The following is a 72,089-nucleotide window of genomic DNA, read 5'->3' as shown; positions in this document are numbered from 1 at the left end:
GTGTAATTTCGAAATATTGTCCGCCTGAAAATGTACTGTTGTCCCAAGCATATTGCAACAAACGGTGTATTTCTACCGCTGCTCGTTTAGTTTTTATTGCCGTTTCAAATATACCGGTCATTTTTGAAACACCATGTAACATCGTTGCCGGCATGTCCTGTCGTTTTCTAGAATTATTAGTTTGTCCTTAAACGTACGCTGGAGATATATATCTGACTTTAGTCAGTTTTTATGTATGCTATTTTTCTCTTGACGGGTAGGATGGCAGTGGATCAGCGATATTCCTTTTTTATATAGCTACAATTACAAGTAAGTGAAGTATGGAAATTCGGTTGTTTATTTGTTATTTTTATAGGTTTAGTTCTAATTATGTTTTTGCCTAGAATTTTGTATTTGTTCTAGTTAAAATTTTTTATGTCATATTTTTACTTTACCGTAATAGTTTTCTTATTGTCTATGATTTGTGATGTTTTATTGCCGTTATGTCTTTTTTGTATACTCTCCATGTCCTTGTCTCCCTTTGCTGTGGACATGTCTTATTTAGCGTCTCTGATTTATTATTTACCGTTTTCTTGCTTCGTAATCTGAATAAAGTTTTCTCTGCACTTTTTGTGCTTTAGGTTGGTTTATTCACTGAGTAAATTTGTGGGACTGCTGTATTCCTGTCAATATATCTCTATTTCGTCAGGGACGCTCTTGATTGCTCCCTTTTACGTAATATTGAGGATTTCTAGTGCTTCGTTTATGGGTTTTACATCGTGCCTTTTTTCACTTTCTCAGGTAACCAGAACTTATCTAGGAAGCATCTTAAGGAAAATTAACAAATTATTGAAGAAAATCGACAGCCCCTGTGTGTATCAAAACACACACAGCCTCAAACACAAAACCCACAAGGGCAGTTCGAAAATTCCCATATACAACCACCTAAGGAGTTACAAAATTTCGTGTAATACATGCCACAAATTCCATGTAGGACAATCCGGTAGAAACTTCAAAATTTGATACAAATAGCACACAAGAGAAAGTAAAAGTATTTGCGGCATGAACATCGCGATTTCGCATTGCAATAGTATCTTAGTGCGTAAAGTGTCTATTCGATATGGGCAGTTGGACTTCCGGAAACTATGGCTTGTGAAAAGAAAAACATGTAACCAACTACACCACCACAAATACACACCCAATGCAGTTGTCTTATTAGGGATGGAAAGAATAAGGCTGATTTTATTACCAAAATGTCATTTAAACTAAGGAGGGTAGTGGACTGCTTGTAATGTAAACACATGTAACAATGAGAGATGTAACGTTTCTAAAAACAATTCATATTCATTATATCAGAAAATAAATACAACGGCTTACCTTATATTGTGAGACGTCTCATACTTTACAAGCCCAGATTAAATACTGCAACATCTAACTTGTCTGTATAGCTCAATAAAATACATGTTTCTCACAATACAAGCAAAATCACTACTACGAAGATTTGATTTCCTAAACTTTGCAAAGACAATATACCTCTGACGCAAGACGTTTTGAGATGATCTTCCATTGCCATAGATGGGAAAGAATTGCCACAACATGTATAGAAGTAATGCTATTCTCTATAACGAACAGATATGTAGATGTGGAAGTTGTCGTGTTCTAAAACTTACTTAGGTCACAATGACGTTAGAGGATCTACCACGCCCTGATGCTGCCTCAGCTGTAGTATACTCTTAACCACTTGACCGAACTGTTCCTTGCACTGCTCTCTCTTCCCACCTGTGTAATTGTCCGCTGCCTCACAGTGCTTTCTTGCAGCACGGCGTCATCTGACACCTTTCGTGGCACTTTTCCCAAATCAAGTGATTGTTGCGGTTTTAATTTGCCTACAATTCGAAGCTTTTGGCAGCAGGAATGTGTAATATGAAAATAATCACATTACAGTCGACTTATTTCAACAGACTAATGAAATTCTTTACTGGAAGTCTGAAGGTATCTATACTAATGTCCATTAAAATTGCTACACCACGAAGATGACGTGCTACAGAAGCGAAATTTAACCGATAGGAAGAAGATGCTGTTATATGCAAATGATTAGCTTTTCAGAGCATTCACACAAGGTTGGCGCCGGTGGCGACACCTACAAGGTGCTGACATGAGGAAAGTTTCCAACCGAATTCTCATACACAAACAGCAGTTGAAAGGCGTTGCCTGGTAAAACGTTGTTGTGATGCCTCGTGTAAGGAGGAGAAATGCGTACCATCACGTTTCAGACTTTGATAAAGGTCGGATTGTAGCCTATCGCGATTGCGGTTTATCGTTTCGCGACATTGCTGCTCGCGTTCGTCGAGATCCAATGACTGTTAGCAGAATATGGAATCGGTGGGTTCAGGAGGGTATTACGGAACGCCGTGCTGGATCCCAACGGCCTCGTATCAGTAGCAATCGAGATGACAGGCATCTTATCCGCATGGCTGTAACGGATCGTGCAGCCACGTCTCGATCCCTGAGTCAACAGATGGAGACGTTTGCAAGACAACAACCATTCGCACGAACAGTTCGACGACGTTTGCAGCAGCATGGACTATCAGCTCAGAGATCACGGCTGCAGTTACCCTTGAAGCTGCATCACAGACAGAAGCGCCTGCGATGGTGTACTCAATGGCGAACCGGGGTGCACGAACGGCAAAACGTCATTTTTTCGGATAGAAGGCAGGTTCTGTTTATAGCATCACGATGGTTGCATCCGTGTTTGGTGACATTGCGGTGAACGCACGTTGGAAGAGTGTATTCATCATCGCCATGCTGGCGTATCAACCGGCGTGATGGCATGGGGTGCCATTACTTACACGTCTCTGTCACCTCTTGTTTGGACTGACCGCACTGTGATCAGTGGACGTTACATTTCAGATGTGTTACGACCCGTGGCTCTACCCTTCATTCGATCCCTGCGAAACCCTACATTTCAGCACGATAATGCACGACCGCATGTTGCAGGTCCTGTACGGGCCTTCTGGGTACAGAAAATGTTCGACTGCTGCCCTGGTCAGTACATTCTCCAGATCTCTCACCAATTGAATACGTATGGTCAATGGTGGCCGAGCAACTGGCTCGTCACAACACGCCAGTCACTACTCTTGATAAACTGTGGTATCGTGTTGGAGCTGCATGGGCAGCTGTACCTGTACAGGCCATCCAAGTTCTGTTTGACTCAATGCCCAGGTGTATCAAGGTAGTTATTACGGCCAGAGATGGTTGTTCTGGGTACTGATTTCTCAGGATCTATGCATCCAAATTGCATGAAAATGTAATCACATGTCAGTTCTAGTATAATATATTTGTCTAATGAATACCCGTTTATTATCTGCATTTCTTGTTGTTGTAGCAATTTTAATGGGCAGTAGTGTATAATACTTTTTGGAAGATAAATGTTTCAAGAATTTCTTTCCTTGCGCGGTGATTTTGAAAATCGATTTTGTGAACCATGCCACGTAGGAACTATACAGGGTGATTCAAAAGGAATACCACAACTTTAAAAATGTGTATTTAATGAAAGAAACATAATATAACCTTCTGTTGTACATCATTACAAAGAGTATTTAAAAAGGTTTTTTTTCACTCAAAAACAAGTTCAGAGATGTTCAATATGGCCCCCTCCAGACACTCGTGCAATATGAACCCGATACTCCAACTCGTTCCACACTCTCTGTCGCATATTAGGCGTAACAGTTTGGATAGCTGCTGTTATTTCTCGTTTCAAATCATCAATGGTGACTGGGAGAGGTGGCCGAAACACCATATCCTTAACATACCCCCATAAGAAAAAATCGCAGGGGGTAAGATCAGGGCTTCTTGGAGGCCAGTGATGAAGTGCTCTGTCACGGGCTGCCTGGCGGCCGATCCATCGCCTCGGGTAGTTGACGTTCAGGTAGTTACAGTGCCAATGTGGTGGCGCTCCATCCTGCTGAAATATGAATTGTTGTGCTTCGTGTTCGAGCTGAGGGAGCAGCCAATTCTCTAACATCTCCAGATACTGTAGTCCAGTTACAGTAGCACCTTCGAAGAAAAAGGGACCAAAAACTTTATTGGCTGAAATGGCACAGAAAACGTTCACCTTAGGCGAGTCACGTTCATACTGAGTTGTTTCCCGCGGATTCTCAGTGCCCCATATACAGACATTGTGACGGTTGACTTTCCCGTTAGTGTGGAAAGTTGCTTCATCACTAAACACAATCTTTGAAACGAAAGATTCATCTGTTTCCATTTGAGCAAGGATAAAATCACAGAAATCGATTCTTTTAATCTTATCAGCTGCAGTCAGTGCTTGAACCAATTTCAGACGATAAGGTTTCATAACTAACCTTTTTCGTAGGACTCTCCATACAGTTGATTGTGGAATTTGCAGCTCTCTGCTAGCTCTGCAAGTCGATTTTCCTGGGCTGCGAACAAATGCTTGCTGGATGCGTGCTACAGTTTCATCACTCGTTCTCGGCCGTCCAGAACTTTTCCCTTTGCACAAACACCCATTCTCTGTAAACTGTTTATACCAACGTTTAATACACCACCTATCAGAAGGTTTAACACCATACTTCGTTTGAAATGCACGCTGAACAACTGTCGTCGATTCACTTCTGCCGTACTCAATAACACAAAAAGGTTTCTGTTGAGCGGACGCCATCTTAGCATCAACTGACGCTGAGGCCTAGTCAACAGCGCCTCAAGCGAACAAATGTACAACTAAATGAAACTTTATAGCTCCCTTAATTCGCCGACAGATAGTGCTTAGCTCTGCCTTTTGTCGTTGCAGAGTTTTAAATTCCTAAAGTTGTGGTATTCTTTTTGAATCACCCTGTACTATGAGTAAACAACAGAAATGAGATCGTTATCACAAGTGAATTTACAAACCGTTCAGCGTCTTTGTTAGTCTCATTAACAACTATTGCTTGCAACCTATCGTCTAAAACGAATGTGTAAATATGAAGTGGGCCATTACGGCTGGTTTGAAACTGTAAATACTCTTTGCAGAGCCTTCACAACGTTGCCTACTGCTGGGCCCTGCGCCTTTGGCCGAGCACGCAGCACAGCGCTGCCCGGCAGCCCGAACTCAGCTCACTGAGCACGGTCGAGGGTTTAAGATCGAGCCCTCGACCATATCTGTCCATGTTAGAACTCCCACAAGCAAAGTTTAAACAAAATAACTGTAAATATTATGAGATATGGAACTTCAAAGTTGCAGTCTGGCAGTATGATAGAGCCAGTTTGCAGAGACAAAGCTATCAACTTCGCAATACACGGAAAACAATGACGAAATAATGTAATTACAGCAGCAGTAGCGATGAGGAATTCCCAATAATTGTCAAAGTGACGTAATTACATTTCATAACAGAACAGTTGAAAAGAAAGATACAAGTCACTGTCTACACAGCTAAACCGTCTTGCACAGGGATCAAACGCAAAATTTCCCATGTAGTTGCCACCAACCGATAATACCAGTTTCTTTGGCCAAGAAAGATATTAAAGTTCCCCTTATTCGCATATATGGACACTATAAAATCTGTAACGTGATTACCATTAACTTTGCTCACTACTGGTCTTGTGATTTCGCACATAAATACATTGTATAGGTTTTACTCTACAATTGGAGGTCATCCACATGAAACAGTCAGTACCAACCACATTAGCACATGGCAAAATCCTAGTTGTCATGTGTGTTATGTACAGTCATGCTCAAAAGTATCCGAACGACCTGAATTGCATTTCGCATGATTCGCATGCAACCCACATAACGCAGCTGTCTAGCAGGTCCTCTAATTGCTCCTTGGTACAGTCGTTAGACTATTGAAAGTGGTTCCAACAAGTCACCACTAGAAAACACTGCTCTGTATCGCAATAACTGAAGATGTAAAGTAATACCACGATACTACAAATATCAGGGAAGACATTATCACAGATAAGGCTGTCCTAATGGATTGTAAACTCACATTTCTTGCAATAAATGACAGTCCTGAAATGTCTCATTATTACGTCAGATAGGTAATGCACGTAGAAAGTTCGTCGTATTCAAGATTTTCTCTTCAAATAACATGCCGTACTTGTTATTTGACACAAAATGACTAAAAATTTAAGTTAATCACGGGCAGCTAGTTGAGAATACGTACCAACTTCAAATGACACGACGAACCGTCTCGTTCTGCGTATGGATTCCAACCCAGGCCATGCACACTAAGGTTTCGTGATTGACGGAAACTAACAGTCATTCCTGACTAGGCATACAGACAGTGATATATCCCGATCTTGGACATTATCAGTAAGCAAATATCAACTCTAAATTAGATGAAGCAAACATTTTTAGCGGACGCGAATTCCTACCCAGCATCTATTGTCCCTGTTAACGAACTACGAGAGATGTTCAGTACTGCTTCTTCACAAGTAACTTACGTGAAATGCCGTGAGGTAAAGCTTTGTGTTGGACAAGGATTCGAACCCAGAACCTAATTGTACTGTCCTCGAACCACAATCAACTGTGACATATCGGATATTCTCGGCAGTAGCTAGATGTTTTAACTGAAATGTCGAGACGAAACATTAATTTTTTTTTCCAGGACTCCAACCTGGCACCTATCGCTGTTATATTCTAGAGAAAACGAACGTTAAAAATGGGTTTTTCGTATCAGCAGCGACATGTGAGCTTGCTTGAACTAGAAATAATATGACGAAGAGTTCAGTGCTGACTCGGAATCGAACCCCACACATATCGTTGTTGACTACACACAAAGAGACGTCCGCTACCGAATTTTTCTCCACCAGCAGCTCGGAATAAATTCCTTGAAATTACAATGATTTCGCAAACAGTTCAGTGTCTCACTGGGACTCAAAGACGTCAGATACCGTTAGTGTTGACAACGAATGAAAATACATTAAAAATCAAAATTAGTACCCACCAGCAGATAGGTGTTCTCATGCTAGAGCTTGATAATACATAATGAAAGCTTAAGTGCCGGGCCAGGATTCGAACCCCTTCACGCGCAATATGTGGAGATGTTGAGGAATCCGCAGTTTTGAACAAACAACAATTGCAGTCGAGCTGTATTGTCACGAAGGGAGCAAATTCCGCGTTAAGGGCGGTCTGAGTTGCATTCCCAGATCAGAACCGATTTTATCGTCACACAGAAGCTCAAATAAAAGTTGGAATAAGTGACCTGTGACCCTACATAGCGTTTGTTTCGTCACTAGAAATAAATAACTTGTATAAGAAAGGTTACTGTTGCTAGAGTTTCTACGTGACGGGACTCCTGACTTTATTGTGGTTCAAACTAACGTCTACTTGGTAGAGAAAGAATACCATGTTTAACATGAATGTCAGACCACAATGCCATTATACCTTCTTCACTTGGCGTAGCCAGAAGTGAACAGAATCTGTCTCTCCTGATCAAAAATCATCAGCAGAAGTTGGAATCGAACCCAGACCATAAGTATATGAACCTAGCATCAGTCCAACACACCACCTAATTCTCTTCTCTGTCACTCATTTTTCTATTATAACAATGTTGCGCCACACTCGATGAGAATTCTGACACACAGACTCCCTGTAGTGGTTTGCAGCATGTTCAGTACATTCATTTACTTGGTTGACCGAATCGCTATGAACTAGCTGCCTCGGCTACCCAGTGCATACATTCAGCTCTATTTTATAATCACCGAAATAAAATCACGTAACTGACACCTACACAGATGTTCCAACAGTGTAGGATGCAGAAATTTATACAGGAAGTTTTCCTTTCGACTTGAGCTACTCTATTGCGCTATCTGTTTCTTAAAAACGTCGTACAGTGCAAAAGAAAAGCTGTAACTGTCTGTCTCTCAGAAGTCTAGATCCGGTCATATGCAATATCTCACAGCACTGTGCAATGCGCAAGTCCTGTAGGAATTATTGTTGAGTTCTGGAGTTGCTGTAGCTATCTGTCAGCTAGTAGCGTAACGGTAAGCGCCGCGCAATGTTGCTAAGACGTCGCTACACTTTTTCAAACGCCGCACTCCTTTCTGCTGAAGTTATCGATCTAATGGAACTTTGAACATAATTGCCCTTCACATTTCAACCCAAAATCGTGTCTGCGACATTTTGTTCTTTTCAGGTTTAATAGGTGGCCAGGCTGTAGATGCATCTCGAAACTTTTGTATTATGTATGGGGAGAACGCATCGTGCCAAAATACGTCAGAAAAGTATTTTCTACATTAGCTGTCGTGTGGTAGTGGCATTTTATTCTTCATAAAACCTTGTTTGACAGCTTTAACTCAGAACTAGTTTCTACATGCATGTAATCAATAAACTGCATGTGCATTGTCAGACTGTTATAGATAACATCAGAGAAATCGCATATATCATTGATTATTAATTTCTCTCTCATGTTAACTAATGTTTTAACAACACTAAAAGAAAGCGTAAGAAAATTGTGTACTGTATTACAAGGAACGAAATAAAATTACCCACGATGACCTTACGACGAAAGTTTGTTTCAATAAAACTGAGTATCTGTACACATATGTGTTCGTTAACAGGGACAATAGATGCTGGGTAGGAATTCACGTCCGTTTACGTTATGTAATTTAAAGTTGGTATTTGCTAACTGATATTGTCTAAAATCGAGGCATATCACTCTCTGTATGCCTAGTCAGGAATGACTGTTAGTTTCCGTCAGTCACGAAGTCTTTGCTTAGTCTGCATGACCTGGGTTTGAATCCATATGCAGAACGAGACGATTCGTCGTGTCATTTAAAGTTCATACATATTCTCGACTAGCTGCTCGTGACTAACTTAATTTTTTAATGTCATTTTGTGTTAAATAATAAGTACGGAATGTTATTTTGAAGAGGAAATCATGAATACGACGAACTTACTACGTGCATTACCTATCTGACGTAATAATGAGAGTGGTACCACTTCATGTATGCCATTTATTGTAATAAATGTGAGCTTACAAGCCTGAAGAACCGTCTTATCTGTGATAAGTTGTTTCCTGATATTTGTAATACCTTGGTATTACTTTACATCTTGAGTTACTGCGATACAGAGCAGTGTTTTCTAGTGGTGACTTGTTGGAACCATTTTCAATAGTCAAACGACTGTACCGAGGGGCGATTAGAGGACCTGCTAGACAGCTGTGCTATGTGGGTTGCATTCAAATCAGGCAAAATGCAATTCAGGTCGTTTGGATACTTTTGAGCACGACTGTGCATAAAAGAAAAGAAAGCTGGCACTGTAGGTCCTCCAAGTCATATAGGGGTTCGCTAAACTTTCAGCTACCAAGTTTCAGCTACTTTTCAAGGTTACACTACTCACATCCCACACACATAGATCATCGAAAATGGCAGACTAGAATTTTGCCTGGGCAGTGAATAAGAAAGCATAATATATTCTCAAACTTCATTAATTCTTGCATGTACATTCACAAACAAGAAACAACATGCTCTTTGTTTTTATTTGTTGTAGTTTTAATAACATCCAGGTTAATTGTTAACTTATAATTTAAATCTACATTGACTCCTTATAATACTTTCCCCGGCCAATAATTTGGCTGGTACAAAGAAGGTATATTCTCGAATTTCAATACACGTCTCAGTCTTTTCCTATAAACTGTCTCTTTTGTAACTTTGACAACTAGCTCTGTTCCTTCCAGAAGTTCTTCTAGATGAGAGCATTCGGAGATTTTAATTTTACCTCTTTCTTCCTCCATAACATTATTGTTATAAGTAACACTTCACATCTTCCTGGGTGTACTCTACCAGCTCTTGTGCAGCACATTCTTGTGACATTTCAGTATAGAACTTCATGTTTACATTTTAGCAAACGAGTGACCATTGAATGTTGGTGTTCCGTTGGTTTTAAGTTCTGTAAATGGTGGTTCTGTTGCTAGGTGCACAATATCCAGTCCAGCATATTTAGATACAATGAAACCACCATTTGTAAGAAGTCCAGGACGGACTCCAGCTACATAAAAAAAAATGTTTCGTGGGAACTTTAAAGTAATAACCATGCTGCAACCCTCCATTTTCGGCCAGGACTCACCATATGGCTACTTACCAGGGCAGTTAACAGTAAATGCAGATATGTTATATTCCCCAGTTATAGCCAGATTTCACCATACATTGTGACTGAAGCAGTCTGCAATAGCTTTTCCTTTTTCCAAATGCAGTTTACATTATTCATTTATTGCACTTATCTTTGACATTTACATCATTTTATATCTTTTGTCTTTGATGTCTTCCATTTCAGTCTTATATTCGTACACATACCACAGTAATTGTACTTAAAGTCGTGATTTCTATAATGACGAATGGTTGAATTCTGTACGACATACTACACTCCTGGAAATGGAAAAAAGAACACATTAACACCGGTGTGTCAGACCCACCATACTTGCTCCAGACACTGCGAGAGGGCTGTACAAGCAATGATCACACGCACGGCACAGCGGACACACCAGGAACCGCGGTGTTGGCCGTCGAATGGCGCTATCTGCGCAGCATTTGTGCACCGCCGCCGTCAGTGTCAGCCAGTTTGCCGTGGCATACGGAGCTCCATCGCAGTCTTTAACACTGGTAGCATGCCGCGACAGCGTGGACGTGAACCGTATGTACAGTTGACGGACCTTGAGCGAGGGCGTATAGTGGGCATGCGGGAGGCCGGGTGGACGTACCGCCGAATTGCTCAACACGTGGGGCGTGAGGTCTCCACAGTACATCGATGTTGTCGCCAGTGGTCGGCGGAAAGTGCACGTGCCCGTCGACCTGGGACCGGACCGCAGCGACGCATGGATGCACGCCAAGACCGTAGGATCCTACGCAGTGCCGTGGGGGACCGCACCGCCACTTCCCAGCAAATTAGGGACACTGTTGCTCCTGGGGTATCGGCGAGGACCATTCGCAACCGTCTCCATCAAGCTGGGCTACGGTCCCGCACACCGTTAGGCCGTCTTCCGCTCACGCCCCAACATCGTGCAGCCCGCCTCCAGTGATGTCGCGACAGGCGTGAATGGAGGGACGAATGGAGACGTGTCGTCTTCAGCGATGAGAGTCGCTTCTGCCTTGGTGTCAATGATGGTCGTATGCGTGTTTGGCGCCGTGCAGGTGAGCGCCACAATCAGGACTGCATACGACCGAGGCACACAGGGCCAACACCCGGCATCATGGTGTGGGGAGCGATCTCCTACACTGGCCGTACACCCCTGGTGATCGTCGAGAGGACACTGAATAGTGCACGGTACATCCAAACCGTCATCGAACCCATCGTTCTACCATTCCTAGACCGGCAAGGGAACTTGCTGTTCCAACAGGACAATGCACGTCCGCATGTATCCCGTGCCACCCAACGTGCTCTAGAAGGTGTAAGTCAACTACCCTGGCCAGCAAGATCTCCGGATCTGTCCCCCATTGAGCATGTTTGGGACTGGATGAAGCGTCGTCTCACGCGGTCTGCACGTCCAGCACGAACGCTGGTCCAACTGAGGCGCCAGGTGGAAATGGCACGGTGTTCTTATTTCAATTCCAGGAGTGTAGTATTCACTCTATTTCGTGGATTTGCAGAGTAACAGCGTTTGTGGGTACCAGTCCTAATTCGGCGATATCTATATCTGATGATATTGTGGAGAAAAATGTCGCGATTGAGGTAAATATGTTTCAGGTGTTTCAGTATAGCACCTCTGTGTAACACTGCGCTGGAGTCAGTGTTATGAATCTCGCGAAGTTAGTAGGTAGATAATTAAAACTTTATGCAGACAGAGTATAATTTATAAGTATTTCTCTGTATTGAGTGTCAGGAAGCGTTATTAGCACACAAGTCAACTTTCGTGTTTCCTTATTACACTATTAGACAAACAGCAGAATAATGTTAAACGCCACACAGCAGCTGTTCTGCAAATTATTTGTTAATTGATATCATATGGACGTGATTGGCACGAAATACAGTGAAACATATTTTACATTGTAAGTATTGTTTGTCAGGGGTCAAAACACTTAAATACTTTTGCACAGAATCGAACACATGATCCAATCTGTAGCTGCATATTGGAGCCTCCAGCCTGTAACACCACATTCTTTAGCCGAAGTAGTCGTAAAAGTTCCTCGTAGTTGCCTGTAAATTATAAAATCTGGCTATCGATTACTTTGTTCACTCTTGAGCTTGTGATTTGACATATAAATTTATCACAACCCTTACTTTACAATTTGGGAGCATCCACGTTAAACAATCAATCCCAAATGTCTTTTCATTGTCCTCGATCAAATTTCTCTTTCCCTAGCAGTCTCCTTCCAAGCGAAGTCGTGGTTTGATATTAAGTACTCACACATCTCAATTTATTAAAAACTCTTGCAAAATCTTGCGTAATGTCCAAATCGAGACACTGAAAGTTAACACAAAGCTGGTAAAATATTTCAAGCAGCTATTTTGTAGTAGAACATCCAGTTTAATAATTCCACTGTATGCGCTATAGCGACAGGATGTTTATATTTCCTCGAAATGGTTTCGAGTGCTTTCTTGCCAATTTTTCCAGCGTTTCTCTTGCTGTCACACTGTCGTTCCTAGGTAGAAGAAACGGTAACTTCGCCTTGACACCACGTCTAACAGTGACGAACTTCAAGAATTTACTGCATAGATAATACTTACATGATTCGCACACCTTCTTCCTCAACGTCACAGCCTGCTCTTGCTTGTTTGCTCCTGACATTACACTTGATCACTGACTATAAGAGTTTCAATTTTTTATTTCTTTGGTAAATTCCAGATGAAACAATTACTATGTAAAGAAAAAAATTTTTATAATAAATGTAATATAATGAAAGCCACATTTCCAGGGGCAGATGTGGACTCTGACCACAATCTATTGGTTATGACGTGTAGATTAAATCTGAAGAAACTGCAAAAAGGTGGGAATTCAAGGAGATGGGACCTGGATAAACTGAAAGAACCAGAGGTTGTACAGAGTTTCAGGGAGAGCATAAGGGAACAATTGACAGGAACAGGGGAAAGAAATACAGTAGAAGAAGAATGGGTAGCTTTGAGGGATGAAGTAGTGAAGGCAGCAGAGGATCAAGTAGGTAAAAAGAAGAGGGCTAGTAGAAATCCTTGGGTAACAGAAGAAATATTGAATTTAATTGATGAAAGCAGAAAATATAAAAATGCAGTAAATGAAGCAGGCAAAAAGGAATACAAACGTCCCAAAAATGAGATCGACAGGAAGTGCAAAATGGCTAAGCAGTGATGGCTAGAGGACAAATGTAAGGATGTAGAGACTTATCTCACTAGGGGTAAGATAGATACTGCCTACAGGAAAATTAAAGAAACCTTTGGAGATAAGAGAACCACTTGTATGAACATCAAGAGCTCAGATGGAAACCCAGTTCTAAGCAAAGAAGGGAAAGCAGAAAGGTGGAAGGAGTATATAGAGGGTCTATACAAGGGCGATGCACTTGAGGACAATATTATGGAAATGGAAGAGGATGTAGATGAAGATGAAATAGGTGATACGATACTGCGTGAAGAGTTTGACAGAGCACTGAAAGACCTGAGTCGAAACAAGGCCCCCGGAGTAGACAACATTCCATTGGATCTACTGACGGCCTTGGGAGAGGCAGTCCTGACAAAACTCTACCATCTGGTGAGCAAGATGTATGAAACAGGCGAAATACCCTAAGACTTCAAGAAGAATATAATCATTCCAATCCCAAAGAAAGCAGGTGTTGACAGATGTGAAAATTACCGAACAATCAGTTTAATAAGCCACAGCTGCAAAATACTAACACGAATTCTTTACAGACGAATGGAAAAACTAGTAGAAGCCGACCTCGGGGAAGATCAGTTTGGATTCCGTAGAAATACTGGAACACGTGAGGCAATACTGACCTTACGACTTATATTAGAAGAAAGATTAAGGAAAGGCAAACCTACGTTTCTAGCATTTGTAGACTTAGAGAAAGCTTTTCACAACGGTGATTGGAATACTCTCTTTCAAATTCTAAAGGTGGCAGGGGTAAAATACAGAGAGCGAAAGGCTATTTACAATTTGTACAGAAACCAGATGGCAGTTATAAGAGTCGTGGGACATGAAAGGGAAGCAGTGGTTGGGAAGGGAGTAAGACAGGGTTGTAGCCACTCCCCGATGTTATTCAATCTGTATATTGAGCAAGCAGTAAAGGAAACAAAAGATAAATTCCGAGTAGGTGTTAAAATCCATGGAGAAGAAATAAAAACTTTTAGGTTCGCCGATGACATTGTAATTCTGCCAGAGACAGCAAAGGACTTGGAAGAGCCGTTGAACGGAATGGACAGTGTCTTGAAAGGAGGATATAAGATGAACATCAACAAAAGCAAAACGAGGATAATGGAATGTAGTCGAATTAACTCGGGTGATACTGAGGGTATTAGATTAGGAAATGATGCACTTAAAGCAGTAGATGAGTTTTGCTATTTGGAGAGCAAAATAACTGATGATGGTCGAAGTAGAGAGGATATAAAATGTAGACTGGCAATGGCAAGGAAAGAGTTTCTGAAGAAGAGAAATTTGTTAACATCGAGTATAGATTTAAGTGTCAGGAAGTCACTTCTGAAAGTATTTGTATGGAGTGTAGCCATGTATGGAAGTGAGACGTGGACGATAAATAGTTTGGACAAGAAGAGAATAGAAGCTTTCGAAATGTGGTGCTACAGAAGAATGCTGAAGATTAGATGGGTAGATCACATAACTAATGAGGAAGTATTGAATAGGATTGGGGAGAAGAGAAGTTGGTGGCACAACTTGACCAGAAGAAGGGATTGGTAAGACATGTTCTGAGGCATCAAGGGATCACCAATTTAGTATTGGAGGGCAGCGTGGAGGGTAAAAATCGTAGGGGGAGACCAAGAGATGAATACACTAAGCAGATTCAGAAGGATGTAGGTTGCAGTAGATACTGGGAGATGAAGAAGCTTGCACAGGATAGAGTAGCATGGAGAGCTGCATCAAACCAGTCTCAGGACTGAAGACCACGACGACGACGATTGAAAGCCAGACCGTCTCAGTATCCTGAATAACCACCTTTTGCATTCCGGACATGCAATGAGGTTTAAGATAGTACTAATAGGGATGTGCAGTCATGCCAGCTCCTCCGCCGCGGCCAGCTGTGCTAACGTCATCGAATGAGTGTCCGTGGCGTGGACAGTCTGATCGAAAGGGTCGCACAGAGTCACCACCTGGTTTAACTCTAGGTAGTCCGTTGGTCACGAGAGTACAGTACCCTCATCTTGGTACTTTCGGAACCATGCATGTACACTGCAAGCTGTGTGACACATCAGATTGTCCTGCAGGTAGATGCCACAGTGACAGGGAAAAAAACAGACTACTTGTAGGAGTGGACATGACCCCCAAGGATAGATACATACTTATGTTGATCCATTTTTCCTTCCAGAATGACGTGCTCACCCAGAAATGTTACGAAAGCATTCCCCACTCCATAGAGCTTCCTGGTACGAGATTGTTCCTTCTGTAGATTGTTACTGGGCTGTACAGGCCAATGTCCAACTGTAGCATTTAGCGTAAAACATGATTCATATGACAAGGCAACCGTGGACGTCCATTTGCGGTTTTGGGGTAAAAACTCCATTCTTTGCCGCCAATGAACAGCAGTCAACATGGCTGCATAAACCAGGCACCTACAGCGGAGGCCCATACACAGAAATGTTCGCTGAACAGTCGTCGAGGAGTCAGTATCGGCAACCTCTTGGTTCATCTGGGTGGTCATCCGCTGAACCGTGTGATGTTACAAAATAAAAGTGATGTTGTTATTCAATGGAAAGTTGGAAATTGAGATTTAGCTTACTGTTTTATCAATCACAATTGGCGTAAGAATCATGGATTGACCATTTTCATAAAATATTGCATTATGAGATGTGATTAGTTTTTACTTGCAGTTTCGCGTGGCTTGAGGCAGTCACAACTAGCGTGCTATTGATTAAGAAATCGCATTACCATCTTTCTAATTACTTCATGATCGTAGATACGATCATACCCGGTTGTGAAGTTATTGTTATGACAAAACAATTTCCTAAGGGACCAGAAAGTTCTTAAGGGCGCAAAAACAACTGTAACATCACACAAAAGGGAAATTCAATATTAAAACTGATGCAAGAAGACGATAAAACAGTTTTCTTTTTATCAATGTAACACGCACATTGGACTGCTGATCTTGGTGTCTGTAACATTAGCAAAATGCATAATTAAAATGAAAATAATACTGAGGAGATAATAGGAATGAGCACTGCTAAATGATTCAGTATTCCCAGAACAAATATTTATTATAACTAAAACATATATCATACCTTAAGCTTAGTACTACAATGACGGTAGATTCTTATGTCCATTGAGCGCTCTTTTATATGGCCATTGTCTTCTTTGAGTCGCTCGTGCGTCGTCACGGTAAGTTATAACAGTTCTTTACACTTCACTCAAACTTAGACATAACACGTTTATATACATTTAGTAGCCCGCATCTCGTGGTCGTGCGGTAGCGTTCTCGCTTCCCACGCCCGGGTTCCCGGGTTCGATTCCCGGCGGGGTCAGGGATTTTCTCTGCCTCGTGATGGCTGGGTGTTGTGTGCTGTCCTTAGGTTAGTTAGGTTTAAGTAGTTCTAAGTTCTAGGGGACTTATGACCACAGCAGTTGAGTCCCATAGTGCTCAGAGCCATTTGAACCATACATTTAGTAAAAGTTAGATCAGACTACCACAAATCTGCGTCCGTCTTACTCGAGAACAACAGTACAAGTCTTTTGCGCTCGAGGCTTCATTTGTTCTCCAGCGAACAAAATAGTGAAGGATCGCATATCTAACCGTATTTTCCTATTTATATTGCCGCCCAAAGACGGCGAATTACATTATTTAGTAAAGTCCACCGTCGCTATGCGACGCCCTATTATACATTAATCATTATTTATAAACAAGTATTTGCCTTCTGGCTGAAAGTATTAACTACTTGTGTTTGCTGTTTTAATGAAGTCAAAAATAGCGAATATCACAACCGCTGCACGTCTATTTACATATAGACCTCTGCGCGATCGTCGTTGATCCCTGCTATCTACGGGCTGTGGCAGGCCACAAAAAGCGCGGCGGAAGTTTTGAATGGTACCATTTTGCCACGGTGGCACACAATCAGTTTACAAACTTAGCCGTTTCGGAAGCGCTCCGCCGTTGCCCCGAAAGCCTATGACCATGTCCATTTGGACGTCAGATAAATGGCTGCGTTTCCACATTACGACAGTGACTGCACCGTTTTCCGCGTACTGCCAATATGCTTTATGCACCCTCCATTTCTAGTGCTGCTATCCGCAATCTGTGAGTGGCGGTTCCAAGTTGATGTTCAACATTGGCGGTGGTCACATTAATGTGACTGGATCGTGCATACGTAGTGCATAAACACTGCAAGCGAGAAGTTAATGAAGACTCTCTCTCTGTGACGCTTTCATTCTTCCTGTGTTAAGAGAACTTCCTCTTCTGGTATGTCACTTCTGCTGTTACACATGACATGACAGGAGATATGTTTCGAGAGATCCTGTATATTGATTTATTGAATAATAAGCTTAAGTTAAGGGAAATGATGTCAGCAATTCTCTTGTAGAATCGTCTAGTTGATCACAGTAGTAAGGCGAGTTCTTTTATGTTTCTGGTACATGTGTCAGGATTGTGGACGAATGATGTGAGAGCAGAAAAACTGAGTGCTGTATCGAATAGCGTCGTTTAAATATTATTTGCATACAAATTCGGAGCTGCACATCCCTTTTCTTGAACTCCCATCTAATACTTATTATCAACTTTTTTACGTGAAAGTAAGTACGGTATTTTCGAGCTCAAAGGATTCTTTTAAAACAATGAGAATGTACAGTAGCCTCCACGGCCTGATACAGCATAAGCAGAAGTTACATGCGATTGCATTTGTATGCTGCAGAAAAAGCTGATGATGCTGTTCACACTAATTCATTTTTGCTTGATATATGTTAGACTAGTAACTGCTTCGGACCATCGCACTTGTGACGTATCTTTCCTGAAGCAGAACATTACATTGTAAACGTTTTTGTAACATTTAAATGTGTTTCCCAAATATTATTCGTCAATAAAGAAAGGATACGGTGCAAGACACACACACACGCACACACACACACACACACACACACACACACAAAATGGCTCTGAGCACTATGGGACTTAACATCTGAGGTCATCAGTCCCCTAGAACTTAGAACTACTTAAGGGGCTCCGGAACGCCCTATACTTGCAATGTTAAAATAACGCTTATAAATTACATCTTTCCTCACAAAGTATTTGAGGTAGGACGTTGAACTTTTTACAGATTATTTATTGGAATATGGGCTACAACTTAACATAGGGATTTTACAAAATTTTAGTTCAGTTATTAAAGATGATTTTTTTTCAATTGTAATGATAATTCACAAAATTTTTTTGCAATTTTTTATTTATATATTCAAAATTATACAGTTTTTTGGAAAAAAGCTGTGTTAAATTATGCAGAAGGTACTGTGTAACATTTACTGAAAATTTGAAATAAATATGTTTGGAAGATTCTTAGAAAACATGTAATTAGTATGAGAAAATAAAAGTTTTGGGAATCGAGCGACAAAGATTGGATTAACTTTTTAGTGCATTCCAGGTCCATAAGATGGATTATCTTCATCCTCTGCAAACTCCTCCTCCAGCTTCCTCTTGTTCCTCCTCGTGTTTACTCTTGCTTGTATTTCTAGACTCTTTACAGCCCTGTCTGCAGCCCGAAGGCGTTCCTTGTCTAAAGCAAGTATCGCTCGTACCATGTTGGAACCTATGTTCATTCCCATATTTCTAAATACCTTGCACCTTACAATGTTGCCATCATTGAAAGTCGCAACAGCATCATACACACCAAAGTGAAGTGTTTCTATTCCAACAAATACAGTCTTGGGGATTCTCGACCATATAACACTATTTACACTTTCATTGGGGTTTTGAGTTTTTCCGTGAATACACTTTTTCAACAGTTCAGGTGCTGCTAAGTCTCTGAAAATAGGTTTTATCACCTCCATTATTGCATGAGGCAGACTATGCTTATGAGTGTACACTTCACCAGTTAGCAATCCTTTGTTATATTTACACCAACTGTCTTCTTCTTTGGGACACAAGCTATGTTGGGGATTTTCATCGGTTGAAGAAGTATGAAAAAAAAGAGCCCAAACAGCCTTCTTCATTTCGTCGACACTTTGTATATTTTGCCTAATAGCCATTCCATAATAGTTCTGTAATTTGTCAATTACACTGTCAGTTAACCTTCCCTTCCCATCCAACCCTTTACCATCACTGAGTTTTTGTTTTTTGTACGAAGCTTTCAGTCGTCGAAGTCTTGTTCCCATTCGCTTCTGTACGTGTCCAATACGCTCAAATTTCTGCACTACAACATCATCACCATAGGGCTTCGGTCCTTGAACATGTTTGAAACTTTTAGAATCACCGTCACCAAGGTAACAGCGCCACAGTGGGTCACGCCCATGTAGAACACATTTCAAAAAAAATTTAAAAATAGTTGTAGTCTTCGGAATTGAATAAATTCAGAAAACGCAAAAAAGTAAAAATTGAACTTTTCATGATTTTGAGCCTTTCCGGAGCCCCTTAAACCTAACTAACCTAAGAACATCACACACATCCATGCCCGAGGCAGGATTCGAACCTGAAGTGCCTAGAACCGCTCGGCCACAAAGGCCGGCTCACACATACTCTCTCTCTCTCTCTCTTTCTCTCTCTCTCTATCTCTCTCTCTCTTACACACACACACACACACGTAGCTACAGAAGCACACATTCGTCAGGAAAACGTATTGAAATAAATAGATTGGAAACAACACTTTTCCCCATGACGGATGTGAAACACTAAGCTGTGGGGAATAAAAGTTTTGATAAAAGAATAGCACCAGTCGCAGTTACTGATCTCTTCTGTGAACATGAACACGTTCCAGTTTCATTGAGAGATGAATGTCTAACCGCGCATGTAAGACAGTTGAGTTTCTGATGTTATACACAACTTATTGTTAACTTACCGTATTTCTAACAAAGCACACTTACGCTTCATCCACTCGTCCAGTTTATTTTGTGCCCATGTAATCTTCTAAAGGGAATAGCTTTTTGGCGCAAGAATTGAGAACTGTCTGATACGAGGGTAGATCTTTACTGCGGGTGTTAACCTTGCTTGCGCACTTTGACGATGACGCCTTCAGAAAAGTGTAGTATTACGGTTTTATGTACTGACGTTGCTGTGTGTCAGTGGTGCTGCACATTGGTCAGTTGGTGCAATCATACGACATTGGTTCCCATTGGTTCCGCTTTCGGTTCGACTGGCGTTCAAATTCCCGCCCGGCAATCCATATTCAGGTTTTCTGTAATTTACCTAAATCACTCCTTGCAATCGCAGTGAAGGTTTCGTTCACAAGGACACGGCCAACTGCCTGCATCGTCTCTAACGAACTCGTCGTTGGTGGGATATTCAGCCTCAACTTTTCGACCTTCCTACGGTGGTTTATTTATTGTCGAAGCTATGTTTAAGACAAACTACATGTAAGTATTGGTATGGTCTTCACTGCCACCATAGTGTTCACATAATACAACCCAAGACGAAAAAAAGATGCATCATGAAACAATTTTCCTAATAGGACGTAAATCGGCAGACATGAGATTCATGTACAGATGCGCAAATGATTAAATTTCAGACAAATTGGATGATATGTTCAAGAGAAAGAGCTTCAGAAATTGAGCAAGTCGATAAAGCGTTGGTCCGTATCTGGCCATTATGTAAGCAGTTATTCGCGCAAATGATTAAATTTCAGACAAATTGGTTGCTATGTTCAAGAGAAAGAGCTTCACAAATTGAGCAAGTCGATAAAGCGTTCGTCCGTATCTGGCCATTATGTAAGCAGTTATTCGCGCAAATGATTAAATTTCAGACAAATTGGATGATATGTTCAAGAGAAAGAGCTTCACAAATTGAGCAAGTCGATAAAGCGTTGGTCCGTATCTGGCCATTATGTAAGCAGTTATTCGCGCAAATGATTAAATTTCAGACAAATTGGATGATATGTTCAAGAGAAAGAGCTTCACAAATTGAGCAAGTCGATAACGCGTTGGTCCGTATCTGGCCATTATGCAAGCAGTTATTCGGCGCCTCATTGATTGATGTAGTTGTTGAATATCCTCTTGGAGGACACAATGCCGAATTCCATACAAATGGCGCATTACATCTTCAAAACCCCGAGCTGGTTGAAGGCCCTGCCGATAATTCTCCAAATGATCTCAACTGTAGAGAGATCCGGTGACCTTGTTGGTGAAGACAGGGTTTGGGTGGAACGAAGACAAGGAAATTCACGCTGTATGCGGGTGGGCATTATCTTGCTGAAATGTAAGCCCAGGATGGCTTCCCATGTAGGGTAACAAAACTGGATGTAGAATATCGTCGACGGGGCGCTGTGCAGCTACGGTACCGCGGATGACAACAAAATGGGTCCTGATATGAAAAGAAATGAAACTGTCGGACGGTATGAGGCCCCATCGCCGTCTGGGGCGTCTCCACATACTTCTTTGGCCTGGAAACTCATTGACTGGAGTGGAACTGTCTTCATTCATGAGCCCCAGATCGAACTAAACCAACAAACACGTCACTGGAGGCGGCCTAGACAGAGGTACGATGCCAACCATACTGTCGCCCACGGTATAGCCCGACAAACGGAAGTGATGGTCTGGTATGCTGTTTCTTTTCATAGTTGGACGCCTTTGGTTGTCATTCGGGGCATCCTTATAGCACAGCGGTACGTCGACGATATTCTACGGCCCGTTTTCTTATCCTTCATGGCAAGCGATTCTGGTCTTACATACGAGGTGCATTCAAGTTCTAAGGCCTCCGATTTTTTTTTTTCTAATTAACTACTCACCCGAAATTGATGAAACTGGCGTTACTTCTCGACGTAATCGCCCTGCAGACGTACACATTTTTCACAACGATGACGCCATGATTCCATGGCAGCGGCGAAGGCTTCTTTAGGAGTCTGTTTTGACCACTGGAAAATCGATGAGGAAATAGCAGCACGGCTGGTGAATGTGCGGCCACGGAGAGTGTCTTTCATTGTTGGAAAAAGCCAAAACTCACTAGGAGCCAGGTCAGGTGAGTAGGGAGCATGAGGAATCACTTCAAAGTTGTTATCACGAAGAAACTGTTGCGTAACGTTAGCTCGATGTGCGGGTGCGTTGTCTCGGTAAAACAGCACACGCGCAGCCCTTCCCGGGCATTTTTGTTGCAGTGCAGGAAGGAATCTGTTCTTCAAAACATTTTCGTAAGGATTACGCCCTCGCTGTCCCAGAACATGCACACCATCATTTTTTCAGCACTGGCGGTTACCCGAAATTTTTTTGGTGACGGTGAATCTGTGTGCTTCCATTGAGCTGACTGGCGCTTTGTTTCTGGATTGAAAAAATGGCATCCACGTCTCATCCATTGTCACAAGCGACGAAAAGAAAGTCCCATTCGTGCTGTCGTTGCGTGTCAACATTGCTTGGCAACATGCCACAGGGGCAGCAGTGTGGTCGTCCGTCAGCATTCGTCGCACCCACCTGGATGACACTTTTCGCAATTTCAGGTCGTCATGCAGGATTGTGTGCACAGAACCCTCGGAAATGCCAACTCTCGAGGCGATCTGTTCAACAGTCATTCGGCGATCCCCCAAAACAATTCTCTCCACTTTCTCGATCGTGTCATCAGACCGGCTTGTGCGAGCCCCAGGTTGTTTCGGTTTGTTGTCACACGATGTTCTGCCTTCATTAAACTGTTGCACCCACGAATGCACTTTCGACACATCCATAACTCCACCACCACATGTCTCCTTCAACTGTCGATGAATTTCAATACGGTGCTGCCATCTGTGGGACGTATTGACAATGAACGCGGCCTCATTTTAAAACAATGCGCATGTTTCTATCTCTTTCCAGTCCGGAGAAAAAAAATCGGAGGCCTTAGAACTTGAATGCACCTCGTACTAGCAAGATAACGGCTAACGCACACGCGGTTTCTTACTTCCTGTCTTCGTGCTTGCCAAACCCCACTTGGCCGGAAGAGTTGCCGGATCTCTCTCCAAGAAAGAAAGTTTGGAGCATTATGGGCAGGGCCCTTCAACCAGTTCGGTATTTTGGCGATCTCACCGGCACGATATCCCGCAGGAGGAAGTCCAACATCTCTCTCAATCAGTGTGAAGCTGCATAACTGCTTGCATAAGGGCCAGATGTGGACCAATGTGTTACTGACTTGTTAAGTTTGCGAAGCTGTTTCGCTCGAATAAGTCAGCTATCTCTCTGAAAATTTAATCAAAAATGGTGCAAATGACTCTGAGCGCTATGGGACTCAACATCTTAGGTCATAAGTCCCCTAGAACTTAGAACTACTTAAACCTAACTAACCTAAGGACACCACACACACCCATGCCCGAGGCACGATTCGAACCTGCGACCGCAGCAGTCCCGCGGTTCCGGACTGCAGCGCCAGAACCGCTAGACCACCGCGGCCGGCGAAATTTTAATCATTTGTTTGTGTATGTAAATCACATCTACAGGTTCACCTCCCATTTTGAATAATATTTCATTTTGCATCCATTTTCCTTGTCTTAGATGGTATGTACATTAGCCGAAAAATTTTGATCGCTGTACGTTCATCATCCTCCACTGGTAGTAACCTGAAGGTAACAAGGTTTAAGGAGGGAAACCACATTGGGAGGTTCCAGAAATCAGATTTTTAATGTGTAAATCGTTAGCTTATCTATCGAAGAATACGCTGTCAAAAATTCAAAGCGAAATGCGCACTCGTTTAGATTTTATGAGCTTAGAACCGCTTGCACATCGGCTACAGGCAGGCGCGGCAATAGGGCGGAACACTACCTCAAGTACGCTTGGCCGGTTCAACCTCACAGCTTGGTGGAAAATGCAAACTCACAAAGACATTAGTGAGAAAGCTCAGCACTTAATATGGACTAGTGATTCGAAGACGTGTAGATAGGGAGCAAGACATGAAAAGGCAATTACGGCGACATACTGTCATATGATTTCCACGGATTGCCCAGAGTAAGCTGGCCCGAGTGGCAGAAGCGAACAGCCCTTGGAATGGGACATAAACCGCTCCCTACTCCATTACACCCCGACGTACAGATGGAAATTCTTCCAATATATGAAGATTTATCAAGGGATGAATTACTGGAGAGATGTTCAGGTGGCCACAGACAAAATGCTAATGAAAGTTTTAATTCCATTATTTGGCGACTAGCTCCTAAGCACTAAAAGTCGTTGAATTGGCATCGTATTTGGCAGCGAGCTAATTCAATGGAGGAAATTCTTCCCTTCTGATGGTCATGAACGAGGCAGCAAAGCTTCAATTATGCCGAACAAATGGATAACCAGCTCGTGAGCCGGCTGAATCGACAGTGTTCATTGGAACCGAAGGAAGGTCTGAAAACTCGGAAAGCACTTCTGCAATTGATAAACGAAGCCTGTGAGGAAGAAGAAGGATTACTGTATGGTGCTGGAATCGCAGATTAATCGGTAAGCATTTTACATTATTCTTAGATTCCTTGAATTTGTAGTTTCCGAGAATTCATTTTTCAAACGCGTCTATCTCGAAATGACTTATTCACATTTGCGTGCAGTATAACTGAAAAAGTATAGAACCGATCATTATGAAAATTGATAGTAAGGTTCTTCATAAAATTACGAATTATGTGAACCTACTTGTGAGATATCATGATTTTAAGGGGTATTTTTCTTTGCATAATTAGAGAAAAAATCGTGAAAATCGAAGTAAATTGTTCCATCGCCTGCAAAATTTTTAATTTTCCTTATTTTCACATGAATTCAGGTCCATATTCTTAGTTCTTAGTTATAAATCTAAAATTAAAAGCCGGCCGGAGTGCCCGTGCGGTTCTAGGCGCTACAGTCTGGAACCGAGCGACCGCTACGGTCGTAGGTTCGAATCCTACCTCGGGTATGGATGTGTGTGATGTCCTTCGGTTAATTAGGTTTAATTAGTTCTAAGTTCTAGGCGACTGATGACGTCAGAAGTTAAGTCCCATAGTGCTCAGAGCCATCTGAACCAAAGTTAAAAGCTTTTTCATTTCAGTGGCTACTCTGCACACAACTGGCTGAAATTATTTAAAAAAATCACAAAAACTGTTAGAAAATTGAATGAAATGATGTCAAAAATTTATTATATTCTAATTAATTCTTACCACCCAAGAAGTCCCAAAAAATCAGTGTCATTCAGCCTCCTAACGTGGTTTCACCCCTTAAGGGAAGGTTTACTATCTTTGGCCCGAAATAGCATGTTTCTGAGAATTTTTTCCTCGTGATGTGTTATAGATATGAATGTCAAATTTTATCAAAATGTTTATTGATATACAAACTGGAATTTTTTCGACCGGAAATGTCGAAGAGCATAGGCGGAAGTGCCGTCGGAACGAAACAAAATTTCGATGTAGACCTCCACACGCGGTATGTCACTAGTCAGCCAGTTCGTCTGAAATCAAAATTGAGTTGACGTTAGCGAAGTATATAAGACTGTTTACGAGTTGCACCTTGCTTAAGTTATTTGGATCATAGGAAACAAAATGGCGGCCATTTGAAAAAAATAGAAATCATAATTAAATGGACACCCTAGCTGCAAACAGGCGTTGATGAACTTTATTGGGGACATGTTGAAAATGTGTGACCCGAACGGGACTCGAACCCGGGATCTCCTGCTTACATGGCAGACGCTCTATCCATCTGAGCCACCGCGGGCACAGAGGATAGTGTGTCTGCAGGGACTTATCCTTTGCACGCTCCCCGTGAGATCCACATTCTCAACATGTCCACAACACTACATTCGTAGTGCGCCTAATAGATGTAGTGGTGTGGACATGTTGGGAATGTGGATCTCACGGGGAGCGTGCAAGGGATAAGTCCCTGCAGACGCACTATCCTCTGTGCCCGCGGTGGCTCAGAAACAAAATTGAAACGAAATTCCCAAATTGTGACTGGAAAGCTGTATGGCGGAACATTAACTATGCCGAGCTATCTACAGACGCTATTTCCGTATGGTACAAAACAGTTAATAATGTCATCAGCACCAACGAGAGACTATATGGGATCGGTTTAAACCAGACACACCTTTGTGGAAAATGCAATCTGGTGGATACACTCAGCCACAGATTCACCTGTGGTGGCAATGTGCATAACTGGAATTGGATCTGGCAACAAATCGCCTTTCTCACCAGATCCTCTACGCAATATATAACGCCGTCGCTCCTCCTGAGACCGGACATGACATACTTTCCGAAATTAAAAACCAACGCCATTAGCTGGTTACTGGGAAAATATGTTAGTTATGTCATCCACACACTTGGGTCGGACAACGAGATAGAATTCCGCGTTTGCATGAAGTGTGAATATGCAAAAATCAGCACGTATCGCAACCACAGGAAGCACTATGGCAACATGCTGAAGATCATTTTTGAAAGAATGGGTGTTGGTTAAATATGTTAAACCACTACAACACCTTGAACGAGAACGAACAGAAGATAAATAAAAGTCACTTGGTTCCTTATTATTATTTACTTTTACCTTGCTTCCGGAACATTTTTTTATTTATTTTTTAATTAGTGTTCAGTTTCTACTCAGAGAAGAGGTTTCTTTGTCTTTCTTACACCGGAGAATGGGAATATTGTGTTAAGATTTCTGCACACTTAGTGCTATGACCCAACAGGGAACATGAAAAAGGGGTGGGAGGGGTTTGGGCCCCGACGCACTGGCAGTGCCGTGAACAGACCCCACTGCTAGTGCGGCGTGTACCACGCCCTGACCATCTTAAATAAAAAAAAAAAGTGGTTAATAAAATTGGAAATTGGATAGCTGGAAGAAAAGGATGGATAATAAAAGTGGATGGAGAAAAAAAAGTAAATAAAAAAAAAAGATGGATAGAGCGTCTGCCATGTAAGCAGGAGATCCCGGGCTCGAGTCCCGGTCGGGGCACACATTTTCAACACGTCCCCAATGAAGTTCATCAACGCCTGTTTGCAGCTAGGGTGTCCATTTAATTATCATTTAATTTCTAGCAAAGCTGCATGGTCATCCACGGTAACTGTTCTTTCGGGAACAGATACTACCGTCATATATAGTTGAAAAAAATAGGTTTTTTTTTGTTTTCCAACTTCGTCGGCCAAGTAAAAATATTTATAATTGATGAATCAGAATAAAAGTGGTGCAACTCCTAGACAATTTAGTTACCTTCGTCGGAAACAAAGAATCATGCCAATCGGTTCAGTACCATACCGCGCGATGAAAAAAAAAACGTCATTTCGAGAAAAATTCGTTTGAAGTTTTGACCACATATAAATGCAATATTATGCAACGTACGTTCAACCTGCTATTCCGGGTCCATGAACTAGTCATTACTGTTCCTCGTAGACGGCGTTCTGCTCGATCTGGGCCATCCTGCACTGCTCCAGAGCCGCTCGTACGGCCAGTGACAAGCAGTTTTCGGCCGCTTGAATCAGGTGGTCGTCCGAATACTTGGCTAACTGCGTCGAATAGGGTCCCAGAGTGACGTCCATCGTTATGATGGTCTTCAGAACTGTTGAATACCCATCGTTGAAGCTGCTCACTGACAGTAAAGTCGCAGTCTCCCCAGTCTTCGCACCAGGATGCAAATACTTGGGGGCTAACGTCGAAACACAGGCGTTCAATCTTTCATTTGAATTTTGTGTGTTTCCTCCCAAGTACCGGTACAATAACTCGTCCTCCGAAAGAAAAAAAAACTGGTGCGTGAAAAAGGCCGATTTCAAGCAGGTGCATTTTTTTGTTCAACCGCGAATAACAAACATTTCAGTTCCGTATTCGGAAAAACCGTTTCAGAGGTGGATTCTAAACGCTTTTATCGATCCAAAAATTCAACTGAAAAAAAATCGATTTTTTTAACCAAAAGATAGTAAACCTCCCGTTAAGCATGAAACGTCCCATTAGAAAAATTTATACAAGACTGTGCTTAAACTGACACACAATATTTTTAGCGCAACGCAATCTGACTTTCAAAAATCCCTACAAAAGAATGGCCCTGACTAACATTAACCTATACCTTTCACAAATCACTTACCTCACAAAAATCTTCGTTACTCGAACTACTGTAATACGGCGAGCGCCACTACTGCCAGCTAAATAAAAGATTCAAACTACTGAAGGCACTAACTACTGATAGGCATAGTTAGCAAATGAAAGATATTAATAGAGAACAAACAATGTATTTACCTTAATAGTCATAATATATATAGCAGTTCATGACAAATTTCAAAACTCCGCCATCTCTCTCCCCACATCCACCACTGCTGGCGGCTCACCTCCAACTGCGCAACGCTAGGCGCTGTTCACATCCAGCTGCCCAACGCTAGAATGGCGAGTATTACAACAATGCCAACGAGCCACAGACTGCACACAGCACAGCCAGTGATTTTCATACAGAGCGTTAAGAAAACCTGAACAGCCTACTTACAAGCAGCAATGTTTCAAATACACTCCTGGAAATTGAAATAAGAACACCGTGAATTCATTGTCCCAGGAAGGGGAAACTTTATTGACACATTCCTGGGATCAGATACATCACATGATCACACTGACAGAACCACAGGCACATAGACACAGGCAACAGAGCATGCACAATGTCGGCACTAGTACAGTGTATATCCACCTTTCGCAGCAATGCAGGCTGCTATTCTCCCATGGAGACGATCGTAGAGATGCTGGATGTAGTCCTGTGGAACGGCTTGCCATGCCATTTCCACCTGGCACCTCAGTTGGACCAGCGTTCGTGCTGGACGTGCAGACCGCGTGAGACGAAGCTTCATCCAGTCCCAAACATGCTCAATGGGGGACAGATCCGGAGATCTTGCTGGCCCGGGTAGTTGACTTACACCTTCTAGAGCACGTAGGGTGGCACGGGATACATGCGGACGTGCATTGTCCTGTTGGAACAGCACGTTCCCTTGCCGGTCTAGGAATGGTAGAACGATGGGTTCGATGACGGTTTGGATGTACCGTGCACTATTCAGTGTCCCCTCGACGATCACCAGTGGTGTACGGCCAGTGTAGGAGATCGCTCCCCACACCATGACGCCGGGTGTTGGCCCTGTGTGCCTCGGTCGTATGCAGTCCTGATTGTGGCGCTCACCTGCACGGCGCCAAACACGCATACGACCATCATTGGCACCAAGGCAGAAGCGACTCTCATCGCTGAAGACGACACGTCTCCATTCGTCCCTCCATTCACGCCTGTCGCGACACCACTGGAGGCGGGCTGCACGATGTTGGGGCGTGAGCGGAAGACGGCCTAACGGTGTGCGGGACTGTAGCCCAGCTTCATGGAGACGGTTGCGAATGGTCCTCGCCGATACCCCAGGAGCAACAGTGTCCCTAATTTGCTGGGAAGTGGCGGTGCGGTCCCCTACGGCACTGCGTAGGATCCTACGGTCTTGGCGTGCATCCGTGCGTCGCTGCGGTCCGGTCCCAGGTCGACGGGCACGTGCACCTTCCGCCGACCACTGGCGACAACATCGATGTACTGTGGAGACCTCACGCCCCACGTGTTTAGCAATTCGGCGGTACGTCCACCCGGCCTCCCGCATGCCCACTATACGCCCTCGCTCAAAGTCCGTCAACTGCACATACGGTTCACGTCCACGCTGTCGCGGCATGCTACCAGTGTTAAAGACTGCGATGGAGCTCCGTATGCCACGGCAAACTGGCTGACACTGACGGCGGCGGTGCACAAATGCTGCGCAGCTAGCGCCGTTCGACGGCCAACAGCGCGGTTCCTGGTGTGTCCGCTGTGCCGTGCGTGTGATCATTGCTTGTACAGCCCTCTCGCAGTGTCCGGAGCAAGTATGGTGGGTCTGACACACCGGTGTCAATGTGTTCTTTTTTCCATTTCCAGGAGTGTAGTCAAGATACGTTTTGGTGAACTCGAGATTTCCTTGTTATACACCTGATCATGTCAACATACACAATTTAACAAGTGCATTATCAGCGTTTTCTACAACTGCCGTACTGGAATGACGTCTTATATTAAGACTCCCGGTAAATCACGGTCCTGCACAGGGCCTCACGTACATCAACCCGGAGAGAGATTTCGCTGATCTTCCACGTGGAGGCATGCGTGGCATGTGGCCGTCATATTTCAGATTTCCCGCAGACACTGATTTACAGCGCAGCAGCGCAGCTATACAGATTCTGAAGGAATATTTTACTGAGCGGTTCGCATTTTTCACGGGTGCGCAGTTTCAGATTCGGTCACGGGGCGCGCGCGCAAGCTGCCTAAGAAATATCGAGCACCAGCTGCCGCTGACACGCAGAGGGCGGCGTCGTGCCCTCCAGAGTCCCTCCACCCTCCGGGAGGGCAGTTTGTCAGCGCGGCCGAGGAACGCGAATCCAGATAACCGCTCGCACATTCCACTTACCTATAAGCCGATATAGCCGCGCGGAAATTCTCCGGTGTTAGAAATTGCAGGGTACAAGTCTTGTCGCACCCTTCTGGTGAAATTTGTGCCGAGCGAAAACGACATTCCCGGTAAATTAGCCAGTGAGGAAGGAAAGGTACACAGCAGTCGGTCGCAATTCCATTACTTTCTATTGTCCTTGCAAATCTAGATTTTCGCTATAAATAACCATCTTCAGTGCTAAAATGTAAGGAAAATTACACAATCAAAATTAATTTTTTTTACGTAGAACGGTACGTAAACACCATGTTATCCAATAGCAGCAACACACTCTAGTCTACATACCATTTTCGTCACAAGTCAACAGACTCACGGCAGTTCATGTCATTACATATCCTTACCGGTGTATAGACAAAAGGGCATTGAGGCGATTGTTTACAGCAAGTAAGTGGGTCTCTTCCATGGTTCTGTTTACAGCAAGTACGTCCTGTAGTACAAGTAACGTCCTCTAGGTTAGCAATTCACTGACAGAATTTTGTTTCAATACAGTAGTTTAAAAAGCCTTTTTTATATAATATCCAAAATCAAGAAGCATATTTGTATATCACAGTAAAATATTTAACAAACGCCAAATTACAACATAGTTTCTCACATATTAGTGGTGAAGCAATCCATCAAACCCTATGCAAAGGAACGTTAATCGGTTCAGATCTTCAGATAACTATCTTTTAAAAAATTATTACATCACTTTAGAAACAAAAATTAACAAATTAAAGAGAATTTGTTGAAGATCTTCTTGATAAAATACAGTTACATACCCGACTCAAATTCGTCAGTAGCTAAAATCTAGCGTAGTCCCTCATATCATCCCCCCACTTATGTGATCCATTAAATACTTAATATAAAAAAAATAAAGTGCTTAAAATAATTTTGTGAAGATCTGTTAAAATCACAATAAAATAATGAAGATCAAAATGACAAGGCTGATTTAACCATGCCCATTTAATAAAACATACATACGCCTTCTATTGACGTTAAACTTCATAGATAAACGTATTGTGTAGCTGCAACTGTTTAAAGCTTTTTGCAGAAAGACGATAAAACAAACCGCCGTTATAGCATCATTTAGGCTAAAATTAAACAGTGATTTACTTGTTCAGAGGTAAAACAATACTGCATTGGATAGTACCAACAAAATGGAAGAAAAAATTATCCTCTAATAATCTTAAAATATGTTCTGACATACTATCATGCTAAGTGTTGTCTTTTTAAAGGCAGTCCGAAATTCCCGTATTTAAATTAGAACCGTACTCAGAAATGCAAACGGGAACAAGGCACCCGGTTTTGACAAGATCAGCAACTTACACATGAAGAACTTACCAAGAACATACTTGGTTCAAATGGCTCTAAGCACTATGGGACTTAACATCTGAGGTCATCAGTCCCCTAGAACTTAGAACTACTTAAACCTAAGGACATCACACACATCCATGCCCGAGGCAGGATTCGAAACTGCGAGCGTAGCAGCCACGTGGTTCCGGACTGAATCGCCTAGAACCGCTCGGCCACAGCGGCCGGCAAAACCATTGGTGCTCTTGACAAAAATTTACAATGGCTGTCTCTTGAGGAAGTATTTCCCCACAGCGTGGAAGATCGCCAAGGTCGCTCCTATTCCCAAACCACAGAAGGACGTTACTCTGGCCACATTACCGACCCATTAGTCTACAGGCGGTTTGAGCAAAACCTTCGATAGAGTCATCCATGCCCACATTTAGGAACCACTGGTGGCAGATGATACGATCAGAGCAGAACAGTATGGCTTCCAACGTAAACTATCCACAGAGCTGCAACTCCGTCGTCTTGCAGAACATGTTACCAGAAATTTCAGTACGTCTAACGCTAATGCACCGGTCTTGCTAGATACTGAAAGGGCCTATGATAAGGCAGGAGGAAACTGGATGAACTGACGTCAATACCGAACTGTTATTCGAAACTTGTAACTAGTTTTTTGACAGACAGAAAGATGGTTGTCACAGTAGAGGACCAGTCGTCTGATACCCGACTGGCGCAGGCGGGACTGCCTCAGGGATCCGTTTTATCCTCACTGCTATTTAATCTATATGTAAATGACATCCCAACTGTCACAGGGGTAATAACTTTGCTGCTCAGCAGCAATGCCGCAGATCGCACAGGTCTGAATATTAAGCTCGTGAAGATACGTAATTAATTCTATAATAACTGTCAATTAACTGCAATATTACGCCGTAACGAGGTTAATTAGAGTCTATTTTATGTTATCTATTGAAGGTTTCACACGTTTCAATGTATTTCTCCAAAAAAAAACCAGAAAAGTAACTTAAGGGGGGTTTCGGCGTACTTTAGACGTAGGTTTACATACAAATTTAAGACATTTCTTTAAGTATTAAGAGGAGAACTTAAGTTGTTTTCATTAGACATATATTTAGTAGTGCTGTATCTACAAGGGGAATTAAAGATTTTAAGTTCTATCTTTTATTTCCTTTCAAAACGCGTAAAGTACGTATCGCGCATACACGACCTTAGGCCTTTCGGGTACACATGTTTTGATTTTGAACGTAGTTTAACTGCATTACGTTATTATATTAATAGTATAGACGTACATTAGTGTTCCACATAACTTTAGGGACTCTTGTGATCTGTAGTTAACAGAATATTACTGTTATTGCCTACATAAATTTTGTAAAAATATTGTAAACAACCATGAGCGAGAAGTATTTGAGCTGTCGTAGGAAAGTCAGTTCTGGAGTTCTGTTCAATTGTTGTGGCAGATGGTTACATTAGGATGAATGTAATGGCATGGGAATCTGGAACGTAAGTGGGTCTCTTCCATGGTTTTGCAGATTATGTTCAAGGGATAGGAAAATAGCAGAACTGATGAGGTTAAGGGGGAGAAGGGTGAAGACAGGTGGGAAGTGGTAGCAAGGAACAAGGGCCACAGAAAGAGAACAGCATCTGACAGTTTCAACATTGACACAAAGAATAGATTTGTCTTGCTACCTCAGTCAACTAAGGAAGAGGCTCAAGTAGATGTAAGTGCAGTCAGAACTCAACACAGTTTCAGTAGGAAACCAACTGTTGCAAAAAAAAGGAGAAAGTACGAGGAAAGTTTTGTTGTTAGGTAGTAGCCATGGAAGAGGTGTGGGCCAGGTCTTGAAGGAAAAATTAGGTGATAACTACCAGGTCACAAGTATTTTCAAGCCCAGCGCATGTCTTAGCCAAGTGATACAGGATGTAGGATCAATGTGCAGGGGTTTTACAAAGCAGGCTCATGTTGTGGTAGTGGGTGGAGTGGGAAACAATATTGATAGGGATCAGGGCTAAAATATTGAGTGTGACCTGGTAAAAATAGCATCTGCAACGAACCACACATATGTTGGCTTGGTTCCTGCTTTCATGTGGTGTGATCGGCCCCAATTGAACAGCTCTGACAGGAGAGTCAATATGGAGCTAGATCAGCTGCTTCGGGCAGCTACTTTGTCAGACATAGGTTTGGTTGCTGTTGATGGTATTAGTAGTTGGTACTTCATAAGCCATGGCCTGCATCTCAGTAGGAAACAGAAGGGTAGACTGGCTGGGGTGACAGCAAAATTTTAAAGGGGGAGGGGGACACTGAAACTCATGGGATTACTTTTTTGGGCTAAGATCAGTGTCCAATCATCCTACATTGATTGAAATTAAGCTTAATGAGAAGTTCAGAGACGTAGGTACTAGAAATGTGAAAATATCATAAGATTATCATAACAGTAGAGTGAAAAATAATGTTAGTATGTCACAAGATTCATATAAAAACACTGTTAATATATTGCATCAGAATATCAGGGGATTAAAAAAATAAGTAGATGAGCTTCTTGTTTGTTTAGCAGATTTAGAAACGGAAGGTGAATAGATGTACTATACCTGTCTGAATATCATATATCACAGGTATGGAAATGGTAAATGTAGGTGGATATAAGCTATCAGCACATATAAGTATAGACACTATGGAGAGAGGACGAGTTGCCATATATGTTGAAATCTGTCATAGTGTGAAAAATTTGTAAACTAAAAAATTTTGCATAGAGCAACATATAGAAGCATGTGCATGTGAGCTTAAACTAAATAATGGCACTTCTACAGTTGTAGCCACGTATGGATTCTGTTGCGAAATTTCCTATTTTTGAAAAACTTGGATTCTTTGTTGTGCTACCTGTCAGACAGAGGAAAACAAATTATTGTTTGTGGGAATTATGATGCAGATTTTCTAAAAGAGTCTGATAGAAAGCTTGACCTCCAAGTATTACTTCGTTCTTTCAATTTGATATCAGCTATTGATTTTCCTACTCGGGTGGTACAGGAAAGCAGCACACTGATAGATAATTTTTCCATAGACCACCATAAATTTAATCAAACAAAAACTTTTCCTGTTATTAACGGTCTGCCTGACCATGAGGCACAGCTAGTTACAGTATATGATATAGCTCCATACGGTAATGCAAAACAGTCCTCCATAGTGCAAACAATTAACAATTTAACAATTCAAAATTATAGGAACAGCTTGCAACAGTTAGACTGAGGTGAGGTGTACAGGGAACATGATGCTAATTTAAAATTTAACCTATTTTATGATACTTTGTGAGAATATTTTAAAACAGTTTTCCTAAGAAATTGTAAGAAACCATGCAAAAAGACATGGCTTACTAAAGCGATAAAAATATCTTGTAAGCAGAAAAGGGAAATGTATCTTATAGCTAAGAGAAGTTATGATCCCAATACAGTGAAACATTATAAAAACTACTGCACTGTATTAAGGAAAGTTATTAAAATTTCCAGAAGTATGTGCATTATGTCTGAGATTAGCACATCTGATGATAAAATTAAAATGATTTGGAATATTGTTAAAAGGGAAACAGAGCAACTGAGAGCACAGGAAGACTGTACTTCGAAGAAACACAGTGAAGTGTTTGTTAACAAGAAGTCAGAAGTAGAAAACATTTTTCATAATTATTTTTTAAGTGTTTTGGAGGAAATAGGATCCAGATATTCAATAGAAAATGCAAGGCAGTATATGGAAGAAGCAGTACCAGTGCTATTTAAAAAATTGAAATTCAACCCACCTCTCCTACTGAAATTAGGAACATAATAAACTCACTCAAAAATAAAAGCTCATATCGAAGCGATGGTATTTCCAACAGAGTACTTAGAGCTTATTCCCAACAAATAAGTAGGATTGTCAGCCACATATGTAGTAGCTCACTGAAACAGGGCATTTTTCCAGATAGATTAAAGTATGCTATTGTTAAACCATTTCATAAAAAAGAGGATACATCTGATGCTAACAACTACTGCTCAGTCTCACTTTTGACAGCTTCATCCAAAATTCTTGAAAAAGTAATGTATTCAAGAGTAGCATCACATATTTGTAAAAATGAAGTACTAACAAAATGTCAGTTTGGTTTTCAGAAGGCTGTTTCATCAGACAATGCTATATATGCTTTCAATGATCAAACATTAAATGCATTGAATAACCGTGTAACCTCCCCCTCACTTACCGACCTTAATGACAGTGAAAAATGAAACCGCGTGTACCTAATGGGAGTTTTGGAAAAGCAATCGTCACCGAAGTTAACCTGTCGGTAAAGAGGGAGGAAAGGGTTACATCTAAATGAAAGGAAATGTGCTAATGAAACTGGTGGAAATTAATTTTGAAAAGGGGTAAAGTTAATAAAGAAAGTAAATGTGCAGCCGTTACGTTAACAATTAACTAGCGGTAATTAGGTATTTGAGATTTGGGGGAAATCACGGTCGCCAGTCCTAAGGACAATTACTATAGTAACTGAAAAAGAAAGGTTATTACACATATAATTAGCACTAGAAGCGTGGCAACTGAAGGTTGACACGTGTAGTGTGAAACTGAAAATTTGTCAGAAGTAATAAATTTCGCTACACCCTGACTTAATTTAGCAAAAGAATTAATAAAACCGTAAAATCGAAAGTTAATTTAGTGACTGAAGTTAATAGTGACCTTTCTTTCTGAAGCACATCGAAATTCAGTAAAATACGGTTAGTCTTGGACTACCTCAACAATCATTTCAAAAGCTACTTGAATCTACGCAATTTAGAAATAAGAGATTTAATTTTGAACTTGAATTAAATGATTCCGAACAATTAACAATAGTAAAATTTAGTACGTACCAAGCTGAGCTGCAGTCACAGGTAAGCTAAAATATGGTAACAAAACTCGCACTCTTAATTTGTGCTTGTGTAATCTAAATAGTGTAGCCAGCTATAAATACTTTAACCGAATTTTGAAATTAAAGCAGTGAAAACGAGTTAGCTGTATTACTTTAATGCTGGCGTTTGAATTTCAACGACACTCGGGTTCATTTCGGAAAAGGAAGGGACTCTGCTTGGTAATGCAATTGGGACAATGAGCAACAAACGTTCATGCTAAGTTGCTGTAATTATAGTGACGAAAATGGAACAGTTTGAAAAGCTGAGATCTGCCATACAGTTCTAAAACTTTACGTGCGTCCAGTCTTCCTTGTCGGTTGATTGAAGGTTTGAAGCCGTCGGTCGAGGAGGTGGCGACAGTCACTCATTGTCGGCCGTCGCTGTTGCAGAAGCTGGATGTTGGCGCGCCTTCTTCTCGACACGGTCACCAGACGAAACGGGCTCTTGATGTGCGCTAGTTAATGTTTCCCGTCCGCGACACCATGTCAGAAACTATCATCGCAAGTCGAGCGCAATTACATGCTGCCAAACCCCGAAAGCGCGGCAACTCGCGGGAGCGTCACACAACACACCTGCTCCACTCGCTACTCCCGCCACACTCCTTCTGCTCAGCCCGCGCTCCACGCGGCAGAGTTAACACTACCAAAGATCCTACACACTTTGATTCTTCACACGACCTATCGACGTAATCGTTCGATAGCAGTCTTCCCTAGGCAAGACCCAGCGTAAAAATACAAATAATATTTACGAAACAAACCAATTATACATCGACATAAATGTATAAATCTATATATACAAACAGTAAAACAATTACAATATACAAAGAGACAGAAATGTCATATCTTGAAGTAACAAAGCAAGGAAAAAAAATAATAGTACAATAGATGGAAATAGGAGGATATGCATTTCCGGCGTTACAACCGAACATCACCCATTTTGATATTTTGTGATCTCTCAAAGGCTTTTAATTGTGTTAATCATGAAAGTCTCCCAGATAAGCTTGAATATTGTGGTAGCAGTGGGACAGTGCTCAAATTGTTTAACTCATACTTTACTGGAAGAAAGCAGATTGTTGAAATTAACAGTACAGATAGTCTGCAAAAACCAGCAGAGTCCTCTAACTGGGGAGGTATCAAGCATGGTGTCCTACAGGGTTCAGTCTTGAGTCCCTTACTGTTCTTAATATATTTTAACGACTTGCCACTCTATATTCACGAAGAGCCAAAGCTAGTTCTTTTTTCTGATGGTACGAGTATAGTAATCACACCCTACAAGCAAGAATTAGCTGAGGAAATTGCCAATAATGCCTTTCAGAAAATTATTAAGTGGTGCTCTGTAAATGGACTCTCACTAAATTTTGAGAAAACAAATTATATACAATTCTGTACAGTAAATGGCATAACACCCTTGAAAAATATAGACTATGAACAGAAGTCTTTGCAAAGGCAGAATATTCAAAATTTCTGGGTGTGTGCATTAATGAGAAACTGAATTGGAAGAAACACATCGATGATCTGCTGAAATGGTTAGGTTCAGCTACATATGCTATTAAGGTTATTCCAAATTTCGTTGATAAATATATCAGTAAATTAGCCTACTATGCCTATTTTCATTCACTGCTTTTATATGACATCATATTTTGGGGCAATTCGTCATTAAGAGAGGAAGTATTCATTGCACAAAAGCGTGTAATAAGAATAATAGCTGGAGCCCACCCAAGATCAACCTGCAGACATTTATTTAAGGAACTAGGAATATTCACAGTACCTTCGCAATACATATATTCACTTATAAAATTTGTCATTAATAAGTCATGCTCATAAACTAAGTATAATACTGATACATGGTGAAACAACTCTCTGGTGGGCGGTTTGCGGGTTTAAATCACCTCGGGCTATGACCATGCGGTGTATTTGACCTGCGGTCGTATCGCCGGCCGGAGTGGCCGAGCGGTTGAAGGCGCTACAGTCTGGAACCGCACGACCGCTACGGTCGCAGGTTCGAATCCTGCCTCGGGCGTGGTTGTGTGTGATGTCCTTAGGTTGGTTAGGTTTAAGTAGTTCTAAGTTCTAGGGGACTTATGACCACAGCAATTGAGTCCCATAGTGCTCAGAGCCATTTGAACCATTTTTGAACCTGCGGTCGTCGCACGGTGGCGCTCGCAGCAGTTCACATACACAGACGTGCGTTGATGCATGTCAGAGTACGGTGCAGCGAATAAGTGTGCGGGCGTTTACAGACGTGCTAATGCTGACTGTGTGTTGAAAATGGCTCAAAGAACACATATTGATAACGTTATGAGGGGTTGAATACTAGGGAGACTGGAGGCTGGTCAAACACAGCAGGTCGTAGCACGGGCCTTTCGTGTGCCTCAAAGTGTGATCTCAGTATCATGGCAACGATTCCAGAAGACAGGAAACGCGTCCAGACGCTACAGTACGGGACGTCCACAGTGTACAACAGCACAAGAAGACCGATATCGCACCATCATTGCTCGCAGATGGCCACAGAGTACTGCAGGTAGTTTTGCTCGGAACCTTACCGCAACCACTGGAACAGTTTTCTCCAGATACAGTCTACAGACGACTGAACAGACATGGTTTATTCGCCTGGAGACCTGCAAGGTGCATTCCACTCACCCCTGGTCACAGGAGAGCCCGTAAAGCCTGGTGTCAAGAAGACAGTACATGGACATTGGAACAGTGGTCCCAGGTTATGTTCACAGACGAGTCCAGGTGTAGTCTGAACAGTGATACTCGCCCGGTTTTCAATCGGCGTGAACCAGGAACCAGATACCAACCACTTAATGTCATTGAAAGGGACCTGTATGGAGGTCGTCGTTTGATGGTGTGGGGTGGGATTATGACTGATGCACGCACATCCCTGCATGTCTTTGACAGAGGATCTGTAACAAGTCAGGTGTATTGGGACGTCATTTTGCACCAGTATGTCCGCCTTTTCAGGGGTGCAGTGGGTCCCACCTTCCTCCTGACGGATGATAACGCACGGCTCCACCGAGCTGCCATTGTGGAGGAGTATCTTGAAAGAGAAGACGTCAGGAGAAAGGAGTGGCGTGCCTGTTCTCCAGACCTAAACCCCATCGAGCACATCTGGGATGCTCTCGGTCAATGTATCGTCGTGCACGTCTTCAAACCCCTAGGGCACTTCAGGAGCTCCGACAGGCACTGGTGCAAGAATGGGAGGCTACACCCCAGCAGCTGCTCGACCACCTGGTCCACAGTATGCCAACCCGTTGTGCGGCCTGTGTACGTGTGCATGGTGATTATATCCCATTTTGATGTCAGGGTACGTGCACAGGAAACAGTGTCGTTTTGTAGCATACGCGTTTCGGGACGGTTTTCTCAACTTATCACCAATACCGTAGACTTACAGATCTGTGTCGTGTGTGTTCCCTATGTGCCTGTGCTATTAGCGCCAGTTTTGTGTAGTGCCACGTTGCGTGGCACCAGATTCTACAGTTCTCCTTAATTTATGAGTATGAGTGTAGTAATGAAAGTCTGAAAGATAGTCAACCAACATTTAAAAGCAAATTGAAAGAATTTCTGAAGGACAACTCATTCTACTAAACAGATGAATTCTTAGATATGAAGTAGTAAAAACAAAAAAATTATTAATTATTTTGTGTAAATAAAACTTATGTTAAATTGACACGTCCTACACCATTACGAAATGTGGTATTCATGATCTATGGAACAAGTATTAATGTATGTATGCGTGTATGTATGTATGTATGTATGTACTGCGCAATTTGCCGATAATACAGCCTTTCCCACCAGCGGACACATATTCACGAGAACATTCGACGCCTTCAATGTCAACTAGATGCCACAGCCGCTTGGTGTAAGACCAATAAAGTGCACCTATATCCCACCAAGACAACAGTCATCTATTTCAGCAAGAAACGCCCCTTGATGCCTACCAACTTCAGACTGCATCGGCGGGACATCCCCTGAAGGGCAACGATAACTTTCCTGAGGGTCACTTTGGACGAACACTTCTTTCCCTATAAACACATTGACTCTCTCGGCAACGAAGCTTTTTGCAGGGCCAAGAAACTCCTCTCTTTTTTCAAGGGTACTGAACTCAGTACCACAGCAAACCTACGATTACATGAGGCGACGGTTCTTTTTAAGATACTTTATTGCAGCTGGGGCTGGGGTCCTGCCAGTACAGGACCATATAAGAACTCTGGGCAGGACAATACCCCTTCCATTGCATAAGGTACCACGTTCCTTAGTACAATGACATTTTAACCCTTCCGACCCACTCGCAGTATCTTACGGACCGAGATACAGGACCTAAGAATTTGCCCCCTCCCCACCCCACCAAAAAAACAAAAAACAACTACAGCAACAACAACACATTGGAAGATCGTCGCAGAGCTCCAAAAATCGGCTGCCATTCACCTGAACAGGTGGACGCTAGATGATCTGAGGGTAGGATATCTCCATTTCCTCCAAGAGAGCCATGAATCTGCCTTTCTCAGCCTTGTGCAATAATTTGACACCCGATCTCAGTGAAGATTGGGTGTGTCCACTCTCAACCAGTTGGGCAGCGAAGTTTGATCTCTCAGCTATAAGCCGCCTATCCAAAGCTACATGTTCACCAAACCTGATCTCAAGCCTTCTACCTGTTAGCCCCACGTAACAGACATCACAGTCTAGACGTTCCATTCTGTACATATACGAGTCACTTATGCCTGATAATAGTAGTATTCTTTCTATGAAGAATGTTTCGTTTGTCTGCACTCCTTATGCATCTGGCAGCAGATATCGTCAATTATGTGGCCCAAATTGTTGGTATTAAGTGTATCACTTTCAGTTTGAATTTTGATCTAACTTTTAGACGTTTCTGTTATTGTCCTCGTTGCTTCTGCGGTAGACAGGCTTTACGTCAGACTGCATCCCTCTTACGTTCTTTTCAATTCGACCAGTTCTCTTGCTCCACTGGTCTTAATGTTTCATTTAAAGGTCTTGTACATCAACTTAATAACTGATCCCTCATCAGGTTCACTGAAGAAAAGATGCTTGTTTATTGTTACATAAGGACTCCAAGTATTGTTGGACTCCAAGTATTGTTTCTACTACACAGTGGCAGCGTTTCTGTCAGCATAGTTTACTTCTTCCTAAATTAAACATTTGTGGCCCTTCCTGGTTTAGTTTAATGTTATGTTGGCAGCAACAACTCACTGCTGCTGCTCCTTTTATGACTTCCTCACTGTGAGGAGGTTCGGTTGGAAGTTTGTGGCCTGTTGGCCTTTACTCCCCTGGGAATCTTGACGAATCTTCTTTCTGTACTGGTAGGTATTTCTGGACTGGCAAGGAGTGCCGGAGACCTATTTCCTGTACTTGTCGGTGTGACGATTTTTCTTCTTCTTCTTGGCTGTTGCTGAGGGCTCTTCCTCGGTTGGGATATTGTGCGAAATGCATCCCGCTTTATCGTATTCTCCGTTGACGAGAGCGATGATGATACAGCGCATTTGCCACTCTGTGAAGATAGGGTAGGAGTCAATCAGATTGAACTCCTCCCTAGAAAGACCAAGAAGGCCTTCTGGATACCCATGTGGGCGATGTGGGAGCTGAGGTTTAGGATGGTTAGGTGGAACGAAAGGATATGGGTTGTCGTGGTGGGGGTACGTGCCATCGCGAAGCGATGCAGCGATCTTCTGCGTTACAGCGCTTGCGCTGTACATATCTGGAAGCGGGAGGAATGGGACTTCTTCCCACTCTTCTTCTTGCGCTGCTGCTTCGGTGTCCGTCGTGTGCTGTGTTGCCTCCCCTTCGGCAGGCTCGTCGGTCTGCGTGGCCACCGTCGCGAACTCCACGCGTGGAGGAGTCGCCTGGGTGGTTGTATCGACTGTTGTGGCGGAAGCTGCTTTGGCTGAGCGAAGCTCCTGCGTCAGCACAGCAATCTGACGCCGAGCCTCGCCCAGTTCCGCCAGCATGGCCGCCCTCTCTTCCGCCATGGCGGATTTGAAGGCGGACATGGCTTCTTGTACGGCGTCGTTAAGGCGCCTGGTGACGACGTCTTCTGTACAAGTGACCACCTCTTCGTGTGTGGTGGTCACTTGCTTCTGCGTCTTCTTCTCCGGTCCGCGCCAATTTCTTCTGTAGGCGCAGGAACGGGCGTTGGCCGCGTGTGCGCCACCGCAGTTGGCGCAGGTGCAGGGGGCGTCCTTCTGCTTCTTGCAGTCACGTGTGTCGTGTGCTTGCGCACACTTCAAGCACGCAACTGCTCTGCTGCAGTGCTTGGCGACGTGGCCAAGCTTTTGGCAGCGAAAGCACTGCGCTGCAGTCTTCCTCTTCTTCTTGCCGGAAGTCCCTGCTATCGTGAGCAGCAACTCCGCCAAGGCAGCAGCTTTGCGTTCCCTTCCGCGTCCAGGCATCTCCAGTAGCAACAGCGACAATCTGCTATGCGTACCTCACCGCAGCGTGAGCGGGAACGAGCAACAACTCAAGGTGTTGCCCAGTTGTTGTTGTGGTCGGCGAACGGTAGTGGTATGAATTCTTCCATCTGCAAAGAAATTCAAATCGTTCAGCAAATTGTGCGACTTGCACGTGAGAAGCGATGTGGGTGTCATTTACCTAAATGATAAAAAGTATGAGCGAAAAAACATAGCTTTGCAGGAGAGAGACGTTTGTACACTTGGTTGGTTGTAGCAGTCTGGGACGCATGTTGTCTCTTTTTGATTTTCCTTAGTAAATTTTCCGCCCAGCTTTGTCATGTGCTCTTTTTTAATATCTAGAAAGGCGGCAGCTGTCAGTGAGTGCTGTTGAACCTCCTCGTTAAGTATTCTGTAACCCTCTACATCTAGAGTTCTGCACAGATCTTGGGTTCGAACACAAACTGTTCAGGGTGGATTGTCTTGTCCAAAGTCAGAGAGTCGTATGTTCTCTGTTTCATCTCACCGAGCGACGTGGTGCAGAGTTTAGTACGCTGAAGTCTCACTCGGAAGGGCTACGGTTCAAATCCCCGTCCGGGAATCAAGATGTGAGTTTTCCGTGATTTCCCTAAATCCCTCCAGGCAATTGCTGGTGACGTCCTTTGAAAAGAAATTTCCTTCCCCGTCATTCTATAATTCGAGCTTGTCCTCCGTCCTTAATGACCCCTCTGTTCATAGGTCGTTAACTCTAATCTCCCTTCCTTTTTGTTTTTATCGGTATCTTTTTGCAGTTTTGGTTAGGTTGATAAACACGCTAAGAGAATGATGGTTTGTAGCATGTGTTAAGTGTTTTGCACATTTAGGAGTAGGAATAACCTTTGCTTCATTCGATGCTTCCGTGATATGCTTTGCTTTCAGCCAAGCGTTGTACATAATAGTTCATTGTATGAGAGGAATCCTCGGGAGGTTCTTCAGTCGTGCATTGATAATCTTCTCTGAACCTGATGCCTATGAATTGTCTAGTTTTCGAAGGATGGTTCTTCCTAGGGCTTTGTTATTTAGGATGGTATAAGCACTCCATGGTTTCTAATTTGTTCTTCTCTCTCTCTGTGTGTTTTTCCGATAGGGTATGTATGTTGGCTTTCCTGGTCCAAAAATTTGCGCACCCATCAGTTTCAGGTTCTTTGGATTAATTTCACTAGAATTTTTGACGTCAGTGCCACCACCTATAAAACTTTCTTGACTGTATTCATGATATGTCGGAAAATCTTGCCAATGAAATGGGCTTCCGGTTTCAGGTAATCCGCAACAAATGTAATGTGATAGAAAATTTGCGTAACAGGAAGTAACGTCAAATCGTTAAAAGTGAGATAAAATCCAGGCAGCAGTTGGAGGCTCCCCACAGCAGATATTTGTCGTTGGAAGAGCACCCTCCGTATCCATATCATACCAACATCACTGAAGGATACGCGAAGAAAGATCACCTGATTCAGCATGACTAAGATGGGGTGAGAAAATGGAGGCTTATACGGATCAAGAGACGTTTGGAACTCCGCAAGTGGATTGGCAAGTGGGAGGTGACCATGAGGAAAAGACTGAAAAACTAATGAAAGGATAGCGTTCTAAGAGAAGGGCATGGAATATCAGATGTCTGAACGTGGCAGGTATAACACTACGTGTTTATGGTTTATATATATTTTTATAATGTATTTGGTTTAAAATTTTCACGTATTGGTACTATGTTTTCTGTATATGTACTATACTGGAGATACAAGTTCTTTGCATTGTACGTGAGTAACGTATGTAATATACTATGTAAATTGTTTATTACATTAAATAATTTTCTGATGGCATTAGTTGTTGTTGTTGTGGTCTTCAGTCCTGAGACTGGTTTGATGCAGCTCTCCATGCTACTCTATCCTGTGCAAGCTTCTTCATCTCCCAGTACCTACTGCAACCTACATCCTTCTGAATCTGCTTAGTGTATTCACCTCTTGGTCTCCCCCTACGATTTTTACCCTCCACGCTGTCCTCCAATACTAAATTGGTGATCCCTTGATGCCTCAGAACATGTCCTACCAACCGATCCCTTCTTCTGGTCAAGTTGTGCCACAAACTTCTTTTCTCCCCAACCCTATTCAATACTTCCTCATTAGTTATGTGATCTACCCATCTAATCTTCAGCATTCTTCTGTAGCACCACATTTCGAAAGCTTCTATCCTCTTCTTATCCAAACTATTTACCGTCCATGTTTCACTTCCATACATGGCTACACTCCATACAAATACTTTCAGAAATGACTTCCTGACACTTAAATCTATACTCGACGTTAACAAATTTCTCTTCTACAGAAACGCTTTCCTTGCCATTGCCAATCTACATTTTATATCCTCTCTACTTCGACCATCATCAGTTATTTTGCTCCCCAAATAGCAAAACTCCTTTACTACTTTAAGTGTCTCATTTCCTAATCTAATTCCCTCAACATCACCCGACTTAATTAGACTACATTCCATTATCCTCGTTTTGCTTTTGTTGATGTTCATCTTATATCCTCCTTTCAAGACACCATCCATTCCGTTCAACTGCTCTCCGAAGTCCTTTGCTGTCTCTGACAGAATTGCAATGTCATCGGCGAACCTCAAAGTTTTTATTTCTTCTCCACGGATTTTAATACCTACTCCGAATTTTTATTTTGCTTCCTTTACTGCTTGCTCAATATACAGATTGAATAACATCGGGGAGAGGCTACAACCCTGTCTTACTCCCTTCCCAACCACTGCTTCCCTTTCATGCCTCTCGACGCTTATAACTGCCATCTGGTTTCTGTACCAATTGTAAATAGCATTTCGCTCCCTGTATTTTACCCCTGCCATCTTTAGAATTTGAAAGAGAGTATTCCAGTCAACATTGTCAAAAGCTTTCTCTAAGTCTACAAATGCTAGAAACGTAGGTTTGTCTTTCCTTAATCTTTCTTCTAAGATAAGTCGTAAGGTCAGTATTGCCTCACGTGTTCCAGTATTTCTACGGAATCCAAACTGATCTTCCCCGAGGTCGGCTTCTACTAGTTTTTGCATTCGTCTGTAAAGAATTCGCGTTAGTATTTTGCATTAGTATTTTGGCATTAGTATTTAAAGATATTTGTGTGTATAAAATATTTATATTGATATAAATTTCACAATTGTAAGAAATGGTCAAGATTTGGAACAATGTAAGGATTAGGTGTTATGTAAAAGCCAGTGTGCTTCTGTTTGAAACGAAAGTGGCTCTAAGGAGTGGAAAAGGTGGCAAGGGCGAAGTGGCGAGCTACCTAGGGCAAACTTGGAAAGTAAGTCACACAGTCTGTTCATTCCTCTTCAACTGTACTGACTATTGAGCTATTCCTTATTGCTGTATGTATAGCCTTAGAGAACTTGAAACATATATCGCCATTACTTAGTACTTCCATATACGTTACGGAATACAAGTGGTCTACGTAAAATCAGATCAAAGGAGCTTAAAACAGACATGTAGATGAAAACCCTTCACCCTCCTACAAAATTCAAGCATCGGAATAATATCTTGTCAAGGCCAGACCTTAATAACAACTGACTGATATATTTAATCTTTTTTCAATAGTTTTTTAGTATGTGATCAGTGTCAGTATTATGTAACAGTTATAAACAGAACTTCAGAAGCGGTGCTGTTATAATTGGAATATTATTTGAAACTGTTAAATCAGTTTTGTAAAATCTGCCTAGACATGAAGATGAAAACCCTTCACCCTCCTATAAAATTCAAGCATCGGAATAATATCTTGTCAAGGCCAGACCTTAATAACAACTGACTGAAATATTTAATCTTTTTTCAATAGTTTTTTAGTATGTGATCAGTGTCAGTATTATGTAACAGTTATAAACAGAACTTCAGAAGCGGTGCTGTTATAATTGGAATATTATTTGAAACTGTTAAATCAGTTTTGTAAAATCTGCCTAGTAGACACTGGCAATGGCAGAATTTCTGTATTGTATCGAGATACTGAAAATGTGTGATTAGGTAAGACAATCTCATTAAATACGAAAGCTTTCCGAAAACAGCAGCGAGCCGTAAAATTTATTCAGTTTCTTTTCTTTATTTTCATAAAATGTTTTCGTTCTCCTGTCCTAGGAGCGGAGCGGGCTGTTCGAAATCCGATCTACTGGAGAGTCCCATTTCCATGAAAGTGGTACAGGTGAGGAATCCCAATAGGGTAGAAATGGGAGGGAATTACCAACTCTGGCATAAGCCTTACAAACAAGCGAAGCCTCCCGATAACCTTGGTCGGAGCCAAGGTAATGGAGCCGCGTTAATTTATTTGTGGGAAAATTCCTTCGATGAAAACGTTATTCCAGCCAGAAATTAATATTATGTGTATGCATGAAATGCTTGTATGTTGCATATGTTGCAGAACGGAGTGAATTGTTACAGGGTGACAATTGTTGAACTACATGAAATGAAGTCCTCATAACTTCTGAACGGTTTGCGTTAGGACGTGCAAGCTGCTCATTTGGCGGCGGGGCATGGTGGGAATTAGTATGAGCATTTATGGTTTGATTTAGCGACGAACCTCACTTTCGTTTGGATGGGTTCGTCAATACGCAAAATTGGCGCATTTGTAGAACTGAGAATCAGCATTTCGGGATCGAGATGTCTCTTCATCCTCAACGGGTGACAGTGTGGTAAGCAATGTCCAGTCACGGGGGATAATCGGTACGATATTCCTTGATAGCACGGTGACTGCCAAACGGTACGTGAAGGTTTTGGAAGGAGATCTCATCTCCGTTATCCACAGTGTCCCTGGTTACGACAAGATGCGGTTCATGCAGAATTTCGCTATTCGTCGACGTCAAACCACCGCCAATGATGCCAGACGTATTGAATATGTAATAACCTAAATCCGAGAATCGGTAGTGACGTAGTGACACTTTGAATAATTGTGTGCACACCGTTGTTTGTAACTAATTTAAGTTCTTTTTCGTGTAGTTTAATAATTGTCACCGTCTATGTGTACGGTTCTGCTACAGCATTTTCTTGTAGCTGCGAGAACCACAGCAAGTTCCAACGTGACTTTTAATTATGCTTAAACAGGAATAAAAGGAAAAGTAATGACTGGTCATAGCAAGCATAAGGATTATTTCCAACGGAGATGAAACATTATACAGGGCTATTACAAATGATTGAAGCGATTTCATAAATTCACTGTAGCTCCATTCATTGACATATGGTCACGACACACTACAGATACGTAGAAAAACTCAAAGTTTTGTTCGGCTGAAGCCGCACTTCAGGTTTCTGCCGCCAGAACGCTGGAGAGCGTAGTGAGACAAAATGGCGACAGGAGCCTAGAAAGCGTATGTCGTGCTTGAAATGCACTCACATCAGTCAGTCATAACAGTGCAACGACTTCAGGACGAAGTTCAACAAAGGTCCACCAACTGCTAACTCCATTCGACGATGGTATGCGCAGTTTAAAGCTTCTGGATGCCTCTGTAAGGGGAAATCAACGGGTCGGCCTGCAGTGAGCGAAGAAACGGTTGAACGCGTGCGAGCAAGTTTCACGCGTAGCCCGCGGAAGTCGACGAATAAAGCAAGCAGGGAGCTAAACCTACCACAGCCGACGCTTTTGGAAAATCTTACGGAAAAGGCTAAAGCAGAAGCCTTACCGTTTACAATTGCTACAAGCCCTGACACCCGATGACAAAGTCAAACGCTTTGAATTTTCGGCGCGGTTGCAACAGCTCATGGAAGAGGTTGCGTTCAGTGCGAAACTTGTTTTCAGTGATGAAGCAACATTTTTTCTTAATGGTGAAGTGAACCGACACAATGTGCGAATCTGGGCGGTAGAGAATCCTCACGCATTCGTGCAGCAAATTCGCAATTCACCAAAAGTTAACGTGTTTTGTGCAGTCTCACGGTTTAAAGTTTACGACCCCTGTTTCTTCTGCGAAAAAAACGTTACAGGACACGTGTATCTGGACATGCTGCAAAATTGGCTCATGCCACAACTGGAGACCGACAGCGCCGACTTCATCTTTCAACAGGATGGTGCTCCACCTCACTTCCATCATGATGTTCGGCATTTCTTAAACAGGGATTGGAAAACCGATGGATCGGTCGTGGTGGAGATCATGATCAGCAATTCATGTCATGGCCTCCACGCTCTCCCGACTTAACCCCATGCGATTTCTTTCTGGGGGGTTATGTGAAAGATTCAGTGTTTAAACCTCCTTTACCAAGAAACGTGCCAGAACTGCGAGCTCGCATCAACGATGCTTTCGAACTCATTGATGGGGACATGCTGCGCCGAGTGTGGGAGGAACTTGATTATCGGCTTGATGTCTGCCGAATCACTAAAGGCGCACATATCGAACATTTGTGAATGCCTAAAAAACTTTTTGAGTTTTTGTATATGTGTGCAAAGCATTGTGAAAATATCTAAAATAATAAAGTTATTGTAGAGCTGTGAAATCGCTTCAATCATTTGTAATAACCCTGTAATTGTTTCCACCTGTGTGATCTGAAAACGTAAGCTCGAGATGTTTTGGACTTCTAGCTTTGCAAAAGGTCTGCCAATGTCTTGAGTGAGTAAGGAAAAATAATGTTTTTTCTAAACTTTGATCATAATTTTATAGGCATTATTAACCCAAGACATTATCACCTGGAACAGGATCCATGTCCTATTATCCTACGATGCGATTGCCACATTGTGAATCCAAAATTAGATTAATGTTGAAGACCATTACTTTGCCAGAGGGTGAAACGAAATTTTGCCTTGAGTTGAAAGTTCATAGAGCTGCTAACTAATTAGTCGTAAAGTAATTTCTGACTTACAACAATAACCGTTAACTTTTGAAATAAATATTCAAAAGAGCTTTTGCGACCATTGAAAATGGCAAAATCATAGCATACTTTCTTTCTTACTTAACTATCTAAACTAATTTCGGTTGTTTTAGTAATTTCGTGTATCGATGTTTTGGCTGTCGGATTCTAGTGCTGTCAAGGTGTTTTACTCATGTTTTGTAGTGATTAACGTTTACAAGATGTAATACTGAGAGTGAATTTTAAATATATGGAGCAGTTATTTCAGACAATACTTCTAATATTAGATTGGGAAGTTACTATCGTATAAATCGGAAGTCTGCAAACGACTGAGACAAGGAAGTTGCTTAGGGCCTATTCTCTTTAAAATGTTTTTGAACGAAGAACTAAAAAAATGGGAAAAGGAGTACAAAAACATAATATGTGATAAGAACCTGTACCCCTTCAATTTCGCCGACGATCAGGTATTTTCACCGAGGAAGAAGAAAGTGCAAATTTTGTATTAAGAAGGTTAAACAAGAATATGAGCAGCGGGGAATGAAAACAAACTTCGTAAATACTGAGTACTTAGCTGTGGGAGGTACAGGAAGACATGTTGTCATGACTGATGGATCTACTGTAAAATGTAGTAGATGACACAAATATAGAGGGACACTTATTTCCCACAAGGGTGGAAACAACGATGAAATAAAGCACAGAATAGGAAATGAGTAGGTGGCAATCAAGAAGCTACACTCCATTATTTGAAATACAAAAAAGCCAAAACTTCTCAAACGAGAGCACGAAATGTAGGAAGTTTGCAGGCTCAATAAGAAGAAATTAAAGGTAGTGAAAATGAAGTTTTGGAGGCGAAGTTGTAACAAGAACAGAAAAAATAAGGAATGAAGTGCTAGTGAGAACAGACGGGAGTTACCAACAATATTGTAGACACAACTGGAAGCTAACGCCTAACATGGTATGCTCGTCTTGGAAGAATGCTAGAGGAAAGATAGTCTCCTAAAATGTGGCACTGCAGATCAACACGACAGATGAAATGTGGAAGATCCCCTACATTGGAACGATGGAGTGAGGAGTACAATGCAGGACAGAGCCATGCAAGACGACGACTGGTAATTCAGAAGGAGATGGGTACTTGGATGCGACACACGCTACATGGTGTAGAACACTGGCAGAATGAAGAAAAGGAAAGTTTTGTCAGTCAAAATTTGTACGAATAAAGATTATAGCGAGATTACACTGGGTCATTATTATTGCGGCGTGTACGGCTGTAATAAACTCAGTTTTGACATTCTTTATTATTATTTTAAAGAATTCTAAATTTCTGAATATGAACTTGGCCGTGACTGAGCATTTTTGAGTCTCTGAATACAAGACTTTTTCCTGCGTATGTAATTATGTCATCAGTACTTCTCGCTGATCGTTATGTGAACTTAAGTTTGATTATGACCCATTGGTTTAAAAAATAAGCTCCCACCTTCACCATTGCCGATCGAACTACCTCATTTCATAATTTTAATTCCACTAAAACGCATATTTTAATTAAAGATAAATTCCATTAGCCGATCTAAATTGACCTATGTAATTCCATTTCGCTGCATTCAACCTCATTTGAGACTGTGTATTCGACTGCAGTATTGATGACCAGTTGTACAATTTTACACATTGTTTCTGTCAGTCTGTTTTGAAATTGATGCCTTTTCCTACAAATTAGTTACACTTAATCACGGTCGATTATAGCAATACTGGAAGAAGCGTGACGGCTAACGTTGTTTGTAGCATTACCTATTATTGTATGTTATTTACAACTACATCCATATTCATGCTCTACAAACCACTATGAACTGCCTGGCGAAGGTTCCACCTCACTCTGCCTGTTATCAGGTTTTCTCTCTCTACCATTCACGTACGAAACGAGGGAAGAACGATTACTGGGAGCTCTGTAATTAGTCTAATCTTGTCGTCGCACTGTGTTCCTACATTCATCACTTAAAGCTAGTTCTTGTAACTTCGTAAACAGGTTTTCCCAGCATAGTTTTAGACTGTCACTTCAGTTTGGCCAGCATTTCATGAAACTCTCCCACTGATTATGCAAATATTTTACCATTCCTTCTGCCCGTCTTTGGATACGTTTAATATCCCCCGTTAGTACCATACGGTAGGGAGTCCACACACTTGAGTAATATTCTAGGACTTGATGCACGAGTCATTTGTAAGCAATATCCTTTGTAGGCGGATTGCATATACCTACAGTTGGAGTCACAAACGATGGCGACGCTTGTTCTGCGCACCTACGTCACGTATTCTGCGACAGACAATGAGCACTCAGTAGTTTTCTGAGCGCTCTGCTGTGAATCCCGTAGCTGTTGCGAGCATTAAACGTGATGATAGAGAGTTGTGTAGTGAACTTCGATTCCATTTGTTGCGAGTTGTCATCGCTGATTGTGGTGGTAAGTGACAAATTCTGCATAAGCAAGTGAGAGACATAATTTTCAGGATAAACGCTTTTTCAAGCGGAAATCACGCGCATGCGCGTACCGCAACTGTCGATTGGAATCGTCAACAACTCAATTCACGTCCGTGCCTCGACATGAGCGAACCGCCTTCGTTCGTGGGTCGGTCTATAGTGTTCTATCAATGAACCGAAATATGCCTCCTACTTTATCTACGACTGCGCCCATGTGATCGTTCAATTTCGTATCCCTACACATTGTAGTACCCGGGTATTTGTTTCTAGTTCACCGGTTCCACGCATGACTTTTTTTTTTCAAATTCTTTATTGATAACCATTATAATTATACAAGTTAACCCACTTCCTTAAACTCATTAGTGGGTCCTAACAGTTATACATTTATATTAAATTGTGCAGCTAGTTTTTAGTTTTATAGTGAGCTACAGTTACATTAACAACAATGGGCATTTAATATCTACATCTACTGTTTATACCTAATTCCTATAACAAATTGAATTTATGTATATTCTGCAGCGTCACATGTGTGCCAGTAAGAATATAAACCTACTATAATATGCCTTGTTCTTCGAGCTAATCCCGAAGAACATGCCCTTGGCACTGGGCAGGCCTCGACGTTATAATTCGCTGCAGTACCTATTCTAATTTCCTATAACTAAGTCCTACAAACTAACTTATCCTACGTCATGTCTGGTGTGTCATAGTCGGTGGTTGATCCCTACTCCCCCTAGTCCTGCACATGGCGGATTCCAACTCGGATGAAGTCGGCCAGTTCACGCACAGGCGGTATGGGACTAGGGCTCTTGGTCGCAATCGGTAATTGTTATTTACTGTATCTCTCTTAAATATTCAGTTAAAACTTTTCGAGATACCTCGTTTGCCAAGGTGTTTAGGGTTGAAAGGTTTCCTCACATCTGAGCAGTTGATACGTGTCGTGGTTAGGAAGTCTGTCTCGTAGTGTGTTTGCGACATCATTGAAGAGGGGACATTCGTAAACAACATGCTCGGGTGTACCCTCCGGATCGCGACAGTCGCACGCTGGTGTTGCCCTTTTCCCAAATCGACATAAGTATGTCGGGTGGGGTCCATGGCCAGTGAGAAAGTGAATCAGACCTCGTGTAGGCTCGAAGTACTTCATACCCAGGCGTTCCCTCACATCGGGTAGAAACTGGAAGGTTCGTCGTCCAGCCTCTTCTACCAGCCAAGTCTCCTGCCAGAGTTCCTCCCCTCTTTTCCTTATTTCTCTTTTGTCCCCCACCCTGGTACCCATAATATCTACAATCTTCTCGTAATTACCCCTTTTGGCCCAATACCAGGCCGCCTGTTCCCTTATCTTAATGTCCAGAGGGCAGAGTCCCATTATGACTAATAGGGCCCGCATGATTTGTTGACATTGTAGTCAAGATAACGATAGTACATGCTTCAGTTTTGTGAACTACACATTTTACATTCCTGAATATTTAAGTAATTCACGAATCTTTGCACCACTAAGAAATTTTACCAAGATTCGACTGAATACTTTTGTAACAGTTTTCAGACAGCACTTCATTACAGAAACTGTATAATCAACGAAAAGTTTGAGGTTTGTATTCATACTGTCAGCCGGATCATTAACATACAGCACGAACAGCAAGGGTCATGGATTATGTTGTCACCATTCCGTAAATAAAACCAAAGTTAGTCTTGCATCTCAGGCCAACATGGGTAAAGTGCTCCCATCCAAGGATGGCGTTGGCAGACAGATTTCTAGCCCTTACGATATTTCTACAACATCTGCCATATCTGTTCATTTTAAAGGCAGTAACACTGATGTGAATAATCTATACTCAAAAGACTTTTATTAGTGGCAACACTAGTTTTAGCCGAAAGCCAGATTAATACATAAATTAATACAATACAACATTAAAATTAGTTCCTCGCGGAACAAGCGTGTGCCTTTTTCTATTTATAACTACCTCATTAAACCGAGTAAGCAAGAAGACAATATGTATGACATTTAAAAACGCAAAAACTATTTCTCCATTAAAATATATGTTGTTAATACTAATTTCCTGTTTCATGTGACCCATTTTCATTTTGTACTTATAGTTTGATGTGATATTAAAATATTACTGATATTTATTTTATCAGATAATTGAAGATTCAGTGTAGATATATTAATTAACTGATTAATAATTGAAACATAGCTTTTTAATTGCATTTGAATGCCTGTAATAAGGTTGTTTGACACATGACGTCATTTGGCCTAGAACCGTCAGTCTGACATACGATGTAATTCGAATGATGCGTTACGACATATGAGAAATACGATATGTCAGTTGTGATGGATTAATTAACTGAGGCAGTCTCCTACAAAGTGTACTATGTCGCTACGAATTGTGTGTCTTCCAATTAAAATTAATAGTATTTGGCGTCTAAACATTACTGTGCAAAATCCGTGTTTAAAAATTACGCTGTTTATTGTAACGTTCACAGACTTCGTAGACTATGCCAGTTATACATGTTCATAATGTTTAAAGATTCATAGTGTGTGATGACACTGACTCGCTATGGTTAGCCTGTTTGATTAAATGACGTTCAGCCGGTTAATGAGAATGTCACTGAAAATAGTCGCTGATTGCCACAATCATGTTACACCTTCCTAGTTATACATGTTCATAATGTTTAATGATTCATAGTGTGTGATGACATTGACTCGCCATCGTTAGCCTGTTTGATTAAATGACGTTCAGCCGGTTAATGAGAATGTCACTGAAAATAGTCGCTGATTGCCACAATCATGTTACACCTTCCCAGCACTCATCCCCGTTCTTCAGTTTTCTCTTCTTTTCCATATTCGTTCCTGCCCTTTCTCTGTCTCCGTCCACCATCCCTCTCTCCGTTTCATGCTTAATAATCTTGCCCTGTGTTTTCCCCTTGCTCCTAATTCTTAAGAACATTTTTCATTCCACTTTTAATTTCGCTTCCTCTTCAATCCGTCTTCACTTTTCAGTTAGGTCAGTTTCTCCTATCTCACCTAAAGCCGGCACAGAACTTATTAATTTACTATGTTTGACAGTCTACCCACTCTGATATCATCTGTTGTACTTTTGTCTCACCTCTTATTCGCAATAGGTTGCTCTTCCTTCGACGTAGGCTCTGAATGCTCTGCCCTTTGCCCTCCAAATCCTCCCCACGCGTTCTCTCTTCCCTCCCTGAATAGAAACATACAAGCTACGAACGCTGGACTCAGTACTTTTAAGTGTGTTCTGTTGGTAGTACTAGGAATTTCGCCGATTTGTTTCCTTGTAACTTTAATACTTTCTTTTATTGAGGGACATTCACATTCAGCACCCCGAAGAAAGCTTAAAAGAAAGTACTTTCATAGAAATTGTTGCTAGAATTATGTTGTCTTTCTTAACAGTATATGTTGACGTTTACATTGTTTATTAATTATTACAATAACGGAAATTCCGAGGAAAAGAAGAGACGCGGGGACTCACGTGGAGCTGACTGATGGGTGGCACATAAAATTCTCATCTGAGAGCTTCTGCCAGCTATCGACTTGCCACTAATTTTATTTTTTATTTTTAGCCATACATATAGAATCAGTTAGACGCCTAAACAGACGCTGAATCGGCCAACGAAGTCTCGGCATAGCAACATATTATGCGGTCAGGAACCATAAGGAAAGTAGGTCTGTGAAATTAAAACTGTTCATTTACTTCAAGGTGTAATATGTCGTCCAGAGAGTACCTCCATCTACCTTCATCCACACGCGAAGTCGCAGTGAAAGTCCCCATAGGATTGCCCCGAGGCTCCATTGTGGAACGAAGTGGCGCAGTCGTCAGCGTTCCGGACTAGCTTTCGCTAGGAAGACGCTTCAGATCTCCGTGTGGCCATCCAGATTTAGGTTTTCCGCGATTTTCTTACAGGGCTTAAAGCAACTACCGGGCTGGTTATTTTGAAAGGGCGTAGCCGATTTCCTACCACATCTTTCCCTCATCCGCACTGATGCTCCGCCGTTCATGACCCCACTGTCGACGGGACGTTGAATTGTGACCCTCCTTCCTTCAAAACCGCTGTTGCGGCAACTGGGGACAGCACCGGATGAGGTCCCAGGACGTGCTGTTGAGTGCCAGTGGAAAAGCTGTCTGGGAAATTCACACATTAATGGGACACCGAGTTTCCAAATATGGGAACTAAACGTATTTCGTGGTAACCACGGAATTCTGAGAGGAACTTGCTTGACACGCGAGGCTATATATATATATATATATATATATATATATATATATATATATATATATATATATATATATATATGTGTGTGTGTGTGTGTGTGTGTGTGTGTGTGTATGTGTGTGTGTGTGTGTGCGCGTGTGTGTGTAAGTCTCAGTGTACCAAATGAGTGCCTTCTGAAAGGGCAGTAAATGCTGTTGCGAAATTTACTGTAAGACAAGACAAAAGACTTACCACGAAGGAACTATGCGAATGGGACGGAAATTGGTAGATGTGATGTAATTTAGCAGGCAAACAAATAATTACAATTTCGGGGAAATTCGATGATTTACTCAAGAGAAAGGGCTTTACAAACTGAGAAGGTCAATAAGGGGTTGGTCTACCTCGGGTCCTTGTGCAAGCAGTTATTCGGCAGGGCACTGATTGATAGAGAGATATCGCGCCTAATTCTGTCTTATGAGGACATTAGACTGCAAAAATTCTGAACTAATTGGAGCGCCCTCTCCCTAATTATCCAAACTTTCTCAATTGTGGAGAAACCCAATGACCTTGCTGGCCAAAAGTGGGTTTGGAGACCACGAACGCAAGCGGCAGAAACTCCCACAGTGAGTGGGCGAGCAGTATCTCGCTGAAGTGTGAGCCCAGGATGGCTTGCCACGAAGAGCAAAAAAAACGAGCTGCACACCATCGTATAAGGTCCGATGTGCGGTAAGGGTGTAGCGGATGATAACCAAAGGGGTCTTGCTATGGAAACTTATTCCAACTTATCTGGACATAAGGCAGACGGAAGACAGATTGGTATCCCACTACGGTACGGGGTGTCTACAAACACGTCATCGGCCTGGAATCTCATTGACTGGAGTAGAATTGTCTTCACTGACGGGTCCCACTTCGAACTGAGGCCCGCTCTGAACAGTGTTGGGATACCAACCTGATAGTCGCCTGCCATACAGACGACAACGAAGAGTGATGGTATGGTGTGCCATTTCATTTCATAGTGTGACCAATAAAGTTCAAATGTGTGTGAAATCTTATGGGACTTAACTGCTAAGGTTATCAGTCCCTAAGCTTACACACTACTTAACCTAAATTATGCTAAGGACAATCACACACATCCATGGCCGAGGAGGGACTCGAGTATCCGCCGGGACCAGCGTGCGGCTGCAGCGCCTCAGATCATAGTGGGACCCTTTTGGTGTTCATTTGCAGCACATAATTACGTCGATGACAGTCTTACGACCCGTTGTATAGCCCTTGATCTTACATTTCAGCAAGGGAAAGCCCTCTCGCACAGGACGAAATCTTCTACTGTTAGTTTTCATGCTTGCCAAACTCTAGCTCGGCCTCATAACATGTAACGCCGGAAATGCATAGCCTCCTATTTCCATCTATTGTATTATTTTCTTTCCTTGCTTTGTTACCTCAAGATATGACATTTCTGTCTCTTTATATATTGTAATTGTTTTACTATTTGTATATTTATGCATTTATGTCGATGTATAATTGGTTTGTTTCGTAAATATTATTTGTATTTTTACGCTGGGTCTTGCCTAGGGAAAACTGCTATCGAACGATTACGTCGATAGGTCGTGTGAAGAATCAAAGTGTGTAGGATCTTTGGGAGTGTTAACTCTGCCGCGTGGAGCGCGGGCTGGGAGAAGCAGTCTGGCTGGAGTAGCGAGTGGAGCAGTTGTGTTGTGTGACGCTCCCACGAGTTGCCGCGCTTTCGGGGTTTGGCAGCATGTAATTGCGCTCGACTTGCGATGATAGTTTCTGACATGGTGTCGCGGACGGGAAACATTAACTAGCGCACATCAAGAGCCCGTTTCGTCTGGTGACCGTGTCGAGAAGAAGGCGCGCCAACATCCAGCTTCTGCAACAGCGACGGCCGACAATGAGTGACTGTCGCCACCTCCTCGATCGACGGCTTCAAACCTTCAATCAACCATCAAGGAAGACTGGAAGCAAGTAAAGTTTTAGAACTGTATGGCAGACCTCAGCTTTTCAAACTGTACCATTTTCGCAACTATAATAACAGCAACTTAGCATGAACCTTTGTTGCTCATTGTCCCAATTGCATTACCAAGCAGGGTCCCTTCCTTTTCCGAAATGAACCCGAGTGTCGTTGAAATTTAAACGCCAGCATTAAAATTATACCATTCGATTTCACTGCTTTAATTTCAAAGTATTCATAGCTGGCTACAATATTCAGATTACATAAGCACAAATTAAGAGTGCGAGTTTTGTTAGCATATTTTAGCGTACCTGTGACTGCAGCTCAGCTTGGTACGTACTAAATTTTACTATTGCTAATTGTTCAGAATCATTTAATTCAAGTTCAAAGTTAAATCTCTTATTTCTAAATTGCGTAGATTCAAGTAGCTTTAGAAATGATTGTTGAGGTGGTCCAAGACTAATTGTATTTTACTGAATTTCGATGTGCTTCAGAAAGAAAGCTCACTATTAACTTCAGTCACTAAATTAACTTTCGATTTTTCGGTTTTATTAATTCTTTTGCTAAATTAAGTCAGGGTGTAGCGAAATTTATTACTTCTGACAAACTTTCAGTTTTCACACTACACGTGTCAACCTTCAGTTGCCACGCTTCTAGTGCTAATTATATGTGTAATAACCTTTCTTTTTCAGTTACTATAGTAATTGTCCTTAGGACTGGCGACCGTGATTTCCCCCAAATCTCAAATACCTAATTACCGCTAGTTAATTGTTAACGTAATGGCTGCACATTTACTTTCTTTATTAACTTTACCCCTTTTCAAAATTAATTTCCACCAGTTTCATTAGCACATTTCCTTTCATCTAGATGTAACCCTTTCCTCCCTCTTTACCGACAGGTTAACTTCGGTGACGATTGCTTTTCCAAAACTCCCATTAGGTACACGCGGTTTCATTTTTCACTGTCATTAAGGTCGGAAAGTGAGGGGGAGGTTACACGTGGCGACCTGGTGACAGGACAATCTTCAGATTTGAGGTTGTTCTGGACACGAATTTTGCATTGTGCAAATCTCGTAACAAAGTATTGGTTACGTACAGGCCGTTACGTCAGCGAGAATAAGTAGTGGGAGTAATCCTAATTATATTTGAGATTTGGCATTTATATTGAAAATTATTAAAATGAGTGAAGGCAACAATTGCCAAAATTTGGTAGACTTGGATACGGAACAATCGGTCGAACAGTGGGAAACGCGCACCGCGGTACCCATTGTTCAGGGGCAGGCGGCTAGCATGAAAGACGCGACCGCCGAAACGCAACAAAGAGCAGAAATGGAATTCCACACTTTAGAAAATGTTTCGGAATCGGAAGTGAAAATCAAATGTGAATCCCTTGATGACGAATACAGGGGGACAATTAAAGAGGAAGCCGCTACGGAAGTAAAACCGGTAGTTTCCGGGAATTTAACTGATTTATTGAATGTTTTGATTAACGAAATCAAGAGTCAATCGGCAGAAATTAAAGCTCTGTCTGCCAAGCAAGAAGATCAGGCTGCCAAGCAAGAGGCTCGGGCTGCCAAGCAAGAAGCTCAGGCTGCCAAGCAAGAAGCTCAGTCTGAAAAAATTGAACGGATGCTAGACAATCAGAACAAAGCTATTAATGTTGTTAACAACAATGTTGGAGTTGTTAATACAAAAGTTGATAAAATCAAAGAAGATATTGTTGTAATTAATACCGAAATCGGTAATCTTAAACAGGAAATGATAGGCGTTCAGGCAGAAATTGCGAGCATAAATACTCGTTTTTATTCCGAAATTAGCAGAATCGAGAAAAGTATAGGAGAATCAGTTGCTCCGATCATCGAGAATAAGGTGACGGAACAAATTCAATTAGTGAAAAAAGAGGATCAAAAGAAGGTGGAAACTTTAAAGGCTTTAGTATCCGAAGTAGATACCAAAGTGACGAAGCAGGCTAATACCTGCGAAGAAAAAAAAAGGGAAGTAGAAACGCTTGCGACAACCACTTGCCAACTAATTACGAGAGTGTCGGAATTAGAAAAGAAACTTGACGAAAAACAGAGCTATGTGCCAATCTATGCACATAGTTCGGAATTGTTGACGAAAGAGGAGCGGTTCGACCCCTTGAAAAAAGGCGGTATACACGCGACGGATTTCATTAAGAATTGTGAAAGAGTTTTACCCAGATCATGGACTAATGAGAGAAAAATTAATGCGGTTATTGATGTGCTGGCTGGTGATGCCAAGCGTTGGGGCCTAAACCTCAACATTACGAACCTAACTTTTGACGAGTTTAAAATTTTGTTTCTGGCTGAATACTGGTCAGAGCAAAAACAGCAAAGTGTCTGGCGCGAATTTGTCGTATCGAGGCCTTTCGATGCGAATTCGCGCGGTTCGATGAAGGAGTTTTGTGAGGGCTGGATCCGCAAGTTGGAATATTTGCGTGATCGCCGCACGGAATCCGAAATAGTCTGGGAACTCTACAAGAAGCTTCCAGATGATACAAAACGCTACGTAGGAAGCAATTATAGGACAGTCAAGGATTTCCTGGAAAGAGTTGAGGACGAGGACAATTGGCGCAATAATCGCGACAGTGGTAGGGGCCGTGGTAACAACAACGAGTACCACAGCAACCACAACAAAGATAACTATGGGAATAATGCATACCGCAATCTTGGCAGCAATAACAATAGTAGTTGGGGCCGTAATGAGAATCGGTACAATGCAAATAATAACAGGAATGACGGAAACCAGTATCACACTAGCGTGATACAGGCTTCGCAGAATAGTAATAACGCCAGAGGGCGTGATCAGCCGCCTCAGCAGCATCCGGGGAGCGTATCTGCTGGGACGAGACAGGGAAACCATTAGCCGCGCCGGTGAGGGGCCGACCGGGCGTGGAGAAATTTTGCAGGCCCAATAACAAGAGAAAACCCAGGTGTCGTCGTTATGAAAATTCCGTATGGAATAATCAACGGCGGGAGAGTGTGCCAGTGTTAAGAGAAAAGAGTGCGCCCACAAGTAGTAGATCAGTTGTATACACGGCAGTAGAAAATACATTCACTGTCAGTGAGAACAATTTAAGTAGTGTTCCGGAAATCGATTATAAAGTGGCAGCTGTAACACCCACAGCGGAACTGGAGATTGAGTTTAAGAATGATTCGCAAGTGTTGACAGGAGATCAGATGTCGGATAAAACGTCCGTCATCGAGCGAGGGGATGCAGAGAGGGATGAGGTCTGGTTAAGGCAGTTCGGTCGCTTATACGACGAACTAAGAGATTATAGGGGTCTGTATGGGAGAAGTGTTTATGGGGAGCGCGTGCAGGATTTTCCGCGTCTCGTCCCGCAGGAAGATAGTGTTTGTGAAATGATAGAAAGTTCTGGCCCTAACCGGCAGACTTTACTAGAAATAGTTGATGTTAAGGGGGAGCACAAGCAATATTCGTCGTGTTTCGTCCCGCAGGAGTTAGATGTTGAAGTAGTAACGGAAAGTTCTGGCACTAACCGGCAGACTTTACCAAAAGTTTCAGTGGTAGAAGTAACCGACCCATCCGACGCGAACCTCCAGTTTAAACATTGCGAGAGTATTAAGGAGAAAGATTACGAAAATTTTAGTGATAGCCGGACGCAATTGGTAGAAAAGCACATAGATTACAACGTGTATGAGGTTAGAGCTGACGTTATACGGTCAGACGGTAGCAGTGTGGGTTGCGCAGATCCAGAGGAAGTAATTGCAGATACTACTGGGCACATTTCTCCAGGTAGATTGGCGGATGAGATTAATCTGACCAAAGTGGAATCAACGAAGGTGACGATTAATGAATTGATAGCAAAGCAACACTCACTAGTTGACGAGTTACAGGAAAAGGTTTCGGTATTGGAGGTGAAGCTACAGACTAAGCCTCAGGACAAGCGTGTTGAAATTAACACTGTATGTGAACAGAGGCTGAAAAAGCAGCCAGATAATCCGGATTTAGGATCAAAGCCGGATGGTTTTTTCTGGAATTACCTGGATATAGACGAGGATTTACTGTGGGAAAATAAAGAAACAGTCGAGGACAAGTGTAGACAGATAGTAGTGTCTGTTAATATGCACGACCTACGACTAAACGTGTTGATTGACACCGGTGCAGAATTGAGTGCTGTATCTGGGAAAATATTTGAGTTACTGAAAGACAGACCTGGCATCGTAGTTATGCCAGTAACAGGAGTGAAAATTATCGGTGCTACTGGGAAGGCCAGTAAACCGGTCACAAAACAGATTTTTGTCCACTTCGAGATATGTGGGGCACGATTTGAACAAGAGTTTGTCGTCGTGCCAGACTTGACTACGGAAGTAATTATCGGGTTAGATTGGCTATTAAAGTACCGTGCAGTGATCAATTGCGAAAGCAAAACTTTGACATGTACGCCACAAGATAAAACAATAGTAGTTAGTTTTGACGAGGCAGGAGACGGTGTGCATAGGCAATACCAGCCTATACACATTGTTAACTGGCCGGATGCTATTGACGTAGGTATGAATTTGAATTACTGTAATGTGAGGAATCTCGGAATTGACAATAGTGTAGAAAGTGAATTGGAAAGTATTGTAGACGGTGTGTCAAACGTAACACACGAACAAAGACGAGGTCTGTATGAAGTAATAATGAGGAATAAGAGTGTGTTTTCAGACAAACCGGGACTTGTGGAAGGATATAAATGCAAGTTGCATGTAATTCCGCACGAACCATTCTTCGTGAGACCGTATGCTATACCGCTGTCCAAAAAGGAAGCAGTGCAACGGGAGATAGATAAGATGATCAAATGGGGAGTGATTGAAAGAAGTACGAGTCCATACAATAACGGTTTGGTCATTGTACCAAAACGGGATGGTAGTGTGCGTATTGTGATTGACGCACGCACGTTGAATAGGGTCGTTCAACGCGAAACAGACAGACCAGAGAGTATGGAGGAGATTTTGCAACGTTTTCATGACCTTAAGTTCATGACTAGCCTCGATCTGACGGCTAGTTACTGGCAAATAGAACTCGAAGAAGAATCTAGGCCATACACCGCCTTCTTGTTTGCGGGCAGGTGTTATCAGTATAGAGTACTGCCGTTTGGACTTAATATATCTGTGTCCGTATTCATCAGGGCCCTAGATAAAGTGCTAGGACCGGCTTTGAGTTCAAGATTAACTGTATATGTTGACGACCTATTGTTGGCCAATGCCACTTGGCATGACCATTGTGACCTGTTAGATGAAGTTTTTAGAGCATTGCGCCGTGGCGGAATGACTCTAAAGCTAAAGAAATGCGAATTTGTGAAGCAGGAACTGAAATTTTTAGGGCATGTAATTACCACTGCTGGTATTACGAAGGACCCGGAGAAACTAGAGGCAATAAGGAATTGTCCTCCACCCAAGTCTAGGAAACAGTTAAAAAGTTTTCTAGGGTTAACAGGATTTTACCGCAAATTTGTAAAAGGACAAGTGTTTAATGATGAAAATTTGAATAACCTCTTACGCAAAAACGTTCCGTTTGTGTGGACTGACGGGTGTCAGGCCGCTTTCGAGAGATTAAAAGACGAGTTGTTGAGATCTAACATACTATTTCATCCTGATTTATCGCTACCCTTCCATCTGGGAACGGATTCGTCGAATTACGGGGTGGGGGTAGAACTGTTCCAAGAAGTTGGTGAAGGAGAGGACAAGGAACACCGGACGATAGCGTTCGCGAGTCGAACTTTATCAAAAAGTGAGCGAAACTACACGATTTCTGAGAAAGAGTGTCTCGCTATCGTGTGGGGATTCAAGAAGTTCAAAGGTTACCTATGGGACCGTAAGGTGATTATTCATACGGACCATAAGGCACTCACTTATCTGAAGGATTGTAAACTACTTCACGAAAGACTGACGAGGTGGTCGCTGTATTTACAGCAATTTAACTATGACATCTGTTACGTAAAAGGGACCGACAATTGCGTAGCGGATGCGCTGTCGCGGTTGCCCGAGTCTAATCAAGATGTATTGAAAGATGAGTCAGATGGAGTGGTCAAATTATACTATTTTAAAGAAGTTGAGGGACGTAAATTAGTAGTGGACATCTGTAAGAATCTACGTCGTCATCAGAACGAGGACGGTTGTTTAAATATGGTGAAAACCCGATATGACGAAAGGAGTCCAGAAGGAGAGAAATTAAGAAAGTATTACAAGATATACGATCATATCTTGTACATACGTAAGGGTGAAGATAGTAATATTTGGCGGGTATGCTGGCCCACCAAATACGTCACGGAAATAGTAGACTACTACCATTTGGCGTATGGTCACTGTGGACCTAAGAAATGTACGGAAAAGCTGAGTGAAGTAGTGCATTTTAACAACATGTTAAAACGCGTTACTGACAGAGTGAAAACTTGCGATTTATGTCAGAAGGTGAAGGTTACCAACTGTACGAGTCGTGGTCCTATGCAAAGTATAAGGCCTAACGACACCTTTGAATTACTGTGCGTGGACTTGTACGGACCTTTGCCCAAGTCATCAGGAAACTTTGCCTATATTTTAGTAGTGCTAGAAGCTTTTTCCAAGTTCATCAGACTATACCCGATTAGGAAAGCTACGGCCAAAGCGGTCTATAGCAAGCTTGTGAACGATTATTTTGTTCATATTGGTAAGCCAAAGGCGATTCTATCAGACAATGGGGCACAATTTACTTCTAAGTTGTGGAATGAAGGTATGGAAAGTAATGGGGTCAAAGTGATCCATATTTCAGCTTACTGTCCGGCTGGAAATCCCGCTGAGAGGTATATGCGCGAGCTAGGCCGACTTTGCCGTACCTATTGCCATCACAATCATAGGGCATGGGGCAAATACGTAGCAGTATTTGAGAGAATTATGAACACCTTGAGACATGAATCGACGGGATTTTCTCCAGAGGAAATCCTGTTGGATGACAGAAGTAAAAGTTTAGTGGAAGAGATAATCAAATTCCCTCCACGGATTGACATTAGTATTGGTGTGAAAAAAGATCGTTTGCGAGAAGTGATGAAGCTAAAAGCCGATGCTCGCATACGTCGTCATGACGCTAAAGCGCGTTTTGCTAAGTTTGCAATCGGAGACTTAGTACTTGTAAAAGCTCATGAGAAATCGAGCGAGATAGACCATGAAATCTCTAAATTTAAGTTTGTTTATAATGGACCATATAAAGTCATTGGTATACCTCACACAAATGCTTATTGCTTAGAGTATCCAAGCTCTGGAAAACGATTAGGTATACGGAATATTGTAGACTTGAAATTGTACCAACCTAGGATCGATTAATACCACACAATGGGTAATTTGTACAGTATGTAAATATAGAGTGTAAGATTTAAGGATGTGCCATGTTACGATGCTTTTGCCTGACCTAGAGGTCATTAAAGAAGTTGTAATTAATAAGTAATTAATTTTGACTAAATGATTTAAGAGTAACTGATTAGTAATCATCTGAAAAATCCAAGCTGCTAGTTTAAGTTTTCAGCTGAGTCACAGTAGATTAAGGAATGTAAATATGATTTTGTAACTTTCTGTAATATTTCATGAATGTGTGTTTTTATCAGTCATTGCCGATGTACTTAGACGCTGTTTTAAGTTTCAGGCTAGTACATGCGTGTGATGATGGACAGTGTTGAGTTATCCACTGTGATAGTGTTTATGGACTCCTTGAGATTACTCGGGAGTGAGTTTTTCCGAAAGAATTCAGTGAAACGGACGTTCTGGAAACGCCGTTACAAGGGCGAGTGAGATCAAGCGTGCCGCACAGGCGGGCGCAACAATATTTGCGAGGTGAAGCCGCTGTCGGCTCTTGTGCCGCTGTCGGCTCTTGTGCCGCTGTCGGCATTCTTTGTATTCCCGAGTACGGAATGTGGAGTTGCTTTTCTTCCCGGACAGCTGATGTGAAAGAATTCTGCTGTCAATATTTATGTTTTTTTCGATCTGCTGTATATTATTTTCTTGTTTAGCGTTAATTGGACATGACGAGAAAATTAATTATGAAAAGGTTACATATAAATGTGTATTCTATGTAATTAATCATTAGTTTGCGTATTTTGATATACCTGTTTTTTATGACCATGTACTCTGATTAATTTTGCAAATAGTATTCCATTTCTTATAGTGTTACGAATTTTAATGATTTTGGAATAGCTAAACCATTTTCTATGTTTTTTATGAATTTTGATATGTTGTCAACCTGTTTTACTTTGTGCAAGATGACAGAGTGGAATAAGATTAGGAGTATCTCCACTCAATTATTATCGTCTCAAAATTGGTTTACGATTAATTAGACGAATGCTAAATTTTGTTATGTTTTGAGGGTATGCATTTCCGCTGTTTCTTTTTTGGGACATTTTCTGAGTCTGTTTACGTTACACGAACATCCTCAGACAATGTGGGGCACGTGTAACGCCGGAAATGCATAGCCTCCTATTTCCATCTATTGTATTATTTTCTTTCCTTGCTTTGTTACCTCAAGATATGACATTTCTGTCTCTTTATATATTGTAATTGTTTTACTATTTGTATATTTATGCATTTATGTCGATGTATAATTGGTTTGTTTCGTAAATATTATTTGTATTTTTACGCTGGGTCTTGCCTAGGGAAAACTGCTATCGAACGATTACGTCGATAGGTCGTGTGAAGAATCAAAGTGTGTAGGATCTTTGGTAGTGTTAACTCTGCCGCGTGGAGCGCGGGCTGGGAGAAGCAGTCTGGCTGGAGTAGCGAGTGGAGCAGTTGTGTTGTGTGACGCTCCCACGAGTTGCCGCGCTTTCGGGGTTTGGCAGCATGTAATTGCGCTCGACTTGCGATGATAGTTTCTGACATGGTGTCGCGGACGGGAAACATTAACTAGCGCACATCAAGAGCCCGTTTCGTCTGGTGACCGTGTCGAGAAGAAGGCGCGCCAACATCCAGCTTCTGCAACAGCGACGGCCGACAATGAGTGACTGTCGCCACCTCCTCGATCGACGGCTTCAAACCTTCAATCAACCATCAAGGAAGACTGGAAGCAAGTAAAGTTTTAGAACTGTATGGCAGACCTCAGCTTTTCAAACTGTACCATTTTCGCAACTATAATAACAGCAACTTAGCATGAACCTTTGTTGCTCATTGTCCCAATTGCATTACCAAGCAGGGTCCCTTCCTTTTCCGAAATGAACCCGAGTGTCGTTGAAATTTAAACGCCAGCATTAAAATTATACCATTCGATTTCACTGCTTTAATTTCAAAGTATTCATAGCTGGCTACAATATTCAGATTACATAAGCACAAATTAAGAGTGCGAGTTTTGTTAGCATATTTTAGCGTACCTGTGACTGCAGCTCAGCTTGGTACGTACTAAATTTTACTATTGCTAATTGTTCAGAATCATTTAATTCAAGTTCAAAGTTAAATCTCTTATTTCTAAATTGCGTAGATTCAAGTAGCTTTAGAAATGATTGTTGAGGTGGTCCAAGACTAATTGTATTTTACTGAATTTCGATGTGCTTCAGAAAGAAAGCTCACTATTAACTTCAGTCACTAAATTAACTTTCGATTTTTCGGTTTTATTAATTCTTTTGCTAAATTAAGTCAGGGTGTAGCGAAATTTATTACTTCTGACAAACTTTCAGTTTTCACACTACACGTGTCAACCTTCAGTTGCCACGCTTCTAGTGCTAATTATATGTGTAATAACCTTTCTTTTTCAGTTACTATAGTAATTGTCCTTAGGACTGGCGACCGTGATTTCCCCCAAATCTCAAATACCTAATTACCGCTAGTTAATTGTTAACGTAATGGCTGCACATTTACTTTCTTTATTAACTTTACCCCTTTTCAAAATTAATTTCCACCAGTTTCATTAGCACATTTCCTTTCATCTAGATGTAACCCTTTCCTCCCTCTTTACCGACAGGTTAACTTCGGTGACGATTGCTTTTCCAAAACTCCCATTAGGTACACGCGGTTTCATTTTTCACTGTCATTAAGGTCGGAAAGTGAGGGGGAGGTTACAAACATCTACCAATTTCCGTCCCGTTCCAATTATTCCTTCATGGTGCATCGTTTTTTGTCTTTCAAACTGTATTTCGATAGGTAAAATTGGTGACCTGACCTGTCCAATAAGCCATAAGGGTGCGTCCATGGCAATTTTGCATTATACTGGGGGTGGAGATCCTCCTATTGTGGAACACTTAAGTGTGAGGTTTCATGAGAGTGACTGTACTGTGCGACCTAGGATAAGCTACAACTAGGAGATGGCTCAGTAGTCTGGTTCTGAGTGCAGGGATCGTCAGTGGATCATTGCCGTTAGAGGCGCACCCTTGTCTAGCTCTAGTCACTGTCGCTAGGCCTGCAAAAGCCTGTCACTTCCCAGAAGTGCCTGCCATCTCGTCGAGACCTTCAGCTGATACTTCCCACATACCAGTTACTACATCTACATCTACATCTACACTCCGCAAGGCAAACAACGGTGTGTGGCGGAGGGCACTTTATGTGCCACTGTCATTACCTCCCTTTCCTGTTCCAGTCGCGTGTGGTTCGCGGGAAGAACGACTGTCTGAAAGCCTCCGTGCGCGCTCTAATCTCTCTAATCTTACATTCGTGATCTCCTCGGGAGGTATAAGTAGGGGGAAGCAATATATTCGATACCTCATCCAGAAACGTACCCTCTCGAAACCTGGCGAGCAAGCTACACCGCGATGCAGAGCGCCTCTCTTGCCGAGTCTGCCACTTGAGTTTGTTAAACTTCTCCGTAACGCTATCACGGTTACCAAATAACCCTGTGACGAAACGCGCCGCTCTTCTTTGGATCTTCTCTATCTCCTCCGTCAACCCGATCTGGTACGGATCCCACACTGATGAGCAATACTAAAGTATATGTCGAACGAGTGTTTTGTAAGCCACCTCCTTTGTTGATGGACTACATTTTCTAAGCACTCTCCCAATGAATCTCAACCTTGTACCCGCCTTACCAACAATTAATTTTATATGATCATTCCACTTCAAATCGATCCGCACGCACACTCCCAGATATCTTACAGAAGTAACTGCTACCAGTGTTTGTTCCGCTATCATATAATCATACAATAAAGGATCCTTCTTTCTATGTATCCGCAATAAATTACATTTGTTTATGTTAAGGGTCAGTTGCCACTCCCTGCACCAAGTGCCTATCCGCTGCAGATCCTTCTGCATTTCGCTACAATTTTCTAATGCTGCAACTTCTCTATATACTACAGCATCATCCGCGAAAAGCCGCATGGAACTTCCGACACTATCTACTAAGTCATTTATATATATTGTGAAAAGCAATGGTCCCATAACACTCCCCTGTGGCACGCCAGAGGTCACTTTAACGTCTGTAGACGTCTCTCCATTGATAACAACATGCTGTGTTCTGTTTGCTAAAAACTCTTCAATCCAGCCACACAGCTGGTCTGATATTCCGTAGGCTCTTACTTTGTTTATCAGGCGACAGTGCGGAACTGTATCGAACGCCTTCCGGAAGTCAAGAAAAATAGCATCTACCTGGGAGCCTGTATCTAATATTTTCTGGGTCTCATGAACAAATAAAGCGAGTTGGGTCTCACACGATCGCTGTTTCCGGAATCCACGTTGATTCCTGCATAGTAGATTCTGGGTTTCCAAAAACGACATGATACTTGAGCAGAAAACATGTTCTAAAATTCTACAACAGATCGACGTCAGAGATATAGGTCTATAGTTTTGCGCATCTGCTCGACGACCCTTCTTGAAGACTGGGACTACCTGTGCTCTTTTCCAATCATTTGGAACCTTCCGTTCCTCTAGAGACTTGCGGTACACGGCTGTTAGAAGGGGGGCAAGTTCTTTCACGTACTCTGTGTAGAATCGAATTGGTATCCCGTCAGGTCCAGTGGACTTTCCTCTGTTGAGTGATTCCAGTTACTTTACTATTCCTTGGACACTTATTTCGATGTCAGCCATTTTTTCGTTTGTGCGAGGATTTAGAGAAGGAACTGCAGTGCAGTCTTCCTCTGTGAAACAGCTTTGGAAAAAGGTGTTTAGTATTTCAGCTTTACGCTTGTCATCCTCTGTTTCAATACCATCATCATCCCGGAGTGTCTGGATATGCTGTTTCGAGCCACTTACTGATTTAACGTAAGACCAGAACTTCCTAGAATTTTCTGTGAAGTCGGTACATAGAATTTTACTTTCGAATTCACTGAACGCTTCACGCATAGCCCTCCTTACGCTAACTTTGACATCGTTAATCTTCTGTTTGTCTGAGATGTTTTGATTGCGTTTAAACTTGGAGTGAAGCTCTCTTTGCTTTCGCAGTAGTTTTTTAACTTTGTTGTTGTACCACGGTGGGTTTTTCCCGTCCCTCACAGTTTTACTCGGCACGTACCTGTTTAAAACGCATTTTACGATTGCCTTGAACTTTTTCCATAAACACTCAACATTGTCAGTGTCGGAACAGAAATTTTCGTTTTGATCTGTTAGGTAGTCTGAAATCTGCCTTCTATTACTCTTGCTAAACAGATAAACTTCCTCCCTTTTTTTATATTCCTTTTTTATACTACCTGGTAACGACAAGCACAATACTCCAGTAACAGTCCACATGCAAATGTTCCCATTCCCTCAGAGTACCATTAATTAAACAGTCCAGGATATGCGGACACGTAAACTTAATGGCACCGGAGGTTAGCGGAAACGGCTTCTCCTTTCCCAGCCCTCAAGCGCCGGTTGAGTACCCTGTCCCTTCCCTTACTTTTCGGTCGCTGTACGTTGCCCCTTCTCCTTTCCTCAGGCGCTTTGTGAACGTTGTGGACATTTGCAATTTGCATCTTCACTAGACGAAATTCCACGGCTTACTTGTTAAATGCTAGCAAGCCGAGCTATGACCAGGTAGTTTCATCTTTAAGTTGTGTACGGATACTGTTCTGTGACCTGAAACACTATTTAATGTTACACACAATACAAGCTGATTCTCATAACGGTTTGCACTGGCTTTGACCGTGAAAATAATAGTTATTTAGCATTGTGGGGTGTTTAAAAATCAGCCTCCGTAGCATACATCCCTATTGTTCTAGAACTGCAGTTATTTATTACACTACTGGCCATTAAAATTGCTAAATAAAGAAGAAATGCAGATTATAAATGGGTATTCATTGGACAAATGCATTGTACTAGAACTTAGATGTGATTACATTTTCACACAGTTAGGGTGCATAGATCCTGAGAAATCAGTACCCAGAACAACCACCTCTGGCCGTAATAACGGCCTTGATACGCCTGGGCATTGAGTCAAACAGAGCTTGGATGGCGTATACAGGTACAGCTTAGCTGTCCTTGCAGCTTCAACACGATACCACAGTTCATCAAGAGTAGTGACTGGCGTATTGTGAGGAGCCAGTTGCTCGGACACCATTGACCAG

Source organism: Schistocerca cancellata, chromosome 3 (assembly GCF_023864275.1).
Source record: "Schistocerca cancellata isolate TAMUIC-IGC-003103 chromosome 3, iqSchCanc2.1, whole genome shotgun sequence".
Lineage (NCBI taxonomy): Eukaryota > Metazoa > Arthropoda > Insecta > Orthoptera > Acrididae > Schistocerca > Schistocerca cancellata.
This window is presented reverse-complemented; position numbering follows the sequence as displayed.